Here is a 72,089-nt window from a genome sequence, read left to right on the forward strand (position 1 = left end):
CGTCTCGATTGACTAATACACGCTCCATGCCGACTTCTCTCCAAGCCAGTAACACGGCTGTATTCAGAGTATGAAACTTCACAAGGAATCAAGTAGTTGGTTTCCGATGACCCAATCGTGGTTTACTGTAACCATCGTACAGTCACTTTGACGATGCAATACAGAAATTGCGTCGGGATTTAATAATACAGGCTCAATGCTGACTTCTCCCAAGCGACTAACGCGACTACAGTCACTGTATGGACTTCTCTTGGGAGTCAAGTAGCTTGTCTATGAAGCTCTATTACTGTAACCATCACACCCTTACATTGACGATGCAACACAGAAATTGAAGCTCATTCTGTCCATGTGAATAAGGCGGCTATACTCACCGTAAGGCATTTCCCCTGGCAGTTGACTAGCTGGTCTCCTATGTTCCTTTGCCTGTTTACTATAACACTCTCACACTCACTTTGACGATTCAACAATCACATTGCGTCTCGATTGACTACTACACGTTCCATGTCGACGGCTCTCCAAGCGAGTGACACGGCTATGTTCACAGTATGAAACTTCACAAGGAATCAAGTAGTTGGTTTCTGATGACCCAATCCTAATTTACTGTAATCATCGTACAGTTACTTTGTCGATGCAATACAGAAATTGCGTCGGGATTTAATACGAGGGGCGTTCAGAAAGTAAGCTCCGATCGGTCGCGAAATGGAAACGACTATGAAAATCAGATAAAGCTTTGCACAGATGTGTCGGGTAGTGTCTCTAGTATAACCCCAGTTAGCATCACGTCGCTCTTCTCATTTCTGAGCTCTCAGTGAGTGCGTAAAGATGTCTAGAAAATAGTGTCTGCCGCCAAGTACGAAGGCCTGGTGAGAAATTTCGCCTGAAGCTATGCAGCTAACATTACATAACTGTCGTGCTGTTTCTTCTTCGAGACAATTCTCAGCCGCATTCTGCAGGGGCAATGAAGATGCTCCTGCATCGTTTTCAAATGGAAATGTGAGATTACCCACAATACAGTCCGCAATTGTCTCCCCCTGAGTTTCATCTCTGGTCACATGAACCGCTGTCTTTGAAGACAACATTTTGACACAGACAACGAGGTGTAGGCCAGCGTGGAGAATTGGCGGAAAGCACTGACGGCTGCCTTCTATGATGAGGCTATTGAAAAGTTGGTACAACGCTATGACAAAAGTCTAAGTCAGAACGGCGACTACGTAGAGAAGTAGCTGAAAGATGTAGCTAATTGTTACAAGTAAAACATTTCTGATGTTCACTGTGGTTTCAATTTGGCAATCAATCGGAGCTTACTTTCTGAACAGGCCTCGTGATACAGGCTCAATGCTGACTTCTCCCAAGCGACTATCGCGACTACACTTACTGTATATACTTCTCTTGGGAGTCAAGTAGCTTGTCTCTGAAGCTCTATTACTGTAAACCTCGCACCCCTACATTGACGAAGCAACACAGAAATTGGATCCTGATTGATAATACAGGCTCAATGCTCATTCTGTCCATGTGATAAGGCGACTATACTCACCGTAAGGCACTTCCCCTGGCAGTTGACTAGCTGGTCTTGTAAGTTCCTTTGCCTGTTTACTATAACCTTCTCAACCTCACATTGACGATTCAACGTTCAAACTGCGTCTCGATTGACTAATACACGCTCCATGCCGACTTCTCTTACAAGCGAGTAACACGGCTGTATTCACAGTATGAAACTTCACAAGGAATCAAGTAGAAGATTTCCGATGACCCAATCCTAGTTTACTGTAACCATCGTACAGTCACTTTGTCGATGCAATACAGAAATTGCGTCGGGGTTAATTAATACAGGCTCAATGCTAACTTCTCCCATGCGACTAACGCGCCTACAGTCACTGTATGGACTTCTCTTGGTAGTTAAGTAGCTTGTCTCTGAAGCTCTATTACTGTAGCCCTCCCGCCCTTACAATGACGATGCAACACAGAAATTGAACCCTGATTGAATAATACAGGCTCAATGCTGAAATCTGCCCATGTGAATAAGGCAACTATAGTCACCGTAAGGCACTTCCCCTGGCACTTGACGAACTGGTCTCCTAAGTTCCTCTGCCTGTTTACTATAACCCTCTCACACTCACATTGACGATTCAACGTTCAAACTGCGTCTCGATTGACTAATACACGCTCCATGCCGACTTCTCTCCAAGCCAGTAACACGGCTGTATTCACAGTATGAAACTTCACAAGGAATCAAGTAGTTGGTTTCCGATGACCCAATCCTAGTTTACTGTAACCATCGTACAGACACTTTGTCGATGCAATACAGAAATTGGGTCGGAATTTAATAATACAGGCTCAATGCTGACTTCTCCCAAGCGACTAACGCGACTACAGTCACTGTATGGACTTCTCTTGGGAGTCAAGTAGCTTGTCTATGAACCTCTATTACTGTAACCCTCACACCCTTACATTGACGATGCAACACAGAAATTGAACCCTGATCGAATAATACAGGCTCAATGCTCATTCTGTCCATGTGAATAAGGCGGCTATACTCACCGTAAGGCACTTCCCCTGGCAGTTGACTAGCTGGTCTCCTAAGTTCCGTTGCCTGGTTACTATAACCTTCTGATCCTCACATTGACGATTCAACGTTCAAACTGCGTCTCGATTGACTAATACACGCTCCATGCCGACTTCTCTCTAAGCCAGTAACACGGCTGTATTCACAGTATGAAACTTCACAAGGAATCAAGTAGTTGGTTTCCGATGACCCAATCCTAGTTTACTGTAACCATCGTACAGTAAGTTTGTTGATGCAATACAGAAATTGCGTCGGGATTTAATAATGCAGGCTCAATGCTGACTTCTCCCAAGCGACTATCGCGACTACAGTCACTCTATGTACTTCTCTTGGGAGTCAAGTAGATTGTCTATGAAGCTCTATTACTGTAGCCCTCCCGCCCTTACAATGACGAGGCAACACAGAAATTGAACCCTGATTGAATAATACAGGCTCAATGCTGAAATCTGTCCATGTGAATAAGGAAACTATAGTCATCGTAAGGCACTTCCCCTGGCAGTTGACGAGCTGGTCTCCTAAGTTCCTTTGCCTGTTTACTGTAACCCTCTCACACTCACATTGACGATTCAACAATCACATTGCATATCGAATGACTACTACACGTTCCATGTCGACTTCTCTCCAAGCGAGTAACACGGCTATGTTCACAGTATGAAACTTCACAAGGAATCAAGTAGTTGGTTTCTGATGACCCAATCCTAGGTTACTGTAACCAACGTACAGTCACTTTGTCGATGCAATACAGAAATTGGGTTGGGATTTAATAATGCAGGCTCAATGCTGACTTCTCCCAAGCGACTAACGCGACTACAGTCACTGTATGGACTTCTCTTGGGAGTCAAGCAGCTTGTCTCTGAAGCTCTATTACTGTAACCCTCGCACCCTTACATTGACAATGCAACACAGAAATTGAACCCTGATTGGATAATACAGGCTCAATGCTCATTCTGTCCATGTGAATAAGGCGGCTATACTAACCGTAAGGCACTTCCCCTGGCAGTTGACTAGCTGGTCTCCTAAGTTCCTTTGCCTGTTTACTATAACCTTCTCCTCCTCACATTGACGATTCAACGTTCAAACTAAGTCTCGATTAACTAATACACGCTCCATGCCGACTTCTCTCCAAGCGAGTAACACGGATGTATTCACAGTATGAATCTTCACAAGGAATCAAGTAGAAGATTTCCGATGACCCAGTCCTAGTTTACTGTAACCATCGTACAGTCACTTTGTCGATGCAATACAGAAATTGCGTCGGGATTAATTAATACAGGCTCAATGATAACTTCTCCCATGCGACTAACGCGACTACAGTCACTGTATGGACTTCTCTTGGTAGTTAAGTAGCTTGTCTATGAAGCTCCATTACTGTAACCCTCCCGCCCTTACAATGACGAGGCAACACAGAAATAGAACCCTGATTGAATAATACAGGCTCAATGCTCATTCTGTCCATGTGATAAGGCGACTATACTTACCGTAAGGCACTTCCCCTGGCAGTTGACGAACTGGTCTCCTAAGTTCCTTTGCCTATTTACTATAACCCTCTCACACTCACATTGACGATTCAATAATCACATTGCATATCGAATGACTACTACACGTTCCATGTCGACTTCTCTCCAAGCGAGTAACACGGCTGTATTCACAGTATGAAGCATCACAAGGAATCAAGTAGTTGGTTTCCGATGACCCAATCTTAGTTTACTGTAACCATCATACAGTCACTTTGTCGATGCAATACAGATATTGCGTCGGGATTTAATAATACAGGCTCAATGCTGACGTCGGGATTAAATAATACAGGCTCAATGATAACTTCTCCCAAGCGACTAAGGCGACTACAGTCACTGTATGGACTTCTCTTGGTAGTTAAGTAGCTTGTCTCTGAAGCTCCATTACTGTAACCCTCCCGCCCTTAAAATGACGAGGCAACACAGAAATAGAACCATGATTGAATAATACAGGCTCAATGCTGAAATCTGTACATTTGAATAAGGCAACTATAGTCACCGTAAGGCACTTCCCCTGGCAGTTGACTAGCTGGTCTCCTATGTTCCTTTGCCTGTTTACTAGAACCCTCTCACACTCACATTGACGGTTGAACAATCACATTGCGTCTCGATTGACTACTACACGTTCCATGTCGACGGCTTTCAGAAAGTAAGCTCAATGCTGACTTCTCCCAAGCGACTAACGCGACTACAGTCACTGTATGGACTTCTCTTGGGAGTCAAGTAGCTTGTCTATGAACCTCTATTACTGTAACCCTCACACCTTTACATTGACGATGCAACACAGAAATTGAACCCTGATTGAATACTACAGGCTCAATGCTGAAATCTGTCCATGTGAATAAGGCAACTATAGTCACCGTAAGGCACTTCCCCTGGCAGTTGACGAGCTGGTCTTATAAGTTCCATTGCCTGTTTACTGTAACCTTCTCATCCTCACATTGACGATTCAACGTTCAAACTGCGTCTCGATTGACTATTACACGCTCCATGCCGACTTCTCTCCAAGCGGGTAACACGGATGTATTCACAGTATGAAACTTCACAAGGAATCAAGTAGTTGGTTTCCGATGACCCAGTCCTAGTTTACTGTAACCATCGTACAGTCACTTTATCGATGCAATACAGAAATTGCGTCGGGACTAAATAATACAGGCTCAATGCTAACTTCTCCCAAGCGACTAACGCGACTACAGTCACTGTATGGACTTCTCTTGGTAGTTAAGTAGCTTGTCTCTGAAGCTCCATTACTGTAACCCTCCCGACCTTACAATGACGAGGCAACACAGAAATAGAACCCTGATTGAATAATACAGGCTCAATGCTGAAATCTGTCCATTTGAAAAAGGCGACTGTAGTCACTGTAAGGCACTTCCCCTGGCAGTTGACTAGCTGGTCTCCTAAGTTCCGTTGCCTGGTTACAATAACCTTCTCATCATCACATTGACATTTCAACGTTCAAACTGCGTCTCGATTGACTAATACACGCTCCATGCCGACTTCTCTCCAAGCCAGTAACACGGGTGTATTCACAGTATGAAACTTCACAAGGAATCAAGTAGTTGGTTTCTGATGACCCAATCCTAGTTTACTGTAACCATCGTACAGTCACTTTGTCGATGTAATACAGAAATTAGGTCGGGATTTAATAATAAGGGTTCAATGCTGTCTTCTCCCAAGCGACTAACGCGACTACAGTCACTGTATGGACTTCTCTTGGGAGTCAAGTAGATTGTCTCTGAAGCTCTATTACTGTAACCCTCGCACCCCTACATTGACGATGCAACACAGTAATTGAACCCTGATTGAATAATACAGGCTCAATGCTCACTCTGTCCATGTGATAAGGTGACTATACTCACCGTAAGGCACTTCCCCTGGCAGTTGACTAGCTGGTCTTATAAGTTCCATTGCCTGTTTACTATAACCTACTCATCCTCACATTGACGTTTCAATGTTCAAACTGCGTCTCGATTGACTAATACACGCTCCATGCCGACTTCTCTCCAAGCCAGTAACACGGCTGTATTCACAGTATGAAACTTCACAAGTAATCAAGTAGGATCTTCCCGATGACCCAATCCTAGTTTACTGTAACCATCGTACAGTCAGTTTGTTGATGCAATACAGAAATTGAGCCTGCCGAAGTGGCCGTGCGGTTAAAGGCGCTGCAGTCTGGAACCGCAAGACCGCTACGGTCGCAGGTTCGAATCCTGCCTCGGGCATGGATGTTTGTGATGTCCTTAGGTTAGTTAGGTTTAACTAGTTCTAAGTTCTAGGGGACTAATGACCTCAGCAGTTGAGTCCCATACTGCTCAGGGCCATTTGAACCATTTTTGAATACAGAAATTGCGTCGGGATTTAATAATACAGGCTCAATGCTGACTTCTCCAAAGCGACTATGGCGACTACAGTCACTGTATATACTTCTCTTGGGAGTCAAGTAGATTGTCTCTGAAGCTCTATTACTGTAGCCCTCCCGCCCTTACAATGACGAGGCAACACAGAAATTGAACCCTGATTGAATAATACAGGCTCAATGCTGAAATCTGTCCATGTGAATAAGGAAACTATAGTCACCATAAGGCACTTCCCCTGGCAGTTGACTAGCTGGTCTCCTAAGTTCCTTTGCCTGTTTACTATAACCTTCTCCTCCTCACATTGACGATTCAACGTTCAAACTGCGTCTCGATTGACTAATACACGCTCCATGCCGACTTCTCTCCAAGCCAGTAACACGGCTGTATTCACAGTATGAAACTTCACAAGGAATCAAGTAGTTGGTTTCCGATGACCCAATCCTAGTTTACTGTAACCATCGTACAGTCAGTTTATTGATGCAACACAGAAATTGCGTCGGGATTTAATAATACAGGCTCAATGATGACTTCTCCCAAGCGACTATCGCGACTACAGTCACTGTATGTACACTCCTGGAAATTGAAATAAGAACACCGTGAATTCATTGTCTCAGGAAGGGGAAACTTTATTGACACATTCCTGGGGTCAGATACATCACATGATCACACTGACAGAACCACAGGCACATAGACACAGGCAACAGAGCATGCACAATGTCGGCACTAGTACAGTGTATATCCACCTTTCGCAGCAATGCAGGCTGCTATTCTCCCATGGAGACGATCGTAGAGATGCTGGATGTAGTCCTGTGGAACGGCTTGCCATGCCATTTCCACCTGGCGCCTCAGTTGGACCAGCGTTCGTGCTGGACGTGCAGACCGCGTGAGACGACGCTTCATCCAGTCCCAAACATGCTCAATGGGGGACAGATCCGGAGATCTTGCTGGCCAGGGTAGTTGACTTACACCTTCTAGAGCACGTTGGGTGGCACGGGATACATGCGGACGTGCATTGTCCTGTTGGAACAGCAAGTTCCCTTGCCGGTCTAGGAATGGTAGAACGATGGGTTCGATGACGGTTTGGATGTACCGTGCACTATTCAGTGTCCCCTCGACGATCACCAGTGGTGTACGGCCAGTGTAGGAGATCGCTCCCCACACCATGATGCCGGGTGTTGGCCCTGTGTGCCTCGGTCGTATGCAGTCCTGATTGTGGCGCTCACCTGCACGGCGCCAAACACGCATACGACCATCACTGGCACCAAGGCAGAAGCGACTCTCATCGCTGAAGACGACACGTCTCCATTCGTCCCTCCATTCACGCCTGTCGCGACACCACTGGAGGCGGGCTGCACGATGTTGGGGCGTGAGCGGAAGACGGCCTAACGGTGTGCGGGACCGTAGCCCAGCTTCATGGAGACGGTTGCGAATGGTCCTCGCCGATACCCCAGGAGCAACAGTGTCCCTAATTTGCTGGGAAGTGGCGGTGGGGTCCCCTACGGCACTGCGTAGGATCCTACGGTCTTGGCGTGCATCCGTGCGTCGCTGCGGTCCGGTCCCAGGTCGACGGGCACGTGCACCTTCCGCCGACCACTGGTGACAACATCGATGTACTGTGGAGACCTCACGCCCCACGTGTTGAGCAATTCGGCGGTACGTCCACCCGGCCTCCCGCATGCCCACTATACGCCCTCGCTCAAAGTCCGTCAACTGCACATACGGTTCACGTCCACGCTGTCGCGGCATGCTACCAGTGTTAAAGACTGCGATGGAGCTCCGTATGCCACGGCAAACTGGCTGACACTGACGGCGGCGGTGCACAAATGCTGCGCAGCTAGCGCCATTCGACGGCCAACACCGCGGTTCCTGGTGTGTCCGCTGTGCCGTGCGTGTGATCATTGCTTGTACAGCCCTCTCGCAGTGTCCGGAGCAAGTATGGTGGGTCTGACACACCGGTGTCAATGTGATCTTTTTTCCATTTCCAGGAGTGTACTTCTCTTGGGAGTCAAGTAGATTGTCTCTGAAGCTCTATTACTGTAGCCCTCCCGCCCTTACAATGACGAGGCAACACAGAAATTGAACCGTGATTGAATAATACAGGCTCAATGCTGAAATCTGTCCATGTGAATAAGGCAACTATAGTCACCGTAAGGCACTTCCCCTGGCAGTTGACGAGCTGGTCTCCTAAGTTCCTTTGCCTGTTTACTGTAACCCTCTCACACTCACATTGACGATTCAACAATCACATTGCATCTCGAATGACTACTACCCGTTCCATGTCGACTTCTCACCAAGCCAGTAACACGGCTATGGTCACAGTATGAAACTTCACAAGGAATCACGTAGTTGGTTTCTGATGACCCAATCCTAGGTTACTGTAACCATCGTACAGTCACTTTGTCGATGCAATACAGAAATTGGGTCGGGATTTAATAATGCAGGCTCAATGCTGACTTCCCCCAAGCGACTAACGCGACTACAGTCATTGTATGGACTTCTCTTGGGAGTCAAGTAGCTTGTCTCTGATGCTCTATTACTGTAACCCTCACACCCTTACATTGACGATGCAACACAGAAATTGAACCCTGATTGAATAACACAGGCTCAATGATCATTCTGTCCATGTGAATAAGGCGGCTATACTAACCGTAAGGCACTTCCCCTGGCAGTTGACTTGCTGGTCCCCTAAGTTTCTTTGCCTGTTTACTATAACCTTCTCATCCTCACATTTACGATTCAACGTACAAACTAAGTCTCGATTGACTAATACACGCTCCGTGCCTACTTCTCTCCAAGCCAGTAACACGGCTGTATTCACAGTATGAAACTTCACAAGGAATCAAGTAGTTGGTTTCCGATGACCCAATCCTAGTTTACTGTAACCATCGTACAGTCACTTTGTTGATGCAATACAGAAATTGCGTCGGGATTTAATAATACAGGCTCAATGCTGACTTCTCAAAAGCGACTATCGCGACTACAGTCACTGTATATACTTCTCTTGGGAGTCAAGTAGCTTGTCTCTGAAGCTCTATTACTGTAACCCTCGCACCCCTACATTGACGATGCAACACAGAAATTGAACCCTGATTGAATAATACATGCTCAATGCTCATTCTGTCCATTTGATAAGGCGACTATACTCACCGTAAGGCACTTCCTCTGGCAGTTGACTAGCTGGTCTTTTAAGTTCCTTTGCCTGTTTACTATAACCTTCTCATCCTCACATTGACGATTCAACGTTCAAACTGCATCTCGATTGACTAATACACGCACCATGCCGACTTCTCTCCAAGCCAGTAACACGGCTATATTCACAGTATGAAACTTCACAAGGAATCAAGTAGTTGGTTTCCGATGACCCAATCCTAGTTTACTGTAACCATCGTACAGTCAGTTTGACGATGCAATACAGAAATTGCGTCGGGATTTAATAATAAGGGCTCAATGCTGACTTCTCCCAAGCGACTATCGCGACTACAGTCACTGTATGTACTTCTCTTGGGAGTCAAGTACCTTGTCTCTGAAGCTCTATTACTGTAACCCTCGCACCCCTACATTGACGATGCAACACATAAATTGAACCCTGATTGAATAATACAGGCTCAATGCTCATTCTGTCCATGTGATAAGGCGACTATACTCACCGTAAGGCACTTCCCCTGGCAGTTGACTAGCTGGTCTCCTAAGTTCCTTTGCCTGTTTACTATAACCTACTCATCCTCACATTGACGATTCAACGTTCAAACTGCGTCTCGATTGACTAATACACACTCCATGCCGACATCTCTCCAAGCCAATAACACGGCTGTATTCACAGTATGAAACTTCACAAGGAAACAAGTAGTTGGTTTCCGATGACCCAATCCTAGTTTACTGTAACCATCGTACAGTCAGTTTGTCGATGCAATACAGAAATTGCGTCGGGATTTAATAATAAGGGCTCAATGCTGACTTCTCCCAAGCGACTATCGCGACTACAGTCACTGTATGTACTTCTCTTGGGAGTCAAGTACCTTGTCTCTGAAGCTCTATTACTGTAACCCTCGCACCCCTACATTGACGATGCAACACAGAAATTGAACCCTGATTGAATAATACAGGCTCAATGCTCATTCTGTCCATGTGATAAGGCGACTATACTCACCGTAAGGCACTTCCCCTGGCAGTTGACTAGCTGGTCTCCTAAGTTCCTTTGCCTGTTTACTATAACCTACTCATCCTCACATTGACGATTCAACGTTCAAACTGCGTCTCGATTGACTAATACACGCTCCATGCCGACTTCTCTCCAAGCCAATAACACGGCTGTATTCACAGTATGAAACTTCACAAGGAATCAAGTAGTTGGTTTCCGATGACCCAATCCTAGTTTACTGTTACCATCGTACAGTCACTTTGTTGATGCAATACAGAAATTGCGTCAGGATTTAATAATAAGGGCTCAATGCTGACTTCTCCCAAGCGACTATCGCGACTACAGTCACTGTATGTACTTCTGTTGGGAGTCAAGTACCTTGTCTCTGAACCTCTATTACTGTAACCCTCACACCCTTACATTGACGATGCAACACAGAAATTGAACCCTGATTGAATAATACAGGCTCAATGCTCATTCTGTCCATTTGATAAGGCGACTATACTCACCGTAGGCACTTCCCCTGGCAGTTGACTAGCTGGTCTCCTAAGTTCCTTTGCCTGTTTACTATAACCTACTCATCCTCACATTGACGATTCAACGTTCAAACTGCGTCTCGATTGACTAATACACGCTCCATGCCGACTTCTCTCCAAGCCAGTAACACGGCTGTATTCACAGTATGAAACTTCACAAGGAATCAAGTAGTTGGTTTCCGATGACCCAATCCTAGTTTACTGTAACCATCGTACAGTCACTTTGTCGATGCAATACAGAAATTGCGTCGGGATTTAATAATGCAGGCTCAATGCTGACTTCTCCCAAGCGACTATCGCGCATACCGTCCCTGTATGTACTTCTCTCGGGAGTCAAGTAGATTGTCTCTGAAGCTCTATTACTGTAGCCCTCCCGCCCTTACAATGACGATGCAACACAGAAATTGAACCCTGATTGAATAATACAGGCTCAATGCTGAAATCTGCCCATGTGAATAAGGCAACTATAGTCACCGTAAGGCACTTCCCCTGGCAGTTGACGAGCTGGTCTCCTAAGTTCCTTTGCCTGTTTACTATAACCCTCTCACACTCACATTGACGATTCAACAATCACATTGCATCTCGAATGACTACTACACGTTCCATGTCGACTTCTCTCCAAGCCAGTAACACTGCTATGTTCACAGTATGAAACTTCACAAGGAATCAAGTAGTTGGTTTCTGATGACCCAATCCTAGGTTACTGTAACCATCGTACAGTCATTTTGTCGATGCAATACAGAAATTGGGTCGGGATTTAATAATGCAGGCTCAATGCTGACTTCTCCCAAGCGACAACCGCGACTACAGTCATTGTATGGACTTCTCTTGGGAGTCAAGTAGCTTGTGTCTGAAGCTCTATTACTGTAACCCTCGCACCCTTACATTGACAATGCAACACAGAAATTGAACCGTGATTGGATAATACAGGCTCAATGCTCATTCTGTCCATGTGAATAAGGCGACTATACTCACCGTAAGGCAGTTCCCCTGGCAGTTGGCTAACTGGTCTCTTAAGTTCGTTTGCATGAATATGAAATATAGATATTGCATCGGAATTGAATACAATAGACATCATGATGATATTTGTCCAGTCGAGTAACGCTGCAAACGGACTGTGCTTGTAATTTTTCCTGGGATTGTAGTAGTTTTTCTGTTGAACCACAGCTCGTTTACTGTATCCTATGTAATTACACATTGACGATGAAACATAGGAATTGCATCGGATAGAATACGTCACCCTGCCGACTTCCGTCAACACTAGTGACGCTGCAAACGATATGTGTTTTTAACCTTTCTTGGGAGTGGAGCAGTTGTTTCCGATGCACCACTATAGGTTTGCTGTATCCTTTGGACATTCACTTTGACTATGAAACACAAAAATTGCATCGGGATTGAATACAACAGGCACCATGTCGACTTCTATCCAGGCTAGTAATGCAGGAAAAGATCTCTTCTTAGAACCTTTCCAGGTGTCCAGTAGTTGTTTCCAATGTACCACATCAGTTCTACTGAAAGCCTTCGAATTTCACATTGACTATGATACTCAGAAATTGCATTGGGATTGAATATAATTGGCGTCATGCAGACTGCTGTCACAGCGCTTTCCAAGAAGCGTAGTCGTTGCTTCCGATACACCATTGCAAGTTTACTCTAACCGTTGGACTCTCACATTGACGAAGCAACGCAACAATGGCATCGGGATTGAATTCAACAGGCACCATGCCGACTGTTCTGCAAGTAAAGCGGCAAAGTGTCTCTGCTTGGAACCTGTCCTTGGAGTGCAGTAGTTGTATCCGATGACACAATGCACGTTTAATGTACCCCTTCGACCTTCACATTGTCGATGATACTAAGAAAATGCATCGGGATTGAATACAAGAGGCACCATGAAGACTTCTGTCCACGAGAGTAACACTGCAAACGGACTCTGCTTGGAAACTTTCCTGGGAGTGAAGTAGTTTTTCTGATGCACCACAGCTCGTTTACTGTAACCCATGGAATTACTCATTGACGATGAAACACAGAAATTGCATCGGGATTTAATACAACAGGCACCGTGCCCACTTCCGTCAAGGCGAGTGACGCTGCAAACGATATGTGCTTTGAACCTTTCGTGGTAGTGCAGTAGTTGTTTCCGATGCACCACTACAGGTTTCCTGTAACCCTTGGACATTCACATTGACTATGAAACACACAAATTGCATCGGGATTGAATAGAGCAGGCACCATTTCGACTTCTGTCCAGGCGAATAATGCAGCAAACGATCTCTTCTTAGAACATTTCCGGGTGTCCAGTAGTTGTTTCCCATGCACCACATCACTTCTGCTGTAAGCCTTGGAATTTTACATTGACTATGAAACTCAGAAATTGCATTGGGATTGAATAAAACAGGCACCATGCAGACTTCTGTGAGTGCGAGTAAATCTGTAAATGTTCTGTGTTTATAACGTTTCCAAGAAGTGTAGTAGTTGTTTCCCATGCACCACATCAATTCTACTGTAAGCCTTGGAATCTCACATTGACTATGAACCATACAAATTTATTAGGATTGAATAAAACTGCACCATGTAGACTTCTGTCCAGGAGAGTAAATTTGCAAAGAGTTGGTGGTTAGAACATTTACAAGGAGTGCAATATTTGTTTCCGTTGCACCACTGCTGTCTTACTATAGCCCTTGGACCTTCACATTGACGATGAAACATAGAAATTGCTTCGGGATTGAATACAAAAGTCACCATGCTGGCTTCTGTTCACGGGTGTAAGGCTGCAAACGGCCTCTGCTTGGTAGCTTCCCTGGGAGTCCCGTAGTACTTTTCCGATGCACTACTGCACCATTTCTCCAACTCTTTTACTTTCACATTGACGATTAAATACAGTAATTGCTTCACAATTGAATACAAAAGTCAACACGCCGACTTCTGTTCACGAGTGTAAGGCTGCAAACGGTCTCTGATAGGAACCTTCCCAGGGACTCCAATAGTATTTTCCGATGCACTACTTCACGTTTACTCCAACACTTGGACCTTCACATTGTCTATAAAACACAGTAATTGCCAGGCACTGAATACAAATGTCACCATGCCGGCTTCTGTTCACGCGTGTAAGGCTGCAAACGGTCTCAGCTTGGTACCTTCCCTGGGAGACCGGTAGTATTTTCCGATGCACTACTGCACGTTTACTCCAACACTTGGACCTACACATTGACGATGAAACACAGAAATTGCATCGGGATTGAGTACAACAGGCACCATGAAGACTTCTGTCCAGGCGAGTAACGCAGCAAACGGTCATTCTTTGGAACCTTTCACGTGAGTCCAGTAGTTGTTTCCGATGCACCACTGCAGGTTTACTGAAAGTTTTTTACATTTACACTCACGATGAAAAACAGAAATTTCTTCGGGATTGAATACAGCAGGCACCATGCCGACTTCTGTCCACGCGTGTAACGTTGCTTATGGTCTGTGCTTGGCACCTTTCCTTACAGTGCCAGAGTAGTTTTCCATGCACCACTGCACCTTTACTGTAACCCTTGGACCTTCACATTCACGATGAACCACAGAAACTGCATCGGGATTGAATACAAGCACCATGCAGTTTCGTGTCCTGGCGAGTAACGCTGCAAACGATCTGTGCTTTGAACCTTTCCTGGGAGTGTAGTAGTTGTTTCCGATGGACCATTACAGGTTTACTGTAACCCTTGGACCCTCACTTTGACTATGCAACACATAAATTGCGTCGCGATTATTACAGGCTCCATGCTGCCTTTTCTACAAGCGAGTATAGCGCGACTTTCACCGTATCAGACATCACCTGGGAGTAACATTTTTATCGACTCATCACTACTAGTTTACTGTTTCCTTACACATTGACGATTCATCACAGAGATTGCGTCGCGATTGTTTACTACAGGCTCAATCACGACTTATCTCCAGGTGAGCAACAAGGCTACATTCACCTTATGAAACTTCTCCTTCTAGTCATGTAGCTTGTTTCTGATGCACCACTGTTAGTTTACTGTTACTCTCGCACCTTCACATGACGATGCAACACACAACTTGCGTCGCGATTGTTTACTACAGGCTCAATCACGACTTATCTCCAGGTGAGCAACAAGGCTACATTCACCTTATGAAACTTCTCCTTCTAGTCATGTAGCTTGTTTCTGATGCACCACTGTTAGTTTACTGCTACTCTCTCACCTTCACATGACGATGCAACACACAACTTGCGTCGCGATTGTTTACTACAGGCTCAATCACGACTTATCTCCAGGTGAGCAACAAGGCTACATTCACCTTATGAAACGTCTCCTGGTAGTCATGTAGCTTGTTTCTGATGCACCACTGTTAGTTTACTATTACTCTCGCACCTTCACATGACGATGCAACACACAACTTGCGTCACGATTGGTTACTACAGGCTCAATAACGACTTATCTCCAGGTGAGCAACAAGGCTACATTCACATTTTGAAACGTCTCCTGGTAGTCATGTAGCTTGTTTCTGATGCACCACTGTTAGTTTACTGTTACTCTCGCACCTTCACATGACGATGCAACACACAACTTGCGTCGCGATTGTTTACTACAGGCTCAATCACGACTTATCTCCAGGTGAGCAACAAGGCTACATTCACCTTATGAAACCTCTCCTGGTAGTCATGTAGCTTGTTTCTGATGCACCACTGTTAGTTTACTGTTACTCTCGCACCTTCACATGACGATGCAACACACAACTTGCGTCGCGATTGTTTACTACAGGCTCAATCACGACTTATCTCCAGGTGAGCAACAAGGCTACATTCACCTTATGAAACGTCTCCTGGTAGTCATGTAGCTTGTTTCTGATGCACCACTGTTGGTTTACTGTTACTCTCGCACCTTCACATGACGATGCAACACACAACTTGCGTCGCGATTGTTTACTACAGGCTCAATCACGACTTATCTCCAGGTGAGCAACAAGGCTACATTCACCTTATGAAACTTCTCCTTCTAGTCATGTAGCTTGTTTCTGATGCACCACTGTTAGTTTACTGTTACTCTCGCACCTTCACATGACGATGCAACACACAACTTGCGTCGCGATTGTTTACTACAGGCTCAATCACGACTTATCTCCAGGTGAGCAACAAGGCTACATTCACCTTATGAAACGTCTCCTGGTAGTCATGTAGCTTGTTTCTGATGCACCACTGTTAGTTTACTGTTACTCTCGCACCTTCACATGACGATGCAACACACAACTTGCGTCGCGATTGTTTACTACAGGCTCAATCACGACTTATCTCCAGGTGAGCAACAAGGCTACATTCACCTTATGAAACTTCTCCTTCTAGTCATGTAGCTTGTTTCTGATGCACCACTGTTAGTTTACTGTTACTCTCGCACCTTCACATGACGATGCAACACACAACTTGCGTCGCGATTGTTTACTACAGGCTCAATCACGACTTATCTCCAGGTGAGCAACAAGGCTACATTCACCTTATGAAACGTCTCCTGGTAGTCATGTAGCTTGTTTCTGATGCACCACTGTTAGTTTACTGTTACTCTCGCACCTTCACATGACGATGCAACACACAACTTGCGCCGCGATTGTTTACTACAGGCTCAATCACGACTTATCTCCAGGTGAGCAACAAGGCTACATTCACCTTATGAAACTTCTCCTGGTAGTCATGTAGCTTGTTTCTGATGCACCACTGTTAGTTTACTGTTACTCTCGCACCTTCACTTGACGATGCAACAAACAACTTGCGTCGCGATTGTTTACTACAGGGTCAATCACGATTTATCTCCAGGTGAGCAACAAGGCTACATTCACCTTATGAAACGTCTCCTGGTAGTCATGTAGCTTGTTTCTGATGCACCACTGTTAGTTTACTGTTACTCTCGCACCTTCACATGACGATGCAACACACAACTTGCGTCGCGATTGTTTACTACAGGCTCAATCACGACTTATCTCCAGGTGAGCAACAAGGCTACATTCACCTTATGAAACTTCTCCTGGTAGTCATGTAGCTTGTTTCTGATGCACCACTGTTAGTTTACTGTTACTCTCGCACCTTCACATGACGATGCAACTCACAACTTGCGTCGCGATTGTTTACTACAGGCTCAATCACGATTTATCTCCAGGTGAGCAACAAGGCTACATTCACCTTATGAAACTTCTCCTTCTAGTCATGTAGCTTGTTTCTGATGCACCACTGTTAGTTTACTGTTACTCTCGCACCTTCACATGACGATGCAACACACAACTTGCGTCGCGATTGGTTACTACAGGCTCAATCACGACTTATCTCCAGGTGAGCAACAAGGCTACATTCACCTTATGAAACGTCTCCTGGTAGTCATGTAGCTTGTTTCTGATGCACCACTGTTAGTTTACTGTTACTCTCGCACCTTCACATGACGATGCAACACACAACTTGCGTCGCGATTGTTTACTACAGGCTCAATCACGACTTATCTCCAGGTGAGCAACAAGGCTACATTCACCTTATGAAACGTCTCCTGGTAGTCATGTAGCTTGTTTCTGATGCACCACTGTTAGTTTACTGTTACTCTCGCACCTTCACATGACGATGCAACACACAACTTGCGTCGCGATTGTTTACTACAGGCTCAATCACGACTTATCTCCAGGTGAGCAACAAGGCTACATTCACCTTATGAAACTTCTCCTGGTAGTCATGTAGCTCGTTTCTGATGCACCACTGTTAGTTTACTGTTACTCTCGCACCTTCACATGACGATGCAACACACAACTTGCGTCGCGATTGTTTACTACAGGCTCAATCACGACTTATCTCCAGGTGAGCAACAAGGCTACATTCACCTTATGAAACTTCTCCTGGTAGTTATGTAGCTTGTTTCTGATGCACCACTGTTAGTTTACTGTTACAATCGCACCTTCACATGACGATGCAACACACACCTTGCGTCGCGATTGTTTACTACAGGCTCAATCACGACTTATCTCCAGGTGAGCAACAAGGCTACATTCACCTTATGAAACGTCTCCTGGTAGTCATGTAGCTTGTTTCTGATGCACCACTGTTAGTTTACTGTTACTCTCGCACCTTCACATGACGATGCAACACATAACTTGCGTCGCGATTGTTTACTACAGGCTCAATCACGACTTATCTCCAGGTGAGCAACAAGGCTACATTCACCTTAGGAAACGTCTCCTGGTAGTCATGTAGCTTGTTTCTGATGCACCACTGTTAGTTTACTGTTACTCTCGCACCTTCACATGACGATGCAACACACAACTTGCGTCGCGATTGTTTACTACAGGCTCAATCACGACTTATCTCCAGGTGAGCAACAAGGCTACATTCACCTTATGAAACGTCTCCTGGTAGTCATGTAGCTTGTTTCTGATGCACCACTGTCAGTTTACTGTTACTCTCGCACCTTCACATGACGATGCAACACACAACTTGCGTCGCGATTGTTTACTACAGGCTCAATCACGACTTATCTCCAGGTGAGCAACAAGGCTACATTCACCTTATGAAACTTCTCCTTCTAGTCATGTAGCTTGTTTCTGATGCACCACTGTTAGTTTACTGTTACTCTCGCACCTTCACATGACGATGCAACACACAACTTGCGTCGCGATTGTTTACTACAGGCTCAATCACGACTTATCTCCAGGTGAGCAACAAGGCTACATTCACCTTATGAAACTTCTCCTGGTAGTCATGTAGCTTGTTTCTGATGCACCACTGTTAGTTTACTGCTACTCTCGCACCTTCACATGACGATGCAACACACAACTTGCGTCGCGATTGTTTACTACAGGCTCAATCACGACTTATCTCCAGGTGAGCAACAAGGCTACATTCACCTTATGAAACGTCTCCTGGTAGTCATGTAGCTTGTTTCTGATGCACCACTGTTAGTTTACTGTTACTCTCGCACCTTCACATGACGATGCAACACACAACTTGCATCGCGATTGTTTACTACAGGCTCAATCACGACTTATCTCCAGGTGAGCAACAAGGCTACATTCACCTTATGAAACGTCTCCTGGTAGTCATGTAGCTTGTTTCTGATGCACCACTGTTAGTTTACTGTTACTCTCGCACCTTCACATGACGATGCAACACACAACTTGCGTCGCGATTGTTTACTACAGGCTCAATCACGACTTATCTCCAGGTGAGCAACAAGGCTACATTCACCTTATGAAACGTCTCCTGGTAGTCATGTAGCTTGTTTCTGATGCACCACTGTTAGTTTACTGTTACTCTCGCACCTTCACATGACGATGCAACACACAACTTGCGTCGCGATTGTTTACTACAGGCTCAATCACGACTTATCTCCAGGTGAGCAACAAGGCTACATTCACCTTATGAAACTTCTCCTGGTAGTCATGTAGCTTGTTTCTGATGCACCACTGTTAGTTTACTGTTACTCTCGCACCTTCACATGACGATGCAACACACAACTTGCGTCGCGATTGTTTACTACAGGCTCAATCACGACTTATCTCCAGGTGAGCAACAAGGCTACATTCACCTTATGAAACGTCTCCTGGTAGTCATGTAGCTTATTTCTGATGCACCACTGTTAGTTTACTGTTACTCTCGCACCTTCACATGACGATGCAACACACAACTTGCGTCGCGATTGTTTACTACAGGCTCAATCACGACTTATCCCCAGGTGAGCAACAAGGCTACATTCACCTTATGAAACGTCTCCTGGTAGTCATGTAGCTTGTTTCTGATGCACCACTGTTAGTTTACTGTTACTCTCGCACCTTCACATGACGATGCAACACACAACTTGCGTCGCGATTGTTTACTACAGGCTCAATCACGACTTATCTCCAGGTGAGCAACAAGGCTACATTCACCTTATGAAACGTCTCCTGGTAGTCATGTAGCTTGTTTCTGATGCACCACTGTTAGTTTACTGTTACTCTCGCACCTTCACATGACGATGCAACACACAACTTGCGTCGCGATTGTTTACTACAGGCTCAATCACGACTTATCTCCAGGTGAGCAACAAGGCTACATTCACCTTATGAAACGTCTCCTGGTAGTCATGTAGCTTGTTTCTGATGCACCACTGTTAGTTTACTGTTACTCTCGCACCTTCACATGACGATGCAACACACAACTTGCGTCGCAATTGTTTACTACAGGCTCAATCACGACTTATCTCCAGGTGAGCAACAAGGCTACATTCACCTTATGAAACTTCTCCTGGTAGTCATGTAGCTTGTTTCTGATGCACCACTGTTAGTTTACTGTTACTCTCGCACCTTCTCATGACGATGCAACACACAACTTGCGTCGCGATTGTTTACTACAGGCTCAATCACGACTTATCTCCAGGTGAGCAACAAGGCTACATTCACCTTATGAAACTTCTCCTTCTAGTCATGTAGCTTGTTTCTGATGCACCACTGTTAGTTTACTGTTACTCTCGCACCTTCACATGACGATGCAACACACAACTTGCGTCGCGATTGGTTACTACAGGCTCAATAACGACTTATCTCCAGGTGAGCAACAAGGCTACATTCACCTTATGAAACGTCTCCTGGTAGTCATGTAGCTTGTTTCTGATGCACCACTGTTAGTTTACTGTTACTCTCGCACCTTCACATGACGATGCAACACACAACTTGCGTCGCGATTGTTTACTACAGGCTCAATCACGATTTATGTCCAGGTGAGCAACAAGGCTACATTCACCTTGTGAAACGTCTCCTGGTAGTCATGTAGCTTGTTTCTGATGCACCACTGTTAGTTTACTGTTACTCTCGCACCTTCACATGACGATGCAACACACAACTTGCGTCGCGATTGTTTACTACAGGCTCAATCACGACTTATCTCCAGGTGAGCAACAAGGCTACATTCACCTTATGAAACTTCTCCTTCTAGTCATGTAGCTTGTTTCTGATGCACCACTGGTAGTTTACTGTTACTCTCGCACCTTCACATGACGATGCAACACACAACTTGCGTCGCGATTGTTTACTACAGGCTCAATCACGACTTATCTCCAGGTGAGCAACAAGGCTACATTCACCTTATGAAACTTCTCCTTCTAGTCATGTAGCTTGTTTCTGATGCACCACTGTTAGTTTACTGTTACTCTCGCACCTTCACATGACGATGCAACACACAACTTGCGTCGCGATTGTTTACTACAGGCTCAATTACGACTTATCTCAAGGTGAGCAACAAGGCTACATTCACCTTATGAAACTTCTCCTGGTAGTCATGTAGCTTGTTTCTGATGCACCACTGTTAGTTTACTGTTACTCTCGCACCTTCACATGACGATGCAACACACAACTTGCGTCGCGATTGTTTACTACAGGCTCAATCACGATTTATCTCCAGGTGAGCAACAAGGCTACATTCACCTTATGAAACGTCTCCTGGTAGTCATGTAGCTTGTTTCTGATGCACCACTGTTAGTTTACTGTTACTCTCGCACCTTCACATGACGATGCAACACACAACTTGCGTCGCGATTGTTTACTACAGGCTCAATCACGACTTATCTCCAGGTGAGCAACAAGGCTACATTCACCTTATGAAACTTCTCCTTCTAGTCATGTAGCTTGTTTCTGATGCACCACTGTTAGTTTACTGTTACTCTCGCACCTTCACATGACGATGCAACACACAACTTGCGTCGCGATTGTTTACTACAGGCTCAATCACGACTTATCTCCAGGTGAGCAACAAGGCTACATTCACCTTATGAAACTTCTCCTTCTAGTCATGTAGCTTGTTTCTGATGCACCACTGGTAGTTTACTGTTACTCTCGCACCTTCACATGACGATGCAACACACAACTTGCGTCGCGATTGTTTACTACAGGCTCAATCACGACTTATCTCCAGGTGAGCAACAAGGCTACATTCACCTTATGAAACTTCTCCTTCTAGTCATGTAGCTTGTTTCTGATGCACCACTGTTAGTTTACTGTTACTCTCGCACCTTCACATGACGATGCAACACACAACTTGCGTCGCGATTGTTTACTACAGGCTCAATTACGACTTATCTCAAGGTGAGCAACAAGGCTACATTCACCTTATGAAACTTCTCCTGGTAGTCATGTAGCTTGTTTCTGATGCACCACTGTTAGTTTACTGTTACTCTCGCACCTTCACATGACGATTCAACACACAACTTGCGTCGCGATTGTTTACTACAGGCTCAATCACGACTTATCTCCAGGTGAGCAACAAGGCTACATTCACCTTATGAAACGTCTCCTGGTAGTCATGTAGCTTGTTTCTGATGCACCACTGTTAGTTTACTGTTACTCTCGCACCTTCACATGACGATGCAACACACAACTTGCGTCGCGATTGTTTACTACAGGCTCAATCACGACTTATCTCCAGGTGAGCAACAAGGCTACATTCACCTTATGAAACTTCTCCTGGTAGTCATGTAGCTTGTTTCTGATGCACCACTGTTAGTTTACTGTTACTCTCGCACCTTCACATGACGATGCAACACACAACTTGCGTCGTGATTGTTTACTACAGGCTCAATCACGACTTATCTCCAGGTGAGCAACAAGGCTACATTCACCTTATGAAACTTCTCCTTCTAGTCATGTAGCTTGTTTCTGATGCACCACTGGTAGTTTACTGTTACTCTCGCACCTTCACATGACGATGCAACACACAACTTGCGTCGCGATTGTTTACTACAGGCTCAATCACGACTTATCTCCAGGTGAGCAACAAGGCTACATTCACCTTATGAAACTTCTCCTTCTAGTCATGTAGCTTGTTTCTGATGCACCACTGTTAGTTTACTGTTACTCTCGCACCTTCACATGACGATGCAACACACAACTTGCGTCGCGATTGTTTACTACAGGCTCAATCACGACTTATCTCCAGGTGAGCAACAAGGCTACATTCACCTTATGAAACGTCTCCTGGTAGTCATGTAGCTTGTTTCTGATGCACCACTGTTAGTTTACTGTTACTCTCGCACCTTCACATGACGATTCAACACACAACTTGCGTCGCGATTGTTTACTACAGGCTCAATCACGACTTATCTCCAGGTGAGCAACAAGGCTACATTCACCTTATGAAACTTCTCCTGGTAGTCATGTAGCTTGTTTCTGATGCACCACTGTTAGTTTACTGTTACTCTCGCACCTTCACTTGACGATGCAACAAACAACTTGCGTCGCGATTGTTTACTACAGGCTCAATCACGATTTATCTCCAGGTGAGCAACAAGGCTACATTCACCTTATGAAACGTCTCCTGGTAGTCATGTAGCTTGTTTCTGATGCACCACTGTTAGTTTACTGTTACTCTCGCACCTTCACATGACGATGCAACACACAACTTGCGTCGCGATTGTTTACTACAGGCTCAATCACGACTTATCTCCAGGTGAGCAACAAGGCTACATTCACCTTATGAAACTTCTCCTGGTAGTCATGTAGCTTGTTTCTGATGCACCACTGTTAGTTTACTGTTACTCTCGCACCTTCACATGACGATGCAACACACAACTTGCGTCGCGATTGTTTACTACAGGCTCAATCACGACTTATCTCCAGGTGAGCAACAAGGCTACATTCACCTTATGAAACTTCTCCTTCTAGTCATGTAGCTTGTTTCTGATGCACCACTGTTAGTTTACTGTTACTCTCGCACCTTCACATGACGATGCAACACACAACTTGCGTCGCGATTGTTTACTACAGGCTCAATCACGACTTATCTCCAGGTGAGCAACAAGGCTACATTCACCTTATGAAACGTCTCCTGGTAGTCATGTAGCTTGTTTCTGATGCACCACTGTTAGTTTACTGTTACTCTCGCACCTTCACATGACGATGCAACACACAACTTGCGTCGCGATTGTTTACTACAGGCTCAATCACGACTTATCTCCAGGTGAGCAACAAGGCTACATTCACCTTATGAAACGTCTCCTGGTAGTCATGTAGCTTGTTTCTGATGCACCACTGTTAGTTTACTGTTACTCTCGCACCTTCACATGACGATGCAACACACAACTTGCGTCGCGATTGTTTACTACAGGCTCAATCACGACTTATCTCCAGGTGAGCAACAAGGCTACATTCACCTTATGAAACGTCTCCTGGTAGTCATGTAGCTTGTTTCTGATGCATCACTGTTAGTTTACTGTTACTCTCGCACCTTCACATGACGATGCAACACACAACTTGCGTCGCGATTGTTTACTACAGGCTCAATCACGACTTATCTCCAGGTGAGCAACAAGGCTACATTCACCTTATGAAACTTCTCCAGGTAGTCATGTAGCTCGTTTCTGATGCACCACTGTTAGTTTGCTGTTACTCTCGCACCATCACATGACGATGCAACACACAACTTGCGTCGCGATTGTTTACTACAGGCTCAATCACGACTTATCTCCAGGTGAGCAACAAGGCTACATTCACCTTATGAAACTTCTCCTGGTAGTCATGTAGCTTGTTTCTGATGCACCACTGTTAGTTTACTGCTACTCTCGCACCTTCACATGACGATGCAACACACAACTTGCGTCGCGATTGTTTACTACAGGCTCAATCACGACTTATCTCCAGGTGAGCAACAAGGCTACATTCACCTTATGAAACGTCTCCTGGTAGTCATGTAGCTTGTTTCTGATGCACCACTGTTAGTTTACTGTTACTCTCGCACCTTCACATGACGATGCAACACACAACTTGCGTCGCGATTGTTTACTACAGGCTCAATCACGACTTATCTCCAGGTGAGCAACAAGGCTACATTCACCTTATGAAACGTCTCCTGGTAGTCATGTAGCTTGTTTCTGATGCACCACTGTTAGTTTACTGTTACTCTCGCACCTTCACATGACGATGCAACACACAACTTGCGTCGCGATTGTTTACTACAGGCTCAATCACGACTTATCTCCAGGTGAGCAACAAGGCTACATTCACCTTATGAAACTTCTCCTTCTAGTCATGTGGCTTGTTTCTGATGCACCACTGTTAGTTTACTGTTACTCTCGCACCTTCACATGACGATGCAACACACAACTTGCGTCGCGATTGTTTACTACAGGCTCAATCACGACTTATCTCCAGGTGAGCAACAAGGCTACATTCACCTTATGAAACTTCTCCTGGTAGTCATGTAGCTTGTTTCTGATGCACCACTGTTAGTTTACTGTTACTCTCGCACCTTCACATGACGATGCAACACACAACTTGCGTCGCGATTGTTTACTACAGGCTCAATCACGACTTATCTCCAGGTGAGCAACAAGGCTACATTCACCTTATGAAACGTCTCCTGGTAGTCATGTAGCTTGTTTCTGATGCACCACTGTTAGTTTACTGTTACTCTCGCACCTTCACATGACGATGCAACACACAACTTGCGTCGCGATTGTTTACTACAGGCTCAATCACGACTTATCTCCAGGTGAGCAACAAGGCTACATTCACCTTATGAAACTTCTCCTTCTAGTCATGTAGCTTGTTTCTGATGCACCACTGTTAGTTTACTGTTACTCTCGCACCTTCACATGACGATGCAACACACAACTTGCGTCGCGATTGTTTACTACAGGCTCAATAACGACTTATCTCCAGGTGAGCAACAAGGCTACATTCACCTTATGAAACGTCTCCTGGTAGTCATGTAGCTTGTTTCTGATGCACCACTGTTAGTTTACTGTTACTCTCGCACCTTCACATGACGATGCAACACACAACTTGCGTCGCGATTGTTTACTACAGGCTCAATCACGATTTATCTCCAGGTGAGCAACAAGGCTACATTCACCTTAGGAAACGTCTCCTGGTAGTCATGTAGCTTGTTTCTGATGCACCACTGTTAGTTTACTGTTACTCTCGCACCTTCACATGACGATGCAACACACAACTTGCGTCGCGATTGTTTACTACAGGCTCAATCACGACTTATCTCCAGGTGAGCAACAAGGCTACATTCACCTTATGAAACTTCTCCTGGTAGTCATGTAGCTCGTTTCTGATGCACCACTGTTAGTTTACTGTTACTCTCGCACCTTCACATGACGATGCAACACACAACTTGCGTCGCGATTGTTTACTACAGGCTCAATCACGACTTATCTCCAGGTGAGCAACAAGGCTACATTCACCTTATGAAACGTCTCCTAGTAGTCATGTAGCTTGTTTCTGATGCACCACTGTTAGTTTACTGTTACTCTCGCACCTTCACATGACGATGCAACACACAACTTGCGTCGCGATTGTTTACTACAGGCTCAATCACGACTTATCTCCAGGTGAGCAACAAGGCTACATTCACCTTATGAAACGTCTCCTGGTAGTCATGTAGCTTGTTTCTGATGCACCACTGTTAGTTTACTGTTACTCTCGCACCTTCACATGACGATGCAACACACAACTTGCGTCGCGATTGTTTACTACAGGCTTAATCACGACTTATCTCCAGGTGAGCAACAAGGCTACATTCACCTTATGAAACTTCTCCTGGTAGTCATGTAGCTTGTTTCTGATGCACCACTGTTAGTTTACTGCTACTCTCGCACCTTCACATGACGATGCAACACACAACTTGCGTCGCGATTGTTTACTACAGGCTCAATCACGACTTATCTCCAGGTGAGCAACAAGGCTACATTCACCTTATGAAACGTCTCCTGGTAGTCATGTAGCTTGTTTCTGATGCACCACTGTTAGTTTACTGTTACTCTCGCACCTTCACATGACGATGCAACACACAACTTGCGTCGCGATTGTTTACTACAGGCTCAATCACGACTTATCTCCAGGTGAGCAACAAGGCTACATTCACCTTATGAAACTTCTCCTGGTAGTCATGTAGCTTGTTTCTGATGCACCACTGTTAGTTTACTGCTACTCTCGCACCTTCACATGACGATGCAACACACAACTTGCGTCGCGATTGTTTACTACAGGCTCAATCACGACTTATCTCCAGGTGAGCAACAAGGCTACATTCACCTTATGAAACGTCTCCTGGTAGTCATGTAGCTTGTTTCTGATGCACCACTGTTAGTTTACTGTTACTCTCGCACCTTCACATGACGATGCAACACACAACTTGCGTCGCGATTGTTTACTACAGGCTCAATCACGACTTATCTCCAGGTGAGCAACAAGGCTACATTCACCTTATGAAACTTCTCCTTCTAGTCATGTAGCTTGTTTCTGATGCACCACTGTTAGTTTACTGTTACTCTCGCACCTTCACATGACGATGCAACACACAACTTGCGTCGCGATTGGTTACTACATGCTCAATCACGACTTATCTCCAGGTGAGCAACAAGGCTACATTCACCTTATGAAACGTCTCCTGGTAATCATGTAGCTTGTTTCTGATGCACCACTGTTAGTTTACTGTTACTCTCGCACCTTCACATGACGATGCAACACACAACTTGCGTCGCGATTGTTTACTACAGGCTCAATCACGACTTATCTCCAGGTGAGCAACAAGGCTACATTCACCTTATGAAACGTCTCCTGGTAGTCATGTAGCTTGTTTCTGATGCACCACTGTTAGTTTACTGTTACTCTCGCACCTTCACATGACGATGCAACACACAACTTGCGTCGCGATTGTTTACTACAGGCTCAATCACGACTTATCTCCAGGTGAGCAACAAGGCTACATTCACCTTATGAAACTTCCCCTGGTAGTCATGTAGCTCGTTTCTGATGCACCACTGTTAGTTTACTGTTACTCTCGCACCTTCACATGACGATGCAACACACAACTTGCGTCGCGATTGTTTACTACAGGCTCAATAACGACTTATCTCCAGGTGAGCAACAAGGCTACATTCACCTTATGAAACTTCTCCTGGTAGTCATGTAGCTTGTTTCTGATGCACCACTGTTAGTTTACTGTTACTCTCGCACCTTCACATGACGATGCAACACACAACTTGCGTCGCGATTGTTTACTACAGGCTCAATCACGACTTATCTCCAGGTGAGCAACAAGGCTACATTCACCTTATGAAACGTCTCCTGGTAGTCATGTAGCTTGTTTCTGATGCACCACTGTTAGTTTACTGTTACTCTCGCACCTTCACATGACGATGCAACACACAACTTGCGTCGCGATTGTTTACTACAGGCTCAATCACGACTTATCTCCAGGTGAGCAACAAGGCTACATTCACCTTATGAAACTTCTCCTTCTAGTCATGTAGCTTGTTTCTGATGCACCACTGTTAGTTTACTGTTACTCTCGCACCTTCACATGACGATGCAACACACAACTTGCGTCGCGATTGTTTACTACAGGCTCAATCACGACTTATCTCCAGGTGAGCAACAAGGCTACATTCACCTTATGAAACGTCTCCTAGTAGTCATGTAGCTTGTTTCTGATGCACCACTGTTAGTTTACTGTTACTCTCGCACCTTCACATGACGATGCAACACACAACTTGCGTCGCGATTGTTTACTACAGGCTCAATCACGACTTATCTCCAGGTGAGCAACAAGGCTACATTCACCTTATGAAACGTCTCCTGGTAGTCATGTAGCTTGTTTCTGATGCACCACTGTTAGTTTACTGTTACTCTCGCACCTTCACATGACGATGCAACACACAACTTGCGTCGCGATTGTTTACTACAGGCTCAATCACGACTTATCTCCAGGTGAGCAACAAGGCTACATTCACCTTATGAAACGTCTCCTGGTAGTCATGTAGCTTGTTTCTGATGCACCACTGTTAGTTTACTGTTACTCTCGCACCTTCACATGACGATGCAACACACTACTTGCGTCGCGATTGTTTACTACAGGCTCAATCACGACTTATCTCCAGGTGAGCAACAAGGCTACATTCACCTTATGAAACGTCTCCTGGTAGTCATGTAGCTTGTTTCTGATGCACCACTGTTAGTTTACTGTTACTCTCGCACCTTCACATGACGATGCAACACACAACTTGCGTCGCGATTGTTTACTACAGGCTCAATCACGACTTATCTCCAGGTGAGCAACAAGGCTACATTCACCTTATGAAACTTCTCCTGGTAGTCATGTAGATTGTTTCTGATGCACCACTGTTAGTTTACTGTTACTCTCGCACCTTCACATGACGATGCAACACACAACTTGCGTCGCGATTGTTTACTACAGGATCAATCAAGATTTATCTCCAGGTGAGCAACAAGGCTACATTCACCTTATGAAACGTCTCCTGGTAGTCATGTAGCTTGTTTCTGATGCACCACTGTTAGTTTACTGTTACTCTCGCACCTTCACATGACGATGCAACACACAACTTGCGTCGCGATTGTTTACTACAGGCTCAATCACGACTTATCTCCAGGTGAGCAACAAGGCTACATTCACCTTATGAAACTTCTCCTGGTAGTCATGTAGCTTGTTTCTGATGCACCACTGTTAGTTTACTGTTACTCTCGCACCTTCACATGACGATGCAACACACAACTTGCGTCGCGATTGTTTACTACAGGCTCAATCACGACTTATCTCCAGGTGAGCAACAAGGCTACATTCACCTTATGAAACTTCTCCTTCTAGTCATGTAGCTTGTTTCTGATGCACCACTGTTAGTTTACTGTTACTCTCGCACCTTCACATGACGATGCAACACACAACTTGCGTCGCGATTGTTTACTACAGGCTCAATCACGACTTATCTCCAGGTGAGCAACAAGGCTACATTCACCTTATGAAACGTCTCCTGGTAGTCATGTAGCTTGTTTCTGATGCACCACTGTTAGTTTACTATCACTCTCGCACCTTCACATGACGATGCAACACACAACTTGCGTCGCGATTGTTTACTACAGGCTCAATCACGACTTATCTCCAGGTGAGCAACAAGGCTACATTCACCTTATGAAACTTCTCCTGGTAGTCATGTAGCTTGTTTCTGATGCACCACTGTTAGTTTACTGTTACTCTCGCACCTTCACATGACGATGCAACACACAACTTGCGTCGCGATTGTTTACTACAGGCTCAATCACGACTTATCTCCAGGTGAGCAACAAGGCTACATTCACCTTATGAAACGTCTCCTGGTAGTCATGTAGCTTGTTTCTGATGCACCACTGTTAGTTTACTGTTACTCTCGCACCTTCACATGACGATGCAACACACAACTTGCGTCGCGATTGTTTACTACAGGCTCAATCACGACTTATCTCCAGGTGAGCAACAAGGCTACATTCACCTTATGAAACTTCTCCTGGTAGTCATGTAGCTTGTTTCTGATGCACCACTGTTAGTTTACTGTTACTCTCGCACCTTCACATGACGATGCAACACACAACTTGCGTCGCGATTGTTTACTACAGGCTCAATCACGACTTATCTCCAGGTGAGCAACAAGGCTACATTCACCTTATGAAACTTCTCCTGGTAGTCATGTAGCTCGTTTCTGATGCACCACTGTTAGTTTACTGTTACTCTCGCACCTTCACATGACGATGCAACACACAACTTGCGTCGCGATTGTTTACTACAGGCTCAATCACGACTTATCTCCAGGTGAGCAACAAGGCTACATTCACCTTATGAAACTTCTCCTGGTAGTTATGTAGCTTGTTTCTGATGCACCACTGTTAGTTTACTGTTACAATCGCACCTTCACATGACGATGCAACACACACCTTGCGTCGCGATTGTTTACTACAGGCTCAATCACGACTTATCTCCAGGTGAGCAACAAGGCTACATTCACCATATGAAACGTCTCCTGGTAGTCATGTAGCTTGTTTCTGATGCACCACTGTTAGTTTACTGTTACTCTCGCACCTTCACATGACGATGCAACACATAACTTGCGTCGCGATTGTTTACTACAGGCTCAATCACGACTTATCTCCAGGTGAGCAACAAGGCTACATTCACCTTAGGAAACGTCTCCTGGTAGTCATGTAGCTTGTTTCTGATGCACCACTGTTAGTTTACTGTTACTCTCGCACCTTCACATGACGATGCAACACACAACTTGCATCGCGATTGTTTACTACAGGCTCAATCACGACTTATCTCCAGGTGAGCAACAAGGCTACATTCACCTTATGAAACTTCTCCTTCTAGTCATGTAGCTTGTTTCTGATGCACCACTGTTAGTTTACTGTTACTCTCGCACCTTCACATGACGATGCAACACACAACTTGCGTCGCGATTGTTTACTACAGGCTCAATCAAGACTTATCTCCAGGTGAGCAACAAGGCTACATTCACCTTATGAAACTTCTCCTGGTAGTTATGTAGCTTATTTCTGATGCACCACTGTTAGTTTACTGTTACAATCGCACCTTCACATGACGATGCAACACACACCTTGCGTCGCGATTGTTTACTACAGGCTCAATCACGACTTATTTCCAGGTGAGCAACAAGGCTACATTCACCTTATGAAACGTCTCCTGGTAGTCATGTAGTTTGTTTCTGATACACCACTGTTAGTTTACTGTTACTCTCGCACCTTCACATGACGATGCAACACATAACTTGCGTCGCGATTGTTTACTACAGGCTCAATCACGACTTATCTCCAGGTGAGCAACAAGGCTACATTCACCTTAGGAAACGTCTCCTGGTAGTCATGTAGCTTGTTTCTGATGCACCACTGTTAGTTTACTGTTACTCTCGCACCTTCACATGACGATGCAACACACAACTTGCGTCGCGATTGTTTACTACAGGCTCAATCACGACTTACCTCCTGGTGAGCAACAAGGCTACATTCACCTTATGAAACGTCTCCTGGTAGTCATGTAGCTTGTTTCTGATGCACCACTGTTAGTTTACTGTTACTCTCGCACCTTCACATGACGATGCAACACACAACTTGCGTCGCGATTGTTTACTACAGGCTCAATCACGACTTATCTCCAGGTGAGCAACAAGGCTACATTCACCTTATGAAACTTCTCCTTCTAGTCATGTAGCTTGTTTCTGATGCACCACTGTTAGTTTACTGTTACTCTCGCACCTTCACATGACGATGCAACACACAACTTGCGTCGTGATTGTTTACTACAGGCTCAATCACGACTTATCTCCAGGTGAGCAACAAGGCTACATTCACCTTATGAAACTTCTCCTTCTAGTCATGTAGCTTGTTTCTGATGCACCACTGTTAGTTTACTGCTACTCTCGCACCTTCACATGACGATGCAACACACAACTTGCGTCGCGATTGTTTACTACAGGCTCAATCACGACTTATCTCCAGGTGAGCAACAAGGCTACATTCACCTTATGAAACGTCTCCTGGTAGTCATGTACCTTGTTTCTGATGCACCACTGTCAGTTTACTGTTACTCTCGCACTTTCACATGACGATGCAACACACAACTTGCGTCGCGATTGTTTACAACAGGCTCAATCACGACTTATCTCCAGGTGAGCAACAAGGCTACATTCACCTTATGAAACTTCTCCTTCTAGTCATGTAGCTTGTTTCTGATGCACCACTGTTAGTTTACTGTTACTCTCGCACCTTCACATGACGATGCAACACACAACTTGCGTCGCGATTGTTTACTACAGGCTCAATCACGACTTATCTCCAGGTGAGCAACAAGGCTACATTCACCTTATGAAACTTCTCCTGGTAGTCATGTAGCTCGTTTCTGATGCACCACTGTTAGTTTACTGTTACTCTCGCACCTTCACATGACGATGCAACACACAACTTGCGTCGCGATTGTTTACTACAGGCTCAATCACGACTTATCTCCAGGTGAGCAACAAGGCTACATTCACCTTATGAAACGTCTCCTGGTAGTCATGTAGCTTGTTTCTGATGCACCACTGTTAGTTTACTGTTACTCTCGCACCTTCACATGACGATGCAACACACAACTTGCGTCGTGATTGTTTACTACAGGCTCAATCACGACTTATCTCCAGGTGAGCAACAAGGCTACATTCACCTTATGATACTTCTCCTGGTAGTTATGTAGCTTGTTTCTGATGCACCACTGTTAGTTTACTGTTACTCTCGCACCTTCACTTGACGATGCAACAAACAACTTGCGTCGCGATTGTTTACTACAGGCTCAATCACGATTTATCTCCAGGTGAGCAACAAGGCTACATTCACCTTATGAAACGTCTCCTGGTAGTCATGTAGCTTGTTTCTGATGCACCACTGTTAGTTTACTGTTACTCTCGCACCTTCACATGACGATGCAACACACAACTTGCGTCGCGATTGTTTACTACAGGCTCAATCACGACTTATCTCCAGGTGAGCAGCAAGGCTACATTTACCTTATGAAACTTCTCCTGGTAGTCATGTAGCTTGTTTCTGATGCACCACTGTTAGTTTACTGTTACTCTCGCACCTTCACATGACGATGCAACACACAACTTGCGTCGCGATTGTTTACTACAGGCTCAATCACGACTTATCTCCAGGTGAGCAACAAGGCTACATTCACCTTATGAAACTTCTCCTTCTAGTCATGTAGCTTGTTTCTGATCCACCACTGTTAGTTTACTGTTACTCTCGCACCTTCACATGACGATGCAACACACAACTTGCGTCGCGATTGTTTACTACAGGCTCAATCACGACTTATCTCCAGGTGAGCAACAAGGCTACATTCACCTTATGAAACTTCTCCTGGCAATCATGTAGCTCGTTTCTGATGCACCACTGTTAGTTTACTGTTACTCTCGCACCTTCACATGACGATGCAACACACAACTTGCGTCGCGATTGTTTCCTACAGGCTCAATCACGACTTATCTCCAGGTGAGCAACAAGGCTACATTCACCTTATGAAACTTCTCCTGGTAGTTATGTAGCTTGTTTCTGATGCACCACTGTTAGTTTACTGTTACAATCGCACCTTCACATGACGATGCAACACACACCTTGCGTCGCGATTGTTTACTACAGGCTCAATCACGACTTATTTCCAGGTGAGCAACAAGGCTACATTCACCTTATGAAACGTCTCCTGGTAGTCATGTAGCTTGTTTCTGATGCACCACTGTTAGTTTACTGTTACTCTCGCACCTTCACATGACGATGCAACACATAACTTGCGTCGCGATTGTTTACTACAGGCTCAATCACGACTTATCTCCAGGTGAGCAACAAGGCTACATTCACCTTAGGAAACGTCCCCTGGTAGTCATGTAGCTTGTTTCTGATGCACCACTGTTAGTTTACTGTTACTCTCGCACCTTCACATGACGATGCAACACACAACTTGCGTCGCGATTGTTTACTACAGGCTCAATCACGACTTACCTCCTGGTGAGCAACAAGGCTGCATTCACCTTATGAAACCTCTCCTGGTAGTCATGTAGCTTGTTTCTGATGCACCACTGTTGGTTTACTGTTACTCTCGCACCTTCACATGACGATGCAACACACAACTTGCGTCGCGATTGTTTACTATAGGCTCAATCACGACTTATCTCCAGGTGAGCAACAAGGCTACATTCACCTTATGAAACTTCTCCTTCTAGTCATGTAGCTTGTTTCTGATGCACCACTGTTAGTTTACTGTTACTCTCGCACCTTCACATGACGATGCAACACACAACTTGCGTCGCGATTGTTTACTACAGGCTCAATCACGACTTATCTCCAGGTGAGCAACAAGGCTACATTCACCTTATGAAACTTCTCCTGGTAGTCATGTAGCTTGTTTCTGATGCACCACTGTTAGTTTACTGCTACTCTCGCACCTTCACATGACGATGCAACACACAACTTGCGTCGCGATTGTTTACTACAGGCTCAATCACGACTTATCTCCAGGTGAGCAACAAGGCTACATTCACCTTATGAAACGTCTCCTGGTAGTCATGTAGCATGTTTCTGATGCACCACTGTTAGTTTACTGTTACTCTCGAACCTTCACATGACGATGCAACACACAACTTGCGACGCGATTGTTTACTACAGGCTCAATCGCGACTTATCTCCAGGTGAGCAACAACTCTACATTCACCTTATGAAACGTCTCCTGGTAGTCATGTAGCTTGTTTCTGATGCACCACTGTTAGTTTACTGTTACTCTCGCACCTTCACATGACGATGCAACACACAACTTGCGTCGCGATTGTTTACTACATGCTCAATCACGACTTATCTCCAGGTGAGCAACAAGGCTACATTCACCTTATGAAACGTCTCCTGGTAGTCATGTAGCTTGTTTCTGATGCACCACTGTTAGTTTACTGTTACTCTCGCACCTTCACATGACGATGCAACACACAACTTGCGTCGCGATTGTTTACTACAGGCTCAATCACGACTTATCTCCAGGTGAGCAACAAGGCTACATTCACATTTTGAAACGTCTCCTGGTAGTCATGTAGCTTGTTTCTGATGCACCACTGTTAGTTTACTGCTACTCTCGCACCTTCACATGACGATGCAACACACAACTTGCGTCGCGATTGTTTACTACAGGCTCAATCACGACTTATCTCCAGGTGAGCAACAAGGCTACATTCACCTTATGAAACGTCTCCTGGTAGTCATGTAGCTTGTTTCTGATGCACCACTGTTAGTTTACTGTTACTCTCGCACCTTCACATGACGATGCAACACACAACTTGCGTCGCGATTGTTTACTACAGGCTCAATCACGACTTATCTCCAGGTGAGCAACAAGGCTACATTCACCTTATGAAACTTCTCCTTCTAGTCATGTAGCTTGTTTCTGATGCACCACTGTTAGTTTACTGTTACTCTCGCACCTTCACATGACGATGCAACACACAACTTGCGTCGCGATTGTTTACTACAGGCTCAATCACGACTTATCTCCAGGTGAGCAACAAGGCTACATTCACCTTATGAAACTTCTCCTGGTAATCATGTAGCTCGTTTCTGATGCACCACTGTTAGTTTACTGTTACTCTCGCACCTTCACATGACGATGCAACACACAACTTGCGTCGCGATTGTTTACTACAGGCTCAATCACGACTTATCTCCAGGTGAGCAACAAGGCTACATTCACCTTATGAAACATCTCCTGGTAGTTATGTATCTTGTTTCTGATGCACCACTGTTAGTTTACTGTTACAATCGCACCTTCACATGACGATGCAACACACACCTTGCGTCGCGATTGTTTACTACAGGCTCAATCACGACTTATTTCCAGGTGAGCAACAAGGCTACATTCACCTTATGAAACGTCTCCTGGTAGTCATGTAGCTTGTTTCTGATGCACCACTGTTAGTTTACTGTTACTCTCGCACCTTCACATGACGATGCAACACATAACTTGCGTCGCGATTGTTTACTACAGGCTCAATCACGACTTATCTCCAGGTGAGCAACAAGGCTACATTCACCTTAGGAAACGTCTCCTGGTAGTCATGTAGCTTGTTTCTGATGCACCACTGTTAGTTTACTGTTACTCTCGCACCTTCACATGACGATGCGACACACAACTTGCGTCGCGATTGTTTACTACAGGCTCAATCACGACTTATCTCCAGGTGAGCAACAAGGCTACATTCACCTTATGAAACGTCTCCTGGTAGTCATGTAGCTTGTTTCTGATGCACCACTGTTAGTTTACTGTTACTCTCGCACCTTCACATGACGATGCAACACACAACTTGCGTCGTGATTGTTTACTACAGGCTCAATCACGACTTATCTCCAGGTGAGCAACAAGGCTACATTCACCTTATGAAACTTCTCCTTCTAGTCATGTAGCTTGTTTCTGATGCACCACTGTTAGTTTACTGTTACTCTCGCACCTTCACATGACGATGCAACACACAACTTGCGTCGCGATTGTTTACTACAGGCTCAATCACGACTTATCTCCAGGTGAGCAACAAGGCTACATTCACCTTATGAAACGTCTCCTGGTAGTCATGTAGCTTGTTTCTGATGCACCCCTGTTAGTTTACTGTTACTCTCGCACCTTCACATGACGATGCAACACACAACTTGCGTCGCGATTGTTTACTACAGGCTCAATCGCGACTTATCTCCAGGTGAGCAACAAGGCTACATTCACCTTATGAAACGTCTCCTGGTAGTCATGTAGCTTGTTTCTGATGCACCACTGTTAGTTTACTGTTACTCTCGCACCTTCACATGACGATGCAACACACAACTTGCGTCGTGATTGTTTACTACAGGCTCAATCACGACTTATCTCCAGGTGAGCAACAAGGCTACATTCACCTTATGAAACTTCTCCTTCTAGTCATGTAGCTTGTTTCTGATGCACCACTGTTAGTTTACTGTTACTCTCGCACCTTCACATGACGATGCAACACACAACTTGCGTCGCGATTGTTTACTACAGGCTCAATCACGACTTATCTCCAGGTGAGCAACAAGGCTACATTCACCTTTTGAAACGTCTCCTGGTACTCATGTAGCTTGTTTCTGATGCACCACTGTTAGTTTACTGTTACTCTCGCACCTTCACATGACGATTCAACACACAACTTGCGTCGCGATTGTTTACTACAGGCTCAATCACGACTTATCTCCAGGTGAGCAACAAGGCTACATTCACCTTATGAAACGTCTCCTGGTAGTCATGTAGCTTGTTTCTGATGCACCACTGTTAGTTTACTGTTACTCTCGCACCTTCACATGACGATGCAACACACAACTTGCGTCGCGATTGTTTACTACAGGCTCAATCACGACTTATCTCCAGGTGAGCAACAAGGCTACATTCACCTTATGAAACTTCTCCTGGTAGTCATGTAGCTTGTTTCTGATGCACCACTGTTAGTTTACTGTTACTCTCGCACCTTCACATGACGATGCAACACACAACTTGCGTCGCGATTGTTTACTACAGGCTCAATCACGACTTATCTCCATGTGAGCAACAAGGCTACATTCACCTTATGAAACTTCTCCTGGTAATCATGTAGCTCGTTTCTGATGCACCACTGTTAGTTTACTGTTACTCTCGCACCTTCACATGACGATGCAACACACAACTTGCGTCGTGATTGTTTACTACAGGCTCAATCACGACTTATCTCCAGGTGAGCAACAAGGCTACATTCACCTTATGAAACTTCTCCTGGTAGTTATGTAGCTTGTTTCTGATGCACCACTGTTAGTTTACTGTTACAATCGCACCTTCACATGACGATGCAACACACACCTTGCGTCGCGATTGTTTACTACAGGCTCAATCACGACTTATTTCCAGGTGAGCAACAAGGCTACATTCACCTTATGAAACGTCTCCTGGTAGTCATGTAGCTTGTTTCTGATGCACCACTGTTAGTTTACTGTTACTCTCGCACCTTCACATGACGATGCAACACATAACTTGCGTCGCGATTGTTTACTACAGGCTCAATCACGACTTATCTCCAGGTGAGCAACAAGGCTACATTCACCTTAGGAAACGTCTCCTGGTAGTCATGTAGCTTGTTTCTGATGCACCACTGTTAGTTTACTGTTACTCTCGCACCTTCACATGACGATGCAACACACAACTTGCGTCGCGATTGTTTACTACAGGCTCAATCACGACTTACCTCCTGGTGAGCAACAAGGCTACATTCACCTTATGAAACGTCTCCTGGTAGTCATGTAGCTTGTTTCTGATGCACCACTGTTGGTTTACTGTTACTCTCGCACCTTCACATGACGATGCAACACACAACTTGCGTCGCGATTGTTTACTACAGGCTCAATCACGACTTATCTCCAGGTGAGCAACAAGGCTACATTCACCTTATGAAACTTCTCCTTCTAGTCATGTAGCTTGTTTCTGATGCACCACTGTTAGTTTACTGCTACTCTCGCACCTTCACATGACGATGCAACACACAACTTGCGTCGCGATTGTTTACTACAGGCTCAATCACGACTTATCTCCAGGTGAGCAACAGCTCTACATTCACCTTATGAAACGTCTCCTGGTAGTCATGTAGCTTGTTTCTGATGCACCACTGTTAGTTTACTGTTACTCTCGCACCTTCACATGACGATGCAACACACAACTTGCGACGCGATTGTTTACTACAGGCTCAATCGCGACTTATCTCCAGGTGAGCAACAACTCTACATTCACCTTATGAAACGTCTCCTGGTAGTCATGTAGCTTGTTTCTGATGCACCACTGTTAGTTTACTGTTACTCTCGCACCTTCACATGAAGATGCAACACACAACTTGCGTCGCGATTGTTTACTACAGGCTCAATCACGACTTATCTCCAGGTGAGCAACAAGGCTACATTCACCTTATGAAACTTCTCCTTCTAGTCATGTAGCTTGTTTCTGATGCACCACTGTTAGTTTACTGTTACTCTCGCACCTTCACATGACGATGCAACACACAACTTGCGTCGCGATTGTTTACTACAGGCTCAATCACGACTTATCTCCAGGTGAGCAACAAGGCTACATTCACCTTATGAAACTTCTCCTTCTAGTCATGTAGCTTGTTTCTGATGCACCATTGTTAGTTTACTGTTACTCTCGCACCTTCACATGACGATGCAACACACAACTTGCGTCGCGATTGTTTACTACAGGCTCAATCACGACTTATCTCCAGGTGAGCAACAAGGCTACATTCACCTTATGAAACTTCTCCTGGTAATCATGTAGCTCGTTTCTGATGCACCACTGTTAGTTTACTGTTACTCTCGCACCTTCACATGACGATGCAACACACAACTTGCGTCGCGATTGTTTACTACAGGCTCAATCACGACTTATCTCCAGGTGAGCAACAAGGCTACATTCACCTTATGAAACTTCTCCTGGTAGTTATGTAGGTTGTTTCTGATGCACCACTGTTAGTTTACTGTTACAATCGCACCTTCACATGACGATGCAACACACAACTTGCGTCGCGATTGTTTACTACAGGCTCAATCACGACTTATTTCCAGGTGAGCAACAAGGCTACATTCACCTTATGAAACGTCTCCTGGTAGTCATGTAGCTTGTTTCTGATGCACCACTGTTAGTTTACTGTTACTCTCGCACCTTCACATGACGATGCAACACACAACTTGCGTCGCGATTGTTTACTACAGGCTCAATCACGACTTATCTCCAGGTGAGCAACAAGGCTACATTCACCTTAGGAAACGTCTCCTGGTAGTCATGTAGCTTGTTTCTGATGCACCACTGTTAGTTTACTGTTACTCTCGCACCTTCACATGACGATGCAACACACAACTTGCGTCGCGATTGTTTACTACAGGCTCAATCACGACTTATCTCCAGGTGAGCAACAAGGCTACATTCACCTTATGAAACGTCTCCTTCTAGTCATGTAGCTTGTTTCTGATGCACCACTGTTAGTTTACTGTTACTCTCGCACCTTCACATGACGATGCAACACACAACTTGCGTCGCGATTGTTTACTACAGGCTCAACCACGACTTATCTCCAGGTGAGCAACAAGGCTACATTCACCTTATGAAACTTCTCCTGGTAGTCATGTAGCTTGTTTCTGATGCACCACTGTTAGTTTACTGCTACTCTCGCACCTTCACATGAAGATGCAACACACAACTTGCGTCGCGATTGTTTACTACAGGCTCAATCACGACTTATCTCCAGGTGAGCAACAAGGCTACATTCACCTTATGAAACGTCTCCTGGTAGTCATGTAGCTTGTTTCTGATGCACCACTGTTAGTTTACTGTTACTCTCGCACCTTCACATGACGATGCAACACACAACTTGCGTCGCGATGGTTTACTACAGGCTCAATCGCGACTTATCTCCAGGTGAGCAACAAGGCCACATTCACCTTATGAAACGTCTCCTGGTAGTCATGTAGCTTGTTTCTGATGCACCACTGTTAGTTTACTGTTACTCTCGCACCTTCACATGACGATGCAACACACAACTTGCGTCGTGATTGTTTACTACAGGCTCAATCACGACTTATCTCCAGGTGAGCAACAAGGCTACATTCACCTTATGAAACGTCTCCTGGTAGTCATGTAGCCTGTTTCTGATGCACCACTGTTAGTTTACTGTTACTCTCGCACCTTCACATGACGATGCAACACACAACTTGCGTCGCGATTGTTTACTACAGGCTCAATCACGACTTATCTCCAGGTGAGCAACAAGGCTACATTCACCTTTTGAAACGTCTCCTGGTAGTCATGTAGCTTGTTTCTGATGCACCACTGTTAGTTTACTGTTACTCTCGCACCTTCACATGACGATTCAACACACAACTTGCGTCGCGATTGTTTACAACAGGCTCAATCACGACTTATCTCCAGGTGAGCAACAAGGCTACATTCACCTTATGAAACGTCTCCTGGTAGTCATGTAGCTTGTTTCTGATGCACCACTGTTAGTTTACTGTTACTCTCGCACCTTCACATGACGATGCAACACACAACTTGCGTCGCGATTGTTTACTACAGGCTCAATCACGACTTACCTCCTGGTGAGCAACAAGGCTACATTCACCTTATGAAACGTCTCCTGGTAGTCATGTAGCTTGTTTCTGATGCACCACTGTTGGTTTACTGTTACTCTCGCACCTTCACATGACGATGCAACACACAACTTGCGTCGCGATTGTTTACTACAGGCTCAATCACGACTTATCTCCAGGTGAGCAACAAGGCTACATTCACCTTATGAAACTTCTCCTTCTAGTCATGTAGCTTGTTTCTGATGCACCACTGTTAGTTTACTGCTACTCTCGCACCTTCACATGACGATGCAACACACAACTTGCGTCGCGATTGTTTACTACAGGCTCAATCACGACTTATCTCCAGGTGAGCAACAGCTCTACATTCACCTTATGAAACGTCTCCTGGTAGTCATGTAGCTTGTTTCTGATGCACCACTGTTAGTTTACTGTTACTCTCGCACCTTCACATGACGATGCAACACACAACTTGCGACGCGATTGTTTACTACAGGCTCAATCGCGACTTATCTCCAGGTGAGCAACAACTCTACATTCACCTTATGAAACGTCTCCTGGTAGTCATGTAGCTTGTTTCTGATGCACCACTGTTAGTTTACTGTTACTCTCGCACCTTCACATGAAGATGCAACACACAACTTGCGTCGCGATTGTTTACTACAGGCTCAATCACGACTTATCTCCAGGTGAGCAACAAGGCTACATTCACCTTATGAAACTTCTCCTTCTAGTCATGTAGCTTGTTTCTGATGCACCACTGTTAGTTTACTGTTACTCTCGCACCTTCACATGACGATGCAACACACAACTTGCGTCGCGATTGTTTACTACAGGCTCAATCACGACTTATCTCCAGGTGAGCAACAAGGCTACATTCACCTTATGAAACTTCTCCTTCTAGTCATGTAGCTTGTTTCTGATGCACCATTGTTAGTTTACTGTTACTCTCGCACCTTCACATGACGATGCAACACACAACTTGCGTCGCGATTGTTTACTACAGGCTCAATCACGACTTATCTCCAGGTGAGCAACAAGGCTACATTCACCTTATGAAACTTCTCCTGGTAATCATGTAGCTCGTTTCTGATGCACCACTGTTAGTTTACTGTTACTCTCGCACCTTCACATGACGATGCAACACACAACTTGCGTCGCGATTGTTTACTACAGGCTCAATCACGACTTATCTCCAGGTGAGCAACAAGGCTACATTCACCTTATGAAACTTCTCCTGGTAGTTATGTAGGTTGTTTCTGATGCACCACTGTTAGTTTACTGTTACAATCGCACCTTCACATGACGATGCAACACACAACTTGCGTCGCGATTGTTTACTACAGGCTCAATCACGACTTATTTCCAGGTGAGCAACAAGGCTACATTCACCTTATGAAACGTCTCCTGGTAGTCATGTAGCTTGTTTCTGATGCACCACTGTTAGTTTACTGTTACTCTCGCACCTTCACATGACGATGCAACACACAACTTGCGTCGCGATTGTTTACTACAGGCTCAATCACGACTTATCTCCAGGTGAGCAACAAGGCTACATTCACCTTAGGAAACGTCTCCTGGTAGTCATGTAGCTTGTTTCTGATGCACCACTGTTAGTTTACTGTTACTCTCGCACCTTCACATGACGATGCAACACACAACTTGCGTCGCGATTGTTTACTACAGGCTCAATCACGACTTATCTCCAGGTGAGCAACAAGGCTACATTCACCTTATGAAACGTCTCCTGGTAGTCATGTAGCTTGTTTCTGATGCACCACTGTTAGTTTACTGTTACTCTCGCACCTTCACATGACGATGCAACACACAACTTGCGTCGCGATTGTTTACTACAGGCTCAATCACGACTTATCTCCAGGTGAGCAACAAGGCTACATTCACCTTATGAAACTTCTCCTTCTAGTCATGTAGCTTGTTTCTGATGCACCACTGTTAGTTTACTGTTACTCTCGCACCTTCACATGACGATGCAACACACAACTTGCGTCGCGATTGTTTACTACAGGCTCAACCACGACTTATCTCCAGGTGAGCAACAAGGCTACATTCACCTTATGAAACTTCTCCTGGTAGTCATGTAGCTTGTTTCTGATGCACCACTGTTAGTTTACTGCTACTCTCGCACCTTCACATGAAGATGCAACACACAACTTGCGTCGCGATTGTTTACTACAGGCTCAATCACGACTTATCTCCAGGTGAGCAACAAGGCTACATTCACCTTATGAAACGTCTCCTGGTAGTCATGTAGCTTGTTTCTGATGCACCACTGTTAGTTTACTGTTACTCTCGCACCTTCACATGACGATGCAACACACAACTTGCGTCGCGATGGTTTACTACAGGCTCAATCGCGACTTATCTCCAGGTGAGCAACAAGGCCACATTCACCTTATGAAACGTCTCCTGGTAGTCATGTAGCTTGTTTCTGATGCACCACTGTTAGTTTACTGTTACTCTCGCACCTTCACATGACGATGCAACACACAACTTGCGTCGTGATTGTTTACTACAGGCTCAATCACGACTTATCTCCAGGTGAGCAACAAGGCTACATTCACCTTATGAAACGTCTCCTGGTAGTCATGTAGCTTGTTTCTGATGCACCACTGTTAGTTTACTGTTACTCTCGCACCTTCACATGACGATGCAACACACAACTTGCGTCGCGATTGTTTACTACAGGCTCAATCACGACTTATCTCCAGGTGAGCAACAAGGCTACATTCACCTTTTGAAACGTCTCCTGGTAGTCATGTAGCTTGTTTCTGATGCACCACTGTTAGTTTACTGTTACTCTCGCACCTTCACATGACGATTCAACACACAACTTGCGTCGCGATTGTTTACAACATGCTCAATCACGACTTATCTCCAGGTGAGCAACAAGGCTACATTCACCTTATGAAACGTCTCCTGGTAGTCATGTAGCTTGTTTCTGATGCACCACTGTTAGTTTACTGTTACTCTCGCACCTTCACATGACGATGCAACACACAACTTGCGTCGCGATTGTTTACTACAGGCTCAATCACGACTTATCTCCAGGTGAGCAACAAGGCTACATTCACCTTATGAAACTTCTTCTTCTAGTCATGTAGCTTGTTTCTGATGCACCACTGTTAGTTTACTGTTACTCTCGCACCTTCACATGACGATGCAACACACAACTTGCGTCGCGATTGTTTACTACAGGCTCAATCACGACTTATCTCCAGGTGAGCAACAAGGCTACATTCACCTTATGAAACTTCTCCTGGTAGTCATGTAGCTTGTTTCTGATGCACCACTGTTAGTTTACTGTTACTCTCGCACCTTCACATGACGATGCAACACACAACTTGCGTCGCGATTGTTTACTACAGGCTCAATCACGACTTATCTCCAGGTGAGCAACAAGGCTACATTCACCTTTTGAAACGTCTCCTGGTAGTCATGTAGCTTGTTTCTGATGCACCACTGTTAGTTTACTGTTACTCTCGCACCTTCACATGACGATTCAACACACAACTTGCGTCGCGATTGTTTACTACAGGCTCAATCACGACTTATCTCCAGGTGAGCAACAAGGCTACATTCACCTTATGAAACGTCTCCTGGTAGTCATGTAGCTTGTTTCTGATGCACCACTGTTAGTTTACTGTTACTCTCGCACCTTCACATGACGATGCAACACACAACTTGCGTCGCGATTGTTTACTACAGGCTCAATCACGACTTATCTCCAGGTGAGCAACAAGGCTACATTCACCTTATGAAACTTCTCCTTCTAGTCATGTAGCTTGTTTCTGATGCACCATTGTTAGTTTACTGTTACTCTCGCACCTTCACATGACGATGCAACACACAACTTGCGTCGCGATTGTTTACTACAGGCTCAATCACGACTTATCTCCAGGTGAGCAACAAGGCTACATTCACCTTATGAAACTTCTCCTGGTAATCATGTAGCTCGTTTCTGATGCACCACTGTTAGTTTACTTTTACTCTCGCACCTTCACATGACGATGCAACACACAACTTGCGTCGCGATTGTTTACTACAGGCTCAATCACGAGTTATCTCCAGGTGAGCAACAAGGCTACATTCACCTTATGAAACTTCTCCTGGTAGTCATGTAGCTTGTTTCTGATGCACCACTGTTAGTTTACTGTTACAATCGCACCTTCACATGACGATGCAACACACACCTTGCGTCGCGATTGTTTACTACAGGCTCAATCACGACTTATCTCCAGGTGAGCAACAAGGCTACATTCACCTTATGAAACGTCTCCTGGTAGTCATGTAGCTTGTTTCTGATGCACCACTGTTAGTTTACTGTTACTCTCGCACCTTCACATGACGATGCAACACATAACTTGCGTCGCGATTGTTTACTACAGGCTCAATCACGACTTATCTCCAGGTGAGCAACAAGGCTACATTCACCTTAGGAAACGTCTCCTGGTAGTCATGTAGCTTGTTTCTGATGCACCACTGTTAGTTTACTGTTACTCTCGCACCTTCACATGAAGATGCAACACACAACTTGCGTCGCGATTGTTTACTACAGGCTCAATCACGACTTATCTCCAGGTGAGCAACAAGGCTACATTCACCTTATGAAACGTCTCCTGGTAGTCATGTAGCTTGTTTCTGATGCACCACTGTTAGTTTACTGTTACTCTCGCACCTTCACATGACGATGCAACACACAACTTGCGTCGCGATTGTTTACTACAGGCTCAATCACGACTTATCTCCAGGTGAGCAACAAGGCTACATTCACCTTATGAAACGTCTCCTGGTAGTCATGTAGCTTGTTTCTGATGCACCACTGTTAGTTTACTGTTACTCTCGCACCTTCACATGACGATGCAACACACAACTTGCGTCGCGATTGTTTACTACAGGCTCAATCACGACTTATCTCCAGGTGAGCAACAAGGCTACATTCACCTTATGAAACTTCTCCTGGTAGTCATGTAGCTTGTTTCTGATGCACCACTGTTAGTTTACTGCTACTCTCGCACCTTCACATGACGATGCAACACACAACTTGCGTCGCGATTGTTTACTACAGGCTCAATCACGACTTATCTCCGGGTGAGCAACAAGGCCACATTCACCTTATGAAACGTCTCCTGGTAGTCATGTAGCTTGTTTCTGATGCACCACTGTTAGTTTACTGTTACTCTCGCACCTTCACATGACGATGCAACACACAACCTACGTCGTGATTGTTTACTACAGGCTCAATCACGACTTATCTCCAGGTGAGCAACAAGGCTACATTCACCTTATGAAACGTCTCCTGGTAGTCATGTAGCTTGTTTCTGATGCACCACTGTTAGTTTACTGTTACTCTCGCACCTTCACATGACGATGCAACACACAACTTGCGTCGCGATTGTTTACTACAGGCTCAATCACGACTTATCTCCAGGTGAGCAACAAGGCTACATTCACCTTTTGAAACGTCTCCTGGTAGTCATGTAGCTTGTTTCTGATGCACCACTGTTAGTTTACTGTTACTCTCGCACCTTCACATGACGATTCAACACACAACTTGCGTCGCGATTGTTTACAACAGGCTCAATCACGACTTATCTCCAGGTGAGCAACAAGGCTACATTCACCTTATGAAACGTCTCCTGGTAGTCATGTAGCTTGTTTCTGATGCACCACTGTTAGTTTACTGTTACTCTCGCACCTTCACATGACGATGCAACACACAACTTGCGTCGCGATTGTTTACTACAGGCTCAATCACGACTTATCTCCAGGTGAGCAACAAGGCTACATTCACCTTATGAAACTTCTCCTTCTAGTCATGTAGCTTGTTTCTGATACACCACTGTTAGTTTACTGTTACTCTCGCACCTTCACATGACGATGCAACACACAACTTGCGTCGCGATTGTTTACTACAGGTTCAATCACGACTTATCTCCATGTGAGCAACAAGGCTACATTCACCTTATGAAACTTCTCCTGGTAGTCATGTAGCTTGTTTCTGATGCACCACTGTTAGTTTACTGTTACTCTCGCACCTTCACATGACGATGCAACACACAACTTGCGTCGCGATTGTTTACTACAGGCTCAATCACGACTTATCTCCAGGTGAGCAACAAGGCTACATTCACCTTATGAAACGTCTCCTGGTAGTCATGTAGCTTGTTTCTGATGCACCACTGTTAGTTTACTGTTACTCTCGCACCTTCACATGACGATGCAACACATAACTTGCGTCGCGATTGTTTACTACAGGCTCAATCACGACTTATCTCCAGGTGAGCAACAAGGCTACATTCACCTTATGAAACGTCTCCTGTTAGTCATGTAGCTTGTTTCTGATGCACCACTGTTAGTTTACTGTTACTCTCGCACCTTCACATGACGATGCAACACACAACTTGCGTCGCGATTGTTTACTACAGGCTCAATCACGACTTATCTCCAGGTGAGCAACAAGGCTACATTCACCTTATGAAACGTCTCCTGGTAGTCATGTAGCTTGTTTCTGATGCACCACTGTTAGTTTACTGTTACTCTCGCACCTTCACATGACGATGCAACACACAACTTGCGTCGCGATTGTTTACTACAGGCTCAATCACGACTTATCTCCAGGTGAGCAACAAGGCTACATTCACCTTATGAAACGTCTCCTGGTAGTCATGTAGCTTGTTTCTGATGCACCACTGTTAGTTTACTGTTACTCTCGCACCTTCACATGACGATGCAACACACAACTTGCGTCGCGATTGTTTACTACAGGCTCAATCACGACTTATCTCCAGGTGAGCAACAAGGCTACATTCACCTTATGAAACTTCTCCTGGTAGTCATGTAGCTTGTTTCTGATGCACCACTGTTAGTTTACTGCTACTCTCGCACCTTCACATGACGATGCAACACACAACTTGCGTCGCGATTGTTTACTACAGGCTCAATCACGACTTATCTCCAGGTGAGCAACAAGGCTACATTCACCTTATGAAACGTCTCCTGGTAGTCATGTAGCTTGTTTCTGATGCACCACTGTTAGTTTACTGTTACTCTCGCACCTTCACATGACGATGCAACACACAACTTGCGTCGCGATTGTTTACTACAGGCTCAATCGCGACTTATCTCCAGGTGAGCAACAAGGCCACATTCACCTTATGAAACGTCTCCTGGTAGTCATGTAGCTTGTTTCTGATGCACCACTGTTAGTTTACTGTTACTCTCGCACCTTCACATGACGATGCAACACACAACTTGCGTCGCGATTGTTTACTACAGGCTCAATCACGACTTATCTCCAGGTGAGCAACAAGGCTACATTCACCTTAGGAAACGTCTCCTGGTAGTCATGTAGCTTGTTTCTGATGCACCACTGTTAGTTTACTGTTACTCTCGCACCTTCACATGACGATGCAACACACAACTTGCGTCGCGATTGTTTACTACAGGCTCAATCACGACTTATCTCCAGGTGAGCAACAAGGCTACATTCACCTTATGAAACGTCTCCTGGTAGTCATGTAGCTTGTTTCTGATGCACCACTGTTAGTTTACTGTTACTCTCGCACCTTCACATGACGATGCAACACACAACTTGCGTCGCGATTGTTTACTACAGGCTCAATCACGACTTATCTCCAGGTGAGCAACAAGGCTACATTCACCTTATGAAACGTCTCCTGGTAGTCATGTAGCTTGTTTCTGATGCACCACTGTTAGTTTACTGTTACTCTCGCACCTTCACATGACGATGCAACACATAACTTGCGTCGCGATTGTTTACTACAGGCTCAATCACGACTTATCTCCAGGTGAGCAACAAGGCTACATTCACCTTACGAAACGTCTCCTGTTAGTCATGTAGCTTGTTTCTGGTGCACCACTGTTAGTTTACTGTTACTCTCGCACCTTCACATGACGATGCAACACACAACTTGCGTCGCGATTGTTTACTACAGGCTCAATCACGACTTATCTCCAGGTGAGCAACAAGGCTACATTCACCTTATGAAACGTCTCCTGGTAGTCATGTAGCTTGTTTCTGATGCACCACTGTTAGTTTACTGTTACTCTCGCACCTTCACATGACGATGCAACACACAACTTGCGTCGCGATTGTTTACTACAGGCTCAATCACGACTTATCTCCAGGTGAGCAACAAGGCTACATTCACCTTATGAAACTTCTCCTTCTAGTCATGTAGCTTGTTTCTGATGCACCACTGTTAGTTTACTGTTACTCTCGCACCTTCACATGACGATGCAACACACAACTTGCGTCGCGATTGTTTAGTACAGGCTCAATCACGACTTATCTCCAGGTGAGCAACAAGGCTACATTCACCTTATGAAACTTCTCCTTCTAGTCATGTAGCTTGTTTCTGATGCACCACTGTTAGTTTACTGCTACTCTCGCACCTTCACATGACGATGCAACACACAACTTGCGTCGCGATTGTTTACTACAGGCTCAATCACGACTTATCTCCAGGTGAGCAACAAGGCTACATTCACCTTTTGAAACGTCTCCTGGTAGTCATGTAGCTTGTTTCTGATGCACCACTGTTAGTTTACTGTTACTCTCGCACCTTCACATGACGATGCAACACACAACTTGCGTCGCGATTGTTTACTACAGGCTCAATCACGACTTATCTCCAGGTGAGCAACAAGGCTACATTCACCTTATGAAACTTGTCCTTCTAGTCATGTAGCTTGTTTCTGATGCACCACTGTTAGTTTACTGTTACTCTCGCACCTTCACATGACGATGCAACACACAACTTGCGTCGCGATTGTTTACTACAGGCTCAATCACGACTTATCTCCAGGTGAGCAACAAGGCTACATTCACCTTATGAAACTTCTCCTGGTAATCATGTAGCTCGTTTCTGATGCACCACTGTTAGTTTACTGTTACTCTCGCACCTTCACATGACGATGCAACACACAACTTGCGTCGCGATTGTTTACTACAGGCTCAATCACGACTTAACTCCAGGTGAGCAACAAGGCTACATTCACCTTATGAAACTTCTCCTGGTAGTTATGTAGCTTGTTTCTGATGCACCACTGTTAGTTTACTGTTACAATCGCACCTTCACATGACGATGCAACACACACCTTGCGTCGCGATTGTTTACTACAGGCTCAATCACGACTTATTTCCAGGTGAGCAACAAGGCTACATTCACCTTATGAAACGTCTCCTGGTAGTCATGTAGCTTGTTTCTGATGCACCACTGTTAGTTTACTGTTACTCTCGCACCTTCACATGACGATGCAACACATAACTTGCGTCGCGATTGTTTAATACAGGCTAAATCACGACTTATCTCCAGGTGAGCAACAAGGCTACATTCACCTTAGGAAACGTCTCCTGGTAGTCATGTAGCTTGTTTCTGATGCACCACTGTTAGTTTACTGTTACTCTCGCACCTTCACATGACGATGCAACACACAACTTGCGTCGCGATTGTTTACTACAGGCTCAATCACGACTTATCTCCAGGTGAGCAACAAGGCTACATTCACCTTATGAAACGTCTCCTGGTAGTCATGTAGCTTGTTTCTGATGCACCACTGTTAGTTTACTGTTACTCTCGCACCTTCACATGACGATGCAACACACAACTTGCGTCGCGATTGTTTACTACAGGCTCAATCACGACTTATCTCCAGGTGAGCAACAAGGCTACATTCACCTTTTGAAACGTCTCCTGGTAGTCATGTAGCTTGTTTCTGATGCACCACTGTTAGTTTACTGTTACTCTCGCACCTTCACATGACGATTCAACACACAACTTGCGTCGCGATTGTTTACAACAGGCTCAATCACGACTTATCTCCAGGTGAGCAACAAGGCTACATTCACCTTATGAAACGTCTCCTGGTAATCATGTAGCTTGTTTCTGATGCACCACTGTTAGTTTACTGTTACTCTCGCACCTTCACATGACGATGCAACACACAACTTGCGTCGCGATTGTTTACTACAGGCTCAATCACGACTTATCTCCAGGTGAGCAACAAGGCTACATTCACCTTATGAAACGTCTCCTGGTAGTCATGTAGCTTGTTTCTGATGCACCACTGTTAGTTTACTGTTACTCTCGCACCTTCACATGACGATGCAACACATAACTTGCGTCGCGATTGTTTACTACAGGCTCAATCACGACTTATCTCCAGGTGAGCAACAAGGCTACATTCACCTTACGAAACGTCTCCTGTTAGTCATGTAGCTTGTTTCTGGTGCACCACTGTTAGTTTACTGTTACTCTCGCACCTTCACATGACGATGCAACACACAACTTGCGTCGCGATTGTTTACTACAGGCTCAATCACGACTTATCTCCAGGTGAGCAACAAGGCTACATTCACCTTAGGAAACGTCTCCTGGTAGTCATGTAGCTTGTTTCTGATGCACCACTGTTAGTTTACTGTTACTCTCGCACCTTCACATGACGATGCAACACACAACTTGCGTCGCGATTGTTTACTACAGGCTCAATCACGACTTATCTCCAGGTGAGCAACAAGGCTACATTCACCTTATGAAACTTCTCCTTCTAGTCATGTAGCTTGTTTCTGATGCACCACTGTTAGTTTACTGTTACTCTCGCACCTTCACATGACGATGCAACACACAACTTGCGTCGCGATTGTTTACTACAGGCTCAATCACGACTTATCTCCAGGTGAGCAACAAGGCTACATTCACCTTATGAAACTTCTCCTTCTAGTCATGTAGCTTGTTTCTGATGCACCACTGTTAGTTTACTGCTACTCTCGCACCTTCACATGACGATGCAACACACAACTTGCGTCGCGATTGTTTACTACAGGCTCAATCACGACTTATCTCCAGGTGAGCAACAAGGCTACATTCACCTTTTGAAACGTCTCCTGGTAGTCATGTAGCTTGTTTCTGATGCACCACTGTTAGTTTACTGTTACTCTCGCACCTTCACATGACGATGCAACACACAACTTGCGTCGCGATTGTTTACTACAGGCTCAATCACGACTTATCTCCAGGTGAGCAACAAGGCTACATTCACCTTATGAAACTTGTCCTTCTAGTCATGTAGCTTGTTTCTGATGCACCACTGTTAGTTTACTGTTACTCTCGCACCTTCACATGACGATGCAACACACAACTTGCGTCGCGATTGTTTACTACAGGCTCAATCACGACTTATCTCCAGGTGAGCAACAAGGCTACATTCACCTTATGAAACTTCTCCTGGTAATCATGTAGCTCGTTTCTGATGCACCACTGTTAGTTTACTGTTACTCTCGCACCTTCACATGACGATGCAACACACAACTTGCGTCGCGATTGTTTACTACAGGCTCAATCACGACTTAACTCCAGGTGAGCAACAAGGCTACATTCACCTTATGAAACTTCTCCTGGTAGTTATGTAGCTTGTTTCTGATGCACCACTGTTAGTTTACTGTTACAATCGCACCTTCACATGACGATGCAACACACACCTTGCGTCGCGATTGTTTACTACAGGCTCAATCACGACTTATTTCCAGGTGAGCAACAAGGCTACATTCACCTTATGAAACTTCTCCTTCTAGTCATGTAGCTTGTTTCTGATGCACCACTGTTAGTTTACTGCTACTCTCGCACCTTCACATGACGATGCAACACACAACTTGCGTCGCGATTGTTTACTACAGGCTCAATCACGACTTATCTCCAGGTGAGCAACAAGGCTACATTCACCTTTTGAAACGTCTCCTGGTAGTCATGTAGCTTGTTTCTGATGCACCACTGTTAGTTTACTGTTACTCTCGCACCTTCACATGACGATGCAACACACAACTTGCGTCGCGATTGTTTACTACAGGCTCAATCACGACTTATCTCCAGGTGAGCAACAAGGCTACATTCACCTTATGAAACTTGTCCTTCTAGTCATGTAGCTTGTTTCTGATGCACCACTGTTAGTTTACTGTTACTCTCGCACCTTCACATGACGATGCAACACACAACTTGCGTCGCGATTGTTTACTACAGGCTCAATCACGACTTATCTCCAGGTGAGCAACAAGGCTACATTCACCTTATGAAACTTCTCCTGGTAATCATGTAGCTCGTTTCTGATGCACCACTGTTAGTTTACTGTTACTCTCGCACCTTCACATGACGATGCAACACACAACTTGCGTCGCGATTGTTTACTACAGGCTCAATCACGACTTAACTCCAGGTGAGCAACAAGGCTACATTCACCTTATGAAACTTCTCCTGGTAGTTATGTAGCTTGTTTCTGATGCACCACTGTTAGTTTACTGTTACAATCGCACCTTCACATGACGATGCAACACACACCTTGCGTCGCGATTGTTTACTACAGGCTCAATCACGACTTATTTCCAGGTGAGCAACAAGGCTACATTCACCTTATGAAACTTCTCCTTCTAGTCATGTAGCTTGTTTCTGATGCACCACTGTTAGTTTACTGCTACTCTCGCACCTTCACATGACGATGCAACACACAACTTGCGTCGCGATTGTTTACTACAGGCTCAATCACGACTTATCTCCAGGTGAGCAACAAGGCTACATTCACCTTTTGAAACGTCTCCTGGTAGTCATGTAGCTTGTTTCTGATGCACCACTGTTAGTTTACTGTTACTCTCGCACCTTCACATGACGATGCAACACACAACTTGCGTCGCGATTGTTTACTACAGGCTCAATCACGACTTATCTCCAGGTGAGCAACAAGGCTACATTCACCTTATGAAACTTCTCCTTCTAGTCATGTAGCTTGTTTCTGATGCACCACTGTTAGTTTACTGTTACTCTCGCACCTTCACATGACGATGCAACACACAACTTGCGTCGCGATTGTTTACTACAGGCTCAATCACGACTTATCTCCAGGTGAGCAACAAGGCTACATTCACCTTATGAAACGTCTCCTGGTAGTCATGTAGCTTGTTTCTGATGCACCACTGTTAGTTTACTGTTACTCTCGCACCTTCACATGACGATGCAACACATAACTTGCGTCGCGATTGTTTACTACAGGCTCAATCACGACTTATCTCCAGGTGAGCAACAAGGCTACATTCACCTTACGAAACGTCTCCTGTTAGTCATGTAGCTTGTTTCTGGTGCACCACTGTTAGTTTACTGTTACTCTCGCACCTTCACATGACGATGCAACACACAACTTGCGTCGCGATTGTTTACTACAGGCTCAATCACGACTTATCTCCAGGTGAGCAACAAGGCTACATTCACCTTAGGAAACGTCTCCTGGTAGTCATGTAGCTTGTTTCTGATGCACCACTGTTAGTTTACTGTTACTCTCGCACCTTCACATGACGATGCAACACACAACTTGCGTCGCGATTGTTTACTACAGGCTCAATCACGACTTATCTCCAGGTGAGCAACAAGGCTACATTCACCTTATGAAACTTCTCCTTCTAGTCATGTAGCTTGTTTCTGATGCACCACTGTTAGTTTACTGTTACTCTCGCACCTTCACATGACGATGCAACACACAACTTGCGTCGCGATTGTTTACTACAGGCTCAATCACGACTTATCTCCAGGTGAGCAACAAGGCTACATTCACCTTATGAAACTTCTCCTTCTAGTCATGTAGCTTGTTTCTGATGCACCACTGTTAGTTTACTGCTACTCTCGCACCTTCACATGACGATGCAACACACAACTTGCGTCGCGATTGTTTACTACAGGCTCAATCACGACTTATCTCCAGGTGAGCAACAAGGCTACATTCACCTTTTGAAACGTCTCCTGGTAGTCATGTAGCTTGTTTCTGATGCACCACTGTTAGTTTACTGTTACTCTCGCACCTTCACATGACGATGCAACACACAACTTGCGTCGCGATTGTTTACTACAGGCTCAATCACGACTTATCTCCAGGTGAGCAACAAGGCTACATTCACCTTATGAAACTTGTCCTTCTAGTCATGTAGCTTGTTTCTGATGCACCACTGTTAGTTTACTGTTACTCTCGCACCTTCACATGACGATGCAACACACAACTTGCGTCGCGATTGTTTACTACAGGCTCAATCACGACTTATCTCCAGGTGAGCAACAAGGCTACATTCACCTTATGAAACTTCTCCTGGTAATCATGTAGCTCGTTTCTGATGCACCACTGTTAGTTTACTGTTACTCTCGCACCTTCACATGACGATGCAACACACAACTTGCGTCGCGATTGTTTACTACAGGCTCAATCACGACTTAACTCCAGGTGAGCAACTGGGCTACATTCACCTTATGAAACTTCTCCTGGTAGTTATGTAGCTTGTTTCTGATGCACCACTGTTAGTTTACTGTTACAATCGCACCTTCACATGACGATGCAACACACACCTTGCGTCGCGATTGTTTACTACAGGCTCAATCACGACTTATTTCCAGGTGAGCAACAAGGCTACATTCACCTTATGAAACTTCTCCTTCTAGTCATGTAGCTTGTTTCTGATGCACCACTGTTAGTTTACTGCTACTCTCGCACCTTCACATGACGATGCAACACACAACTTGCGTCGCGATTGTTTACTACAGGCTCAATCACGACTTATCTCCAGGTGAGCAACAAGGCTACATTCACCTTTTGAAACGTCTCCTGGTAGTCATGTAGCTTGTTTCTGATGCACCACTGTTAGTTTACTGTTACTCTCGCACCTTCACATGACGATGCAACACACAACTTGCGTCGCGATTGTTTACTACAGGCTCAATCACGACTTATCTCCAGGTGAGCAACAAGGCTACATTCACCTTATGAAACTTGTCCTTCTAGTCATGTAGCTTGTTTCTGATGCACCACTGTTAGTTTACTGTTACTCTCGCACCTTCACATGACGATGCAACACACAACTTGCGTCGCGATTGTTTACTACAGGCTCAATCACGACTTATCTCCAGGTGAGCAACAAGGCTACATTCACCTTATGAAACTTCTCCTGGTAATCATGTAGCTCGTTTCTGATGCACCACTGTTAGTTTACTGTTACTCTCGCACCTTCACATGACGATGCAACACACAACTTGCGTCGCGATTGTTTACTACAGGCTCAATCACGACTTAACTCCAGGTGAGCAACAAGGCTACATTCACCTTATGAAACTTCTCCTGGTAGTTATGTAGCTTGTTTCTGATGCACCACTGTTAGTTTACTGTTACAATCGCACCTTCACATGACGATGCAACACACACCTTGCGTCGCGATTGTTTACTACAGGCTCAATCACGACTTATTTCCAGGTGAGCAACAAGGCTACATTCACCTTATGAAACTTCTCCTTCTAGTCATGTAGCTTGTTTCTGATGCACCACTGTTAGTTTACTGCTACTCTCGCACCTTCACATGACGATGCAACACACAACTTGCGTCGCGATTGTTTACTACAGGCTCAATCACGACTTATCTCCAGGTGAGCAACAAGGCTACATTCACCTTTTGAAACGTCTCCTGGTAGTCATGTAGCTTGTTTCTGATGCACCACTGTTAGTTTACTGTTACTCTCGCACCTTCACATGACGATGCAACACACAACTTGCGTCGCGATTGTTTACTACAGGCTCAATCACGACTTATCTCCAGGTGAGCAACAAGGCTACATTCACCTTATGAAACTTCTCCTTCTAGTCATGTAGCTTGTTTCTGATGCACCACTGTTAGTTTACTGTTACTCTCGCACCTTCACATGACGATGCAACACACAACTTGCGTCGCGATTGTTTACTACAGGCTCAATCACGACTTATCTCCAGGTGAGCAACAAGGCTACATTCACCTTATGAAACTTCTCCTGGTAATCATGTAGCTCGTTTCTGATGCACCACTGTTAGTTTACTGTTACTCTCGCACCTTCACATGACGATGCAACACACAACTTGCGTCGCGATTGTTTACTACAGGCTCAATCACGACTTAACTCCAGGTGAGCAACAAGGCTACATTCACCTTATGAAACTTCTCCTGGTAGTTATGTAGCTTGTTTCTGATGCACCACTGTTAGTTTACTTTTACAATCGCACCTTCACATGACGATGCAACACACACCTTGCGTCGCGATTGTTTACTACAGGCTCAATCACGACTTATCTCCAGGTGAGCAACAAGGCTACATTCACCTTATGAAACGTCTCCTGGTAGTCATGTAGCTTGTTTCTGATGCACCACTGTTAGTTTACTGTTACTCTCGCACCTTCACATGACGATGCAACACACAACTTGCGTCGCGATTGTTTACTACAGGCTCAATCACGACTTATCTCCAGGTGAGCAACAAGGCTACATTCACCTTATGAAACGTCTCCTGGTAGTCATGTAGCTTGTTTCTGATGCACCACTGTTAGTTTACTGTTACTCTCGCACCTTCACATGACGATGCAACACATAACTTGCGTCGCGATTGTTTACTACAGGCTCAATCACGACTTATCTCCAGGTGAGCAACAAGGCTACATTCACCTTACGAAACGTCTCCTGTTAGTCATGTAGCTTGTTTCTGGTGCACCACTGTTAGTTTACTGTTACTCTCGCACCTTCACATGACGATGCAACACACAACTTGCGTCGCGATTGTTTACTACAGGCTCAATCACGACTTATCTCCAGGTGAGCAACAAGGCTACATTCACCTTATGAAACGTCTCCTGGTAGTCATGTAGCTTGTTTCTGATGCACCACTGTTAGTTTACTGTTACTCTCGCACCTTCACATGACGATGCAACACACAACTTGCGTCGCGATTGTTTACTACAGGCTCAATCACGACTTATCTCCAGGTGAGCAACAAGGCTACATTCACCTTATGAAACTTCTCCTTCTAGTCATGTAGCTTGTTTCTGATGCACCACTGTTAGTTTACTGTTACTCTCGCACCTTCACATGACGATGCAACACACAACTTGCGTCGCGATTGTTTACTACAGGCTCAATCACGACTTATCTCCAGGTGAGCAACAAGGCTACATTCACCTTATGAAACTTCTCCTTCTAGTCATGTAGCTTGTTTCTGATGCACCACTGTTAGTTTACTGCTACTCTCGCACCTTCACATGACGATGCAACACACAACTTGCGTCGCGTTTGTTTACTACAGGCTCAATCACGACTTATCTCCAGGTGAGCAACAAGGCTACATTCACCTTTTGAAACGTCTCCTGGTAGTCATGTAGCTTGTTTCTGATGCACCACTGTTAGTTTACTGTTACTCTCGCACCTTCACATGACGATGCAACACACAACTTGCGTCGCGATTGTTTACTACAGGCTCAATCACGACTTATCTCCAGGTGAGCAACAAGGCTACATTCACCTTATGAAACTTGTCCTTCTAGTCATGTAGCTTGTTTCTGATGCACCACTGTTAGTTTACTGTTACTCTCGCACCTTCACATGACGATGCAACACACAACTTGCGTCGCGATTGTTTACTACAGGCTCAATCACGACTTATCTCCAGGTGAGCAACAAGGCTACATTCACCTTATGAAACTTCTCCTGGTAATCATGTAGCTCGTTTCTGATGCACCACTGTTAGTTTACTGTTACTCTCGCACCTTCACATGACGATGCAACACACAACTTGCGTCGCGATTGTTTACTACAGGCTCAATCACGACTTAACTCCAGGTGAGCAACAAGGCTACATTCACCTTATGAAACTTCTCCTGGTAGTTATGTAGCTTGTTTCTGATGCACCACTGTTAGTTTACTGTTACAATCGCACCTTCACATGACGATGCAACACACACCTTGCGTCGCGATTGTTTACTACAGGCTCAATCACGACTTATTTCCAGGTGAGCAACAAGGCTACATTCACCTTATGAAACGTCTCCTGGTAGTCATGTAGCTTGTTTCTGATGCACCACTGTTAGTTTACTGTTACTCTCGCACCTTCACATGACGATGCAACACATAACTTGCGTCGCGATTGTTTAATACAGGCTAAATCACGACTTATCTCCAGGTGAGCAACAAGGCTACATTCACCTTAGGAAACGTCTCCTGGTAGTCATGTAGCTTGTTTCTGATGCACCACTGTTAGTTTACTGCTACTCTCGCACCTTCACATGACGATGCAACACACAACTTGCGTCGCGATTGTTTACTACAGGCTCAATCACGACTTATCTCCAGGTGAGCAACAAGGCTACATTCACCTTATGAAACGTCTCCTGGTAGTCATGTAGCTTGTTTCTGATGCACCACTGTTAGTTTACTGTTACTCTCGCACCTTCACATGACGATGCAACACACAACTTGCGTCGCGATTGTTTACTACAGGCTCAATCACGACTTATCTCCAGGTGAGCAACAAGGCTACATTCACCTTTTGAAACGTCTCCTGGTAGTCATGTAGCTTGTTTCTGATGCACCACTGTTAGTTTACTGTTACTCTCGCACCTTCACATGACGATTCAACACACAACTTGCGTCGCGATTGTTTACAACAGGCTCAATCACGACTTATCTCCAGGTGAGCAACAAGGCTACATTCACCTTATGGAACGTCTCCTGGTAATCATGTAGCTTGTTTCTGATGCACCACTGTTAGTTTACTGTTACTCTCGCACCTTCACATGACGATGCAACACACAACTTGCGTCGCGATTGTTTACTACAGGCTCAATCACGACTTATCTCCAGGTGAGCAACAAGGCTACATTCACCTTATGAAACGTCTCCTGGTAGTCATGTAGCTTGTTTCTGATGCACCACTGTTAGTTTACTGTTACTCTCGCACCTTCACATGACGATGCAACACACAACTTGCGTCGCGATTGTTTACTACAGGCTCAATCACGACTTATCTCCAGGTGAGCAACAAGGCTACATTCACCTTACGAAACGTCTCCTGTTAGTCATGTAGCTTGTTTCTGGTGCACCACTGTTAGTTTACTGTTACTCTCGCACCTTCACATGACGATGCAACACACAACTTGCGTCGCGATTGTTTACTACAGGCTCAATCACGACTTATCTCCAGGTGAGCAACAAGGCTACATTCACCTTAGGAAACGTCTCCTGGTAGTCATGTAGCTTGTTTCTGATGCACCACTGTTAGTTTACTGTTACTCTCGCACCTTCACATGACGATGCAACACACAACTTGCGTCGCGATTGTTTACTACAGGCTCAATCACGACTTATCTCCAGGTGAGCAACAAGGCTACATTCACCTTATGAAACTTCTCCTTCTAGTCATGTAGCTTGTTTCTGATGCACCACTGTTAGTTTACTGTTACTCTCGCACCTTCACATGACGATGCAACACACAACTTGCGTCGCGATTGTTTACTACAGGCTCAATCACGACTTATCTCCAGGTGAGCAACAAGGCTACATTCACCTTATGAAACTTCTCCTTCTAGTCATGTAGCTTGTTTCTGATGCACCACTGTTAGTTTACTGCTACTCTCGCACCTTCACATGACGATGCAACACACAACTTGCGTCGCGATTGTTTACTACAGGCTCAATCACGACTTATCTCCAGGTGAGCAACAAGGCTACATTCACCTTTTGAAACGTCTCCTGGTAGTCATGTAGCTTGTTTCTGATGCACCACTGTTAGTTTACTGTTACTCTCGCACCTTCACATGACGATGCAACACACAACTTGCGTCGCGATTGTTTACTACAGGCTCAATCACGACTTATCTCCAGGTGAGCAACAAGGCTACATTCACCTTATGAAACTTGTCCTTCTAGTCATGTAGCTTGTTTCTGATGCACCACTGTTAGTTTACTGTTACTCTCGCACCTTCACATGACGATGCAACACACAACTTGCGTCGCGATTGTTTACTACAGGCTCAATCACGACTTATCTCCAGGTGAGCAACAAGGCTACATTCACCTTATGAAACTTCTCCTGGTAATCATGTAGCTCGTTTCTGATGCACCACTGTTAGTTTACTGTTACTCTCGCACCTTCACATGACGATGCAACACACAACTTGCGTCGCGATTGTTTACTACAGGCTCAATCACGACTTAACTCCAGGTGAGCAACAAGGCTACATTCACCTTATGAAACTTCTCCTGGTAGTTATGTAGCTTGTTTCTGATGCACCACTGTTAGTTTACTGTTACAATCGCACCTTCACATGACGATGCAACACACACCTTGCGTCGCGATTGTTTACTACAGGCTCAATCACGACTTATTTCCAGGTGAGCAACAAGGCTACATTCACCTTATGAAACTTCTCCTGGTAGTCATGTAGCTTGTTTCTGATGCACCACTGTTAGTTTACTGCTACTCTCGCACCTTCACATGACGATGCAACACACAACTTGCGTCGCGATTGTTTACTACAGGCTCAATCACGACTTATCTCCAGGTGAGCAACAAGGCTACATTCACCTTTTGAAACGTCTCCTGGTAGTCATGTAGCTTGTTTCTGATGCACCACTGTTAGTTTACTGTTACTCTCGCACCTTCACATGACGATGCAACACACAACTTGCGTCGCGATTGTTTACTACAGGCTCAATCACGACTTATCTCCAGGTGAGCAACAAGGCTACATTCACCTTATGAAACTTCTCCTGGTAATCATGTAGCTCGTTTCTGATGCACCACTGTTAGTTTACTGTTACTCTCGCACCTTCACATGACGATGCAACACACAACTTGCGTCGCGATTGTTTACTACAGGCTCAATCACGACTTAACTCCAGGTGAGCAACAAGGCTACATTCACCTTATGAAACTTCTCCTGGTAGTTATGTAGCTTGTTTCTGATGCACCACTGTTAGTTTACTGTTACAATCGCACCTTCACATGACGATGCAACACACACCTTGCGTCGCGATTGTTTACTACAGGCTCAATCACGACTTATTTCCAGGTGAGCAACAAGGCTACATTCACCTTATGAAACTTCTCCTTCTAGTCATGTAGCTTGTTTCTGATGCACCACTGTTAGTTTACTGCTACTCTCGCACCTTCACATGACGATGCAACACACAACTTGCGTCGCGATTGTTTACTACAGGCTCAATCACGACTTATCTCCAGGTGAGCAACAAGGCTACATTCACCTTTTGAAACGTCTCCTGGTAGTCATGTAGCTTGTTTCTGATGCACCACTGTTAGTTTACTGTTACTCTCGCACCTTCACATGACGATGCAACACACAACTTGCGTCGCGATTGTTTACTACAGGCTCAATCACGACTTATCTCCAGGTGAGCAACAAGGCTACATTCACCTTATGAAACTTCTCCTTCTAGTCATGTAGCTTGTTTCTGATGCACCACTGTTAGTTTACTGTTACTCTCGCACCTTCACATGACGATGCAACACACAACTTGCGTCGCGATTGTTTACTACAGGCTCAATCACGACTTATCTCCAGGTGAGCAACAAGGCTACATTCACCTTATGAAACTTCTCCTGGTAATCATGTAGCTCGTTTCTGATGCACCACTGTTAGTTTACTGTTACTCTCGCACCTTCACATGACGATGCAACACACAACTTGCGTCGCGATTGTTTACTACAGGCTCAATCACGACTTAACTCCAGGTGAGCAACAAGGCTACATTCACCTTATGAAACTTCTCCTGGTAGTTATGTAGCTTGTTTCTGATGCACCACTGTTAGTTTACTTTTACAATCGCACCTTCACATGACGATGCAACACACACCTTGCGTCGCGATTGTTTACTACAGGCTCAATCACGACTTATTTCCAGGTGAGCAACAAGGCTACATTCACCTTATGAAACGTCTCCTGGTAGTCATGTAGCTTGTTTCTGATGCACCACTGTTAGTTTACTGTTACTCTCGCACCTTCACATGACGATGCAACACATAACTTGCGTCGCGATTGTTTACTACAGGCTAAATCACGACTTATCTCCAGGTGAGCAACAAGGCTACATTCACCTTAGGAAACGTCTCCTGGTAGTCATGTAGCTTGTTTCTGATGCACCACTGTTAGTTTACTGTTACTCTCGCACCTTCACATGACGATGCAACACACAACTTGCGTCGCGATTGTTTACTACAGGCTCAATCACGACTTATCTCCAGGTGAGCAACAAGGCTACATTCACCTTATGAAACGTCTCCTGGTAGTCATGTAGCTTGTTTCTGATGCACCACTGTTAGTTTACTGTTACTCTCGCACCTTCACATGACGATGCAACACACAACTTGCGTCGCGATTGTTTACTACAGGCTCAATCACGACTTATCTCCAGGTGAGCAACAAGGCTACATTCACCTTATGAAACTTCTCCTTCTAGTCATGTAGCTTGTTTCTGATGCACCACTGTTAGTTTACCGTTACTCTCGCACCTTCACATGACGATGCAACACACAACTTGCGTCGCGATTGTTTACTACAGGCTCAATCACGACTTATCTCCAGGTGAGCAACAAGGCTACATTCACCTTATGAAACTTCTCCTTCTAGTCATGTAGCTTGTTTCTGATGCACCACTGTTAGTTTACTGTTACTCTCGCACCTTCACATGACGATGCAACACACAACTTGCGTCGCGATTGTTTACTACAGGCTCAATCACGACTTATCTCCAGGTGAGCAACAAGGCTACATTCACCTTATGAAACGTCTCCTAGTAGTCATGTAGCTTGTTTCTGATGCACCACTGTTAGTTTACTGTTACTCTCGCACCTTCACATGACGATGCAACACACAACTTGCGTCGCGATTGTTTACTACAGGCTCAATCACGACTTATCTCCAGGTGAGCAACAAGGCTACATTCACCTTATGAAACGTCTCCTGGTAGTCATGTAGCTTGTTTCTGATGCACCACTGTTAGTTTACTGTTACTCTCGCACCTTCACATGACGATGCAACACACACCTTGCGTCGCGATTGTTTACTACAGGCTCAATCACGACTTATCTCCAGGTGAGCAACAAGGCTACATTCACCTTATGAAACGTCTCCTGGTAGTCATGTAGCTTGTTTCTGATGCACCACTGTTAGTTTACTGTTACTCTCGCACCTTCACATGACGATGCAACACATAACTTGCGTCGCGATTGTTTACTACAGGCTAAATCACGACTTATCTCCAGGTGAGCAACAAGGCTACATTCACCTTAGGAAACGTCTCCTGGTAGTCATGTAGCTTGTTTCTGATGCACCACTGTTAGTTTACTGTTACTCTCGCACCTTCACATGACGATGCAACACACAACTTGCGTCGCGATTGTTTACTACAGGCTCAATCACGACTTATCTCCAGGTGAGCAACAAGGCTACATTCACCTTTTGAAACGTCTCCTGGTAGTCATGTAGCTTGTTTCTGATGCACCACTGTTAGTTTACTGTTACTCTCGCACCTTCACATGACGATTCAACACACAACTTGCGTCGCGATTGTTTACTACAGGCTCAATCACGACTTATCTCCAGGTGAGCAACAAGGCTACATTCACCTTATGAAACGTCTCCTGGTAATCATGTAGCTTGTTTCTGATGCACCACTGTTAGTTTACTGTTACTCTCGCACCTTCACATGACGATGCAACACACAACTTGCGTCGCGATTGTTTACTACAGGCTCAATCACGACTTATCTCCAGGTGAGCAACAAGGCTACATTCACCTTATGAAACTTCTCCTGGTAGTCATGTAGCTTGTTTCTGATGCACCACTGTTAGTTTACTGCTACTCTCGCACCTTCACATGACGATGCAACACACAACTTGCGTCGCGATTGTTTACTACAGGCTCAATCACGACTTATCTCCAGGTGAGCAACAAGGCTACATTCACCTTATGAAACGTCTCCTGGTAGTCATGTAGCTTGTTTCTGATGCACCACTGTTAGTTTACTGTTACTCTCGCACCTTCACATGACGATGCAACACACAACTTGCGTCGCGATTGTTTACTACAGGCTCAATCGCGACTTATCTCCAGGTGAGCAACAAGGCTACATTCACCTTATGAAACGTCTCCTGGTAGTCATGTAGCTTGTTTCTGATGCACCACTGTTAGTTTACTGTTACTCTCGCACCTTCACATGACGATGCAACACACAACTTGCGTCGTGATTGTTTACTACAGGCTCAATCACGACTTATCTCCAGGTGAGCAACAAGGCTACATTCACCTTATGAAACGTCTCCTGGTAGTCATGTAGCTTGTTTCTGATGCACCACTGTTAGTTTACTGTTACTCTCGCACCTTCACATGACGATGCAACACACAACTTGCGTCGCGATTGTTTACTACAGGCTCAATCACGACTTATCTCCAGGTGAGCAACAAGGCTACATTCACCTTATGAAACTTCTCCTTCTAGTCATGTAGGTTGTTTCTGATGCACCACTGTTAGTTTACTGTTACTCTCGCATCTTCACATGACGATGCAACACACAACTTGCGTCGCGATTGTTTACTACAGGCTCAATCACGACTTATCTCCAGGTGAGCAACAAGGCTACATTCACCTTATGAAACTTCTCCTGGTAGTCATGTAGCTTGTTTCTGATGCACCACTGTTAGTTTACTGCTACTCTCGCACCTTCACATGACGATGCAACACACAACTTGCGTCGCGATTGTTTACTACAGGCTCAATCACGACTTATCTCCAGGTGAGCAACAAGGCTACATTCACCTTATGAAACGTCTCCTAGTAGTCATGTAGCTTGTTTCTGATGCACCACTGTTAGTTTACTGTTACTCTCGCACCTTCACATGACGATGCAACACACAACTTGCGTCGCGATTGTTTACTACAGGCTCAATCGCGACTTATCTCCAGGTGAGCAACAAGGCCACATTCACCTTATGAAACGTCTCCTGGTAGTCATGTAGCTTGTTTCTGATGCACCACTGTTAGTTTACTGTTACTCTCGCACCTTCACATGACGATGCAACACACAACTTGCGTCGTGATTGTTTACTACAGGCTCAATCACGACTTATCTCCAGGTGAGCAACAAGGCTACATTCACCTTATGAAACGTCTCCTGGTAGTCATGTAGCTTGTTTCTGATGCACCACTGTTAGTTTACTGCTACTCTCGCACCTTCACATGACGATGCAACACACAACTTGCGTCGCGATTGTTTACTACAGGCTCAATCACGACTTATCTCCAGGTGAGCAACAAGGCTACATTCACCTTTTGAAACGTCTCCTGGTAGTCATGTAGCTTGTTTCTGATGCACCACTGTTAGTTTACTGTTACTCTCGCACCTTCACATGACGATTCAACACACAACTTGCGTCGCGATTGTTTACAACAGGCTCAATCACGATTTATCTCCAGGTGAGCAACAAGGCTACATTCACCTTATGAAACGTCTCCTGGTAATCATGTAGCTTGTTTCTGATGCACCACTGTTAGTTTACTGTTACTCTCGCACCTTCACATGACGATGCAACACACAACTTGCGTCGCGATTGTTTACTACAGGCTCAATCACGACTTATCTCCAGGTGAGCAACAAGGCTACATTCACCTTATGAAACTTCTCCTTCTAGTCATGTAGCTTGTTTCTGATGCACCACTGTTAGTTTACTGTTACTCTCGCACCTTCACATGACGATGCAACACACAACTTGCGTCGCGATTGTTTACTACAGGCTCAATCACGACTTATCTCCAGGTGAGCAACAAGGCTACATTCACCTTATGAAACGTCTCCTGGTAGTCATGTAGCTTGTTTCTGATGCACCACTGTTAGTTTACTGTTACTCTCGCACCTTCACATGACGATGCAACACACAACTTGCGTCGCGATTGTTTACTACAGGCTCAATCACGACTTATCTCCAGGTGAGCAACAAGGCTACATTCACCTTATGAAACTTCTCCTTCTAGTCATGTAGCTTGTTTCTGATGCACCACTGTTAGTTTACTGTTACTCTCGCACCTTCACATGACGATGCAACACACAACTTGCGTCGCGATTGTTTACTACAGGCTCAATCACGACTTATCTCCAGGTGAGCAACAAGGCTACATTCACCTTATGAAACTTCTCCTTCTAGTCATGTAGCTTGTTTCTGATGCACCACTGTTAGTTTACTGCTACTCTCGCACCTTCACATGACGATGCAACACACAACTTGCGTCGCGATTGTTTACTACAGGATCAATCACGACTTATCTCCAGGTGAGCAACAAGGCTACATTCACCTTTTGAAACGTCTCCTGGTAGTCATGTAGCTTGTTTCTGATGCACCACTGTTAGTTTACTGTTACTCTTGCACCTTCACATGACGATGCAACACACAACTTGCGTCGCGATTGTTTACTACAGGCTCAATCACGACTTATCTCCAGGTGAGCAACAAGGCTACATTCACCTTATGAAACGTCTCCTGGTAGTCATGTAGCTTGTTTCTGATGCACCACTGTTAGTTTACTGTTACTCTCGCACCTTCACATGACGATGCAACACACAACTTGCGTCGCGATTGTTTACTACAGGCTCAATCACGACTTATCTCCAGGTGAGCAACAAGGCTACATTCACCTTATGAAACTTCTCCTTCTAGTCATGTAGCTTGTTTCTGATGCACCACTGTTAGTTTACTGTTACTCTCGCACCTTCACATGACGATGCAACACACAACTTGCGTCGCGATTGTTTACTACAGGCTCAATCACGACTTATCTCCAGGTGAGCAACAAGGCTACATTCACCTTATGAAACTTCTCCTGGTAGTCATGTAGCTTGTTTCTGATGCACCACTGTTAGTTTACTGCTACTCTCGCACCTTCACATGACGATGCAACACACAACTTGCGTCGCGATTGTTTACTACAGGCTCAATCACGACTTATCTCCAGGTGAGCAACAAGGCTACATTCACCTTATGAAACGTCTCCTGGTAGTCATGTAGCTTGTTTCTGATGCACCACTGTTAGTTTACTGTTACTCTCGCACCTTCACATGACGATGCAACACACAACTTGCGTCGCGATTGTTTACTACAGGCTCAATCACGACTTATCTCCAGGTGAGCAACAAGGCTACATTCACCTTATGAAACTTCTCCTGGTAGTCATGTAGCTTGTTTCTGATGCACCACTGTTAGTTTACTGCTACTCTCGCACCTTCACATGACGATGCAACACACAACTTGCGTCGCGATTGTTTACTACAGGCTCAATCACGACTTATCTCCAGGTGAGCAACAAGGCTACATTCACCTTATGAAACGTCTCCTGGTAGTCATGTAGCTTGTTTCTGATGCACCACTGTTAGTTTACTGTTACTCTCGCACCTTCACATGACGATGCAACACACAACTTGCGTCGCGATTGTTTACTACAGGCTCAATCACGACTTATCTCCAGGTGAGCAACAAGGCTACATTCACCTTATGAAACGTCTCCTGGTAGTCATGTAGCTTGTTTCTGATGCACCACTGTTAGTTTACTGTTACTCTCGCACCTTCACATGACGATGCAACACACAACTTGCGTCGCGATTGTTTACTACAGGCTCAATCACGACTTATCTCCAGGTGAGCAACAAGGCTACATTCACCTTATGAAACTTCTCCTTCTAGTCATGTAGCTTGTTTCTGATGCACCACTGTTAGTTTACTGTTACTCTCGCACCTTCACATGACGATGCAACACACAACTTGCGTCGCGATTGTTTACTACAGGCTCAATCACGACTTATCTCCAGGTGAGCAACAAGGCTACATTCACCTTATGAAACTTCTCCTGGTAGTCATGTAGCTTGTTTCTGATGCACCACTGTTAGTTTACTGCTACTCTCGCACCTTCACATGACGATGCAACACACAACTTGCGTCGCGATTGTTTACTACAGGCTCAATCACGACTTATCTCCAGGTGAGCAACAAGGCTACATTCACCTTATGAAACGTCTCCTGGTAGTCATGTAGCTTGTTTCTGATGCACCACTGTTAGTTTACTGTTACTCTCGCACCTTCACATGACGATGCAACACACAACTTGCGTCGCGATTGTTTACTACAGGCTCAATCGCGACTTATCTCCAGGTGAGCAACAAGGCCACATTCACCTTATGAAACGTCTCCTGGTAGTCATGTAGCTTGTTTCTGATGCACCACTGTTAGTTTACTGTTACTCTCGCACCTTCACATGACGATGCAACACACAACTTGCGTCGTGATTGTTTACTACAGGCTCAATCACGACTTATCTCCAGGTGAGCAACAAGGCTACATTCACCTTATGAAACGTCTCCTGGTAGTCATGTAGCTTGTTTCTGATGCACCACTGTTAGTTTACTGTTACTCTCGCACCTTCACATGACGATGCAACACACAACTTGCGTCGCGATTGTTTACTACAGGCTCAATCACGACTTATCTCCAGGTGAGCAACAAGGCTACATTCACCTTTTGAAACGTCTCCTGGTAGTCATGTAGCTTGTTTCTGATGCACCACTGTTAGTTTACTGTTACTCTCGCACCTTCACATGACGATTCAACACACAACTTGCGTCGCGATTGTTTACTACAGGCTCAATCACGACTTATCTCCAGGTGAGCAACAAGGCTACATTCACCTTATGAAACGTCTCCTGGTAATCATGTAGCTTGTTTCTGATGCACCACTGTTAGTTTACTGTTACTCTCGCACCTTCACATGACGATGCAACACACAACTTGCGTCGCGATTGTTTACTACAGGCTCAATCACGACTTATCTCCAGGTGAGCAACAAGGCTACATTCACCTTATGAAACTTCTCCTGGTAGTCATGTAGCTTGTTTCTGATGCACCACTGTTAGTTTACTGCTACTCTCGCACCTTCACATGACGATGCAACACACAACTTGCGTCGCGATTGTTTACTACAGGCTCAATCACGACTTATCTCCAGGTGAGCAACAAGGCTACATTCACCTTATGAAACGTCTCCTGGTAGTCATGTAGCTTGTTTCTGATGCACCACTGTTAGTTTACTGTTACTCTCGCACCTTCACATGACGATGCAACACACAACTTGCGTCGCGATTGTTTACTACAGGCTCAATCGCGACTTATCTCCAGGTGAGCAACAAGGCTACATTCACCTTATGAAATGTCTCCTGGTAGTCATGTAGCTTGTTTCTGATGCACCACTGTTAGTTTACTGTTACTCTCGCACCTTCACATGACGATGCAACACACAACTTGCGTCGTGATTGTTTACTACAGGCTCAATCACGACTTATCTCCAGGTGAGCAACAAGGCTACATTCACCTTATGAAACGTCTCCTGGTAGTCATGTAGCTTGTTTCTGATGCACCACTGTTAGTTTACTGTTACTCTCGCACCTTCACATGACGATGCAACACACAACTTGCGTCGCGATTGTTTACTACAGGCTCAATCACGACTTATCTCCAGGTGAGCAACAAGGCTACATTCACCTTATGAAACTTCTCCTTCTAGTCATGTAGGTTGTTTCTGATGCACCACTGTTAGTTTACTGTTACTCTCGCATCTTCACATGACGATGCAACACACAACTTGCGTCGCGATTGTTTACTACAGGCTCAATCACGACTTATCTCCAGGTGAGCAACAAGGCTACATTCACCTTATGAAACTTCTCCTGGTAGTCATGTAGCTTGTTTCTGATGCACCACTGTTAGTTTACTGCTACTCTCGCACCTTCACATGACGATGCAACACACAACTTGCGTCGCGATTGTTTACTACAGGCTCAATCACGACTTATCTCCAGGTGAGCAACAAGGCTACATTCACCTTATGAAACGTCTCCTAGTAGTCATGTAGCTTGTTTCTGATGCACCACTGTTAGTTTACTGTTACTCTCGCACCTTCACATGACGATGCAACACACAACTTGCGTCGCGATTGTTTACTACAGGCTCAATCGCGACTTATCTCCAGGTGAGCAACAAGGCCACATTCACCTTATGAAACGTCTCCTGGTAGTCATGTAGCTTGTTTCTGATGCACCACTGTTAGTTTACTGTTACTCTCGCACCTTCACATGACGATGCAACACACAACTTGCGTCGTGATTGTTTACTACAGGCTCAATCACGACTTATCTCCAGGTGAGCAACAAGGCTACATTCACCTTATGAAACGTCTCCTGGTAGTCATGTAGCTTGTTTCTGATGCACCACTGTTAGTTTACTGCTACTCTCGCACCTTCACATGACGATGCAACACACAACTTGCGTCGCGATTGTTTACTACAGGCTCAATCACGACTTATCTCCAGGTGAGCAACAAGGCTACATTCACCTTTTGAAACGTCTCCTGGTAGTCATGTAGCTTGTTTCTGATGCACCACTGTTAGTTTACTGTTACTCTCGCACCTTCACATGACGATTCAACACACAACTTGCGTCGCGATTGTTTACAACAGGCTCAATCACGATTTATCTCCAGGTGAGCAACAAGGCTACATTCACCTTATGAAACGTCTCCTGGTAATCATGTAGCTTGTTTCTGATGCACCACTGTTAGTTTACTGTTACTCT

This window comes from Schistocerca nitens, chromosome 10 (genome assembly GCF_023898315.1).
Source record: "Schistocerca nitens isolate TAMUIC-IGC-003100 chromosome 10, iqSchNite1.1, whole genome shotgun sequence".
Taxonomy (NCBI): domain Eukaryota; kingdom Metazoa; phylum Arthropoda; class Insecta; order Orthoptera; family Acrididae; genus Schistocerca; species Schistocerca nitens.